Genomic DNA, 72,089 nt, shown 5'->3' on the forward strand with positions numbered 1-72,089 from the left:
CCACACCAGAAAACTTACTCTCACATGTATGCCTTATTATTTCACAGACATGTACTATCCCTTAGAACCTCCTCTTTTCTAAATTGTCCACTCTGTCACCATGTCCAAGGAGGTGGCAATTGCCAAGCAATGCTGCATCTGCATTACTATTATTCTTTTACCTATCCCTCACATGCGGGAAGAACGCTGCAACATCTGGAAAGATGGGGGTAGCAGCATCCTTAGTATACAAAGATGTTAGTACAGGCAGATAATCAGACAACCATATACTCTATTTGTGGTTACTGTAGTGACTTGTATTCCTACAATCAGGAAATAGGCCAAGAAGAAATGAGGAAGACTGGAGGCAGGAAGACTGCAGTTCTGTACTCTGACATGCCCAGTAGCTTTATGATTCATTCAATCATTCATTCACTCATTCACATGGTGTTTATTTATATGATAGTAAAGCAAGACAGACCAAGACTCTGTTCTCATAGCGCTTACATCCTTGATGGAGAACTAGACCCTAAACAAATAAATACATACTAAGATTACTGTGGAGACTAAATGCTATGGAGAAAAGTATGTATGATACAGAGAAAGTGGCCTAAAGATATGGTGAGGGGAACATATGTCCTAAATCCAAGAAAGCAGACAAGCAAATATCTGCAAGAAGAGTTTTCTAGGTAAAAGAAAGGGCATGTGCAGAGGTTCTGAGGCAGAGATGGGTATACCATGCATGAGGAAACAAAACAAGAATAATAAACCAGAAATGTAGTTTATGTGTATGTTGTAGGAGGTAGCCAGAGAAAACAATGAGATTAGAAATTGAGGGGTCATAATGGAAAGATTTCAAAGTAAGAATTTAGATTTTATTCTAGTGACGTGAATGATCAGTAAAAGATTTAAAGCAAGGGATTGACATAATCTGATTTATATTTTAGGAAATGCTCCAAATGCCATATGAAGAATGGATTCTAGAACTGTAATAGTGGAAGCAAGGAGACAAATGATGACAAACGTTTGTCATCTAGTGGCAACTGGCTTGGCCTGGGGGGTCGCAACAGAAATGGAGGAAAGATTGAGTTAACTACACCTGCTCATAATGGGAAGACCCTTCCCCAAAAGGCTATGTTCTATCACAAGTCATCAGTATTTCCCACCTACCAGCATTCTCCCTTGCTGTACTAGTTCAATTCTGGTGTCCCCTTGCAGGAAGTCCCCACTCATCAAATAAGAACTGACAGAATGCCAAGCAGACTGTCATTGATACCAGCTAGTCAAGAAAAAAAGAAAAAAGAAAAGAAAAGAAAACAAAACAAAACAAAACTGTGTCCCAGTTGGTGCTTTTCTTCAGGTATAAACTGCTCACCCTTAATATGTTTATTATATCTTAATTAAATGTCAGTATGAGAAAATGTTTTGCTACAGATTAAGAAGTACCAAACAAGATGAACAGATGCCATTTAATTGCTAAACTTTGCTAAATATTTTCTTACATATCTATATTTATTTAGCAGGCAATAGTTATCCTGCTAAATCTAAATGAAATGCCTAGTTAAATATCTTGAGGCTATAAATCATGTAAATAACACTAATATGTTTTCTCAAGAGTTTACTGACAATATTGAGCTGCAGGGCAAGTCTAGTGTTAGGTCATTATGTTATTCAAAATGTCCCAGAAGTTTGGCTGCTTACAAGTATCTTCCTTTCCTATCTGTAAATCATATTCTCAGAACTCTTCTGTTAGTAATAAACATAGGAGCACTGCCTGAGTGAGAGGAAGAGAATTCCTAAGATGTGTCTCATCAATGGTGTTGCTATCTATGTAAAAAAGCAATTCCCTAAAATAAGCAATTTTTTCGAGACCTACCATATAACAGGTACTAAGCTTTTGAAAAACAGTAATGTACAAAACTGACACTCTGCCCCAAGGAATATGATGAGGAGAATGCCATTCAAAGCTCCTCCTAAAGAAGGACCAAACATCATTGTTATACAATATACAATTGTTATACACTATACAATATAAGGTAAGCCTTTCAAAGCTGCACTCCATTACAGAGGAGGACCAAAATTGATCAACATATATGCCCAATCTCCTCTGGTGCTGTGCAGTACTGCAAAATAATAAAATTCAGGGACTCAAAACCCAGATAGAGAAGACAGGTAAACATATAAGAAACAGAATAAGATAGCCAGTGAACAACTAGGTAATAAACTATGAGGAACAAAATCAAAACACAATGGTAGTTCAGAAAAGATAATCAAGAAAGAGGCTTCGTGGAGACAATGGTATTGTAAGTAACCCTTGGAAGATATATAAGATGAGACTGGAGGAAGGCAATGGATGGAGGATGGCAAAGGATGCAAAAGATGGCCATGAGAACCAGCCTGAAATAAAGAATGGAAATGTAGGAAGACTTACCTGACTAGCAGGCAGGAGGAAATAAAGAAAGCTGAAGAGAAAAGCTACATGATGGGGAATTGTACATGCTTGAATGTAAAATCCGACTTCACCTCATCTCCTATTTGGAAAGCTACTTTAGATTGTGAAGGACGGAGATGAGATCCGAACATTTAGGGAGATTATTCTGGCAAGGAGAAATTAGAGGTTAGAAGGAAGATGAAGGAGAGTGACTAATTAGAAGACTAACAAAGTTGCTGGAAACAGTTGAGAAAGGGATAAGCATTATTCATAATATACGTTGTTGCTTTCTAACAATGATGAGGCATGAAGACCTTCCTTCAGAGACTTTACATTAGTGGGGAAGGTGTATTGTAGGAACGGATGTGTAGGTAGACATGGATAAAGTCAGAATAAAAAATGATTTTTTTTTGTTTTGTTTTTTGTAAGTTGGGGTCAATGAGGGTCTTAGCAGGCAAGCTAATGAGTTTGGCTTTATTCTATATGCAAAAAGGAGCCATTAAAAAAGGCTTTGCGTAAGCAAATGACATAATCAGACTTGTGTTTTAAGAAGATAGCTAACTGGCAGTGTAGTGGAAGATAGACTGTGGCAAGTCAAAGTCAGGGAAGACCAGTTATAATGTCTCTGAAATAGAACAGGCAAGAAATGATAAAAGCAGGTCACAAGACAAGGACAGTGGAAAGAAAAAAGAGGTGGAGACTTTTAGAGGAAATTCAGAGAGGGACTGATATGACTTGTCAACTAATTTGATATGGAAAATTCATTCTGCAACCCCCCAACCCTTGTATGAATGTATGTATATGTGTGTGTGTATTTTTTTTCCTCCTCCAAGTCCAGGCTGATAAAATGAGAAAGTTGAGTTAAGAAACTAGTTTCAGAGGAAATTTGGAAATTCTACTTTTAGAATTCTGAACTGGTTCCTAAATTGGTACTCAAATAGTCTGTACCTCCAGATGGACATGTTTAGGAAGTTGTCACAGGAATATGACATGTTTCATGGGAGTACTATCTCTGAGTTCTATAATAAAGTAAGCCCAGAAATCAAAATTTCCCCCCCATATTTTTCTTGTGTTTTATCTTTCTTTCTCTCATTTGATTTTGTAACTTCAATATGAAACTATAGCACTACGCTAGTGACATATTTGCCAATAATATGAACTTCATTTTAATTTTTAAAAGTGCATGAGCACATAACAATTAACTCATTTTGTGTTTCAAGAAGAAATATAATCTGAACTTGTCTCCCTCTGCTGGTTGCACACTGAAGTATCTTGGGTCTTTCAAAGCAGAGTAATAGTAGAGATGGAAATGTACAATATTAAATGTTATACACAAGTATAGAAACTTGCATTTCATAATGCTTAATGACATACACAATTTCATATTTTATCTGCAGTATAACACTTTGAGATAAACAATGCAAGTATTATCACCCCACTTATCAGAAAAACACTTCGACTCCAACCCATTAAGCTCTCATAAGAAATGAAACAAATTAGAGGAAAATCAGGAAGTATATGTAATTAACAGCATTGCACACTGAAAGCTAGCCCCAGAAGGTCTCCTTGTTCAATCCCTCCATTTTATAGCTAAAACATGGAAACCTAGAGTTTAAGTTATTTAGGATCATTGACAATATTCAGAGAGGAAAACTCTCAAAACAGTACTCTGTCTATTGTACGATTCTGCTTGCTTAATAGTGTCAGGGTATTAATCCTCTACACCACAGATGAAACATTTACATAAGTATGCTGGGCTGGGGATTAGAAATGCCCATTTCTCTAGGGCTAGATCCACATTGCACTGCATCAGAACAGTCCATAGGTAGGTTAATCTGACAAACAAGAAAGAAATAAAAAATAAAAGGCAGGTACATCAATTGAACAACTAGATAATAAGGCAAAAACCAACCCCTAATTACCTAATAGATTTGTGATCTGTCTAGCCTTCAGGGTCTAGAACCATGGGCAAGATTTAAGATGAGTTTCAGAGATTCCAGGGCATTATACATTGTGTCAGCAGAAGAATTGGTGTGGAATTCCTCACCCAGTAACTGCATGGGACACTCTTTTCTTTTTCCCTATATGCTCTCCATAGACTGTGTGCTACAGTTCTCTGGCTACTCACTCAATATCCTACTCTCCAACGTTATCTCCATTCTTAATGGGTAGTCCCACTCTCTTGGAAGAAAAAAAATAGCAATAAATATAATTGAAATTTGTGTGTGACTGGTAAATTCCAACTTCCGAAGGGAAGTTTCCTAAACCCAGTAAATCTCTCTTTGGCAAAATATAAAGAGAAGATGTTTTGCTTCTTTTCATTTTTGTTTTGTTTTGTGTTTTTTTTTTTTTTCTCAAATTGAAGAATCCTTTATTAACTCTTGTTTTTTACTGACAAAAGATAAGGGCCATCCAGTCAACAACTGCAAAAGTAAATTAAGAGATCTAAAATTAAAATTAAAAAAGCAATTTACATAATCTTAATCCATTAAATCATCTTATCACACAGAAGAAAATGTAGCTTACACCATCAACATAATGTACTTCTTTAAAAAAAAGTTTTTATACGGGTGATAGATATGGGTCAGGAATAGAGAAATATCAGAGAAATAACAGAAATTTTATATAATACATATATACAGATGTAAACAAATATAGGCAATACAGACAATTCCAAAACATAGACAACATCCAATACACTTGGTAAATATTTCCAATACCTATATCCAACAACAATTTATCAGTTAAACTTTTCACACAGGATTTTTTTTTCAGTAGCAAAATCAAAATTAGAGTCCTTTTCTTCAGTGGTGTTCTCTTTTTCTATTGCAAGAAAGCATGACAGAGTATTGATCTTAGACTAGAAATCAGGTTGGTAAGTGGCTTTAGAAGCCTTTTGTGATGTTTGGAAACAAAGAGAACGAGCTGATATGAGGAATACTTGCTGTTTCAGGAAAAATAGGTTATAGTTAGGGCTTATTGTAGAAAATATCTAGTGTGGATATAAGGACTAGGTAATTTGGGGAAGTAGGAAGATAGAAAAACCGATATGAAGATATAAAGATGTGGATCTGACAGTACTAAATGAACAAAGAGTATAAGACAACATGTGCAATCAGAGAGGAAGACAATAAGGAAATGAAAGGAAACTTGTGATCAATCATTTCTTAAAATACATAATTTTTATTCATCAGCTAATGTGAGACAGCCTAATTCTCGTACCTATTTTCATGCATATAGCAAATGAGTGAAATTATTTTTGGGGGACAAAAACAATGACCTTATTATTAAGAAACAATACTAAATGATGATTTGCAACTTCTTTCCACTCCTATCAATTTGGTTTACGTTATTTTTGGTTTATGATATTATTAACAATAGTTTGGTTATTTAATTAAATAACAAGAATTTACTGATCACTTCTCTGTAAGTAGCTATTCTGAAAGATCTGTGGGAACCATTCACTATGGACTCTATTATAAGCTTCCTCAGTAATTAAAAAAAAAAAAAAACCTTCTTAGGAAAAGAAGATCAGCAAATAGATTGGACAATGATGAAAAAATAGTAAACAACTCTGAAATTTTGAGAAAATTGCTCTAAATGCAAAGAAATTCAAACATGTGGAGAACACTTCAACCTTCTACTTGTCAGTCAGGATACTAGGCACAGAAGTCACAAAGAAGTACAGGGAGAGATCCCTTCTCTCAGCTCTGAAAAGAGATACAAATGGTTAGACAATGACAGTAAGTATGAACTGGGAAAATGCTCTCATGGTACTGTGTCCCATAAAGGAGATTACCTAATTTAGATTTGAGGGAATGTTTTCTGAAAGAGATGGTAATGAGCTCTATCCTAAAGAAGAATTCATCTGAGAACAAAGTACTTGGGGATTGGGTCCTTAAGGAAGTTTGGGATGTTAACGATTGGAAAGGAGTGTGGAATAAAGTTCAGGAGGTCAAACCAGAGGGAAGAATGTCAAATTAGGAGACAACATCTTGGAGTAAGCCAGTAGGGAAGGGAAGAAATTACCGCTGACCAGTAAGGATCCCTTCTGGGGAGCAGTATGAAGCTCACTTGGATGAAGAGAGAGGAGATGGATGATAAAGAGTCTTAGAAGACAGGATGAATGAAATCTAAATTTAATATGTTAGCAAACGAGAAGCATTTTATTTTCATGAGCAAGGTCTTAAAAGTGGCATTCGGTGTAATACTTGTATAAAATGGAGGGATACTGCCCAGTTAGGGTACTGTCTCAGTAACTCAGGCTTTAAAGGTAATGATTTTAAAGTGAGGGTGGAGGGGCGCCTGGATGGCTCAGTTGGTTGAGCCTCTGACTTCAGCTCAGGTCATGATCTCACGGTATCTGGGTTCATGGGTTTGGGTCCAAGCCCCATGTCAGCCTTTGCACTGACAGCATGGAGCCTGCTTTGGATTCTGTCTCCCTTTCTCTTTGCCCCTGCCCTACTCATGCTCTCTGTCACAAATAAAAGTAAAAAAAAAAATAAATAAATAAAAAAGATAATAAAGTGAGGGTGGAGAAAAAGGATAAATTTCTGAGATATAAAGGAAGAGTCAAAAGGAATTGTTGAGTAACTGGATACGTGAAATGGGTAAGAAGAAGGTATCCAAGATGAGTCCCGTGAATCCCCTCTGGGTTTCTGGAGAATGGGATCATTACTGCTAGAGATCAGGGAGTTGAAAAAGCAGACTGGAATGTTCTGGGGGTAGGGGAGGTAAAAAAGTAATCCCTGCTAAGCAGCAGCACCACCATTTGGTTAGCTACACTTACTGGAGGGAGTGTTCTTGTTAATGGATGTGGCTGCATTAGCTCAGTTGGTATACATTTCCCAGACATGCATAATTAAGAAAGAAAAAAAATTCCACAAAGAAACCATATGATCCTTTCAGTATTCATGCTTATATTTATAATTACTCATAAATTAAATAGCATTAGTTATATTCTAATATCCACTTACTAAAAATATGATACACATAAAACATATCTAAAACATATATAAAACCTGGGCTAAACTGAACCTTATGCACTAAAGTTTGTTATCCTAAATTTGTATTTAATATAATACTAGATTTTTTTTCTAATCGCATCTTTTTTTAGATCTCATCTTCAAACTCCAAGTCCAAAATATTCCAGGCTATGCTCACTGAACTTGTTTATCATAATCCTCTACCCTTGAGCTTCTTATACCTTTCTTTATTATAATCTATTTCTAACTGGGACCAGGCCATTTTTTTTTAATTCTGTACATTTCAAAATGCATTTGGAATATCAAATAAAGTTATAAGATAGTTTTTCTAATGATAAATAAATAATGAGCTTTATGCTGGAAATGGTAGATTTGTTTAAATATTAAAGAAGAAATTTACAAAAGATAGTTATAAATATGAGGCAGGGTTTTAAGAAAGGATCCAGTAGTGAAATACAGATTGGGGAATCATCAGGATGAAACCAAGAGTTAAAATGTGTGTGTGTGTGTGTGTGTGTGTGTGTGTTGTCCGCACACGCATGCACGTGTGTATATTTGAAACATTAAAAGAAGAAAAGGAAGAAAAAGAGTCTAAGAACCACATCATGAGTAGGGCTTGCCATTGTGGAGCAAGAAAGCAAGAAAGAAGGGAAAGATGTTCTTGGAAAGCAGCAGACCCAGAGTAAATCTCCTTTTATCTGTAGAGTACAAAGTGCCCCTGCATTCATTTGTCTTCACTTGGCACCATATTGCACTCCAGAGAGCTCTTTAGAAGAAAGATGTTATAAATGTCAGGTATTAAGATAATAAACATAGAAACAATAATAGATACTCAAGACTTTTAAATAGAAAGAGAGTGCTGCCTGAATTCATCACTAAGTGGTTTGGATCAATATCAAAGGACAATGAGAATCTAGGATAGAGAAAACTTAGGACATTCCTGTGTGTGCAATAGTGATAAACTTACTGAAGAAAAGGAATGGTCTATTCTCCAAATGTGCCTTTCTATCTTATCCAAAGTTCCATCAGACCTGCCGCTAATTCAACAGTTGATTAGAGATTCATCAACGGATGAATACACAGATGATTGCCACATGTATAATGGGACTTCCATGTTTCCAAGAGAAATTCTAACATCACAGGCTGTAACTTCATCATTAGCAGAATATGGACCTTTAAGAAGAGAGTGGCTTAAATACATGTTTAATGTGTTTTTTTGGTAAACAACTGAAATGAAACCAGTTCCCTAAAATGACATTTTACAACAGTTATCCCAATTTGTAAATACAGTGTGAGATTCTGATGTTATCCAAGCATTTACAAATGAAAAGAATTATCTTTGGTAATCAGCACTAAATTGTCATTTTTCCCAACTAATATTTTAGGTCTAATTTGAAAAAATATAGAACATCATGCATACACCCCCCACACACACAAACACACAGAGGTCCATCTGCAAAAATGTGTGTAACACAAATATATGAAAACCAGGACAATTGGTGACATACTAATCAGCTAACTTATATCCATTAACTCATTACTAATTCATCTAAATTCAAGGCAATTGGCAGAGTTTAAATTTCAAGTTTGCTTCTTGGTTGTGCTCATGTTGCTTCCAGATGGGGTAAAAGAAGTACCAGAGAGCTGAGGATGAAACCTTGAGCTCCAAATCTTGGAGAGATGTTTGCAGAGGAAGGATAATATGTCTGGTGCTATCTTTGGTATTATATGTAGTTTCTGAGCTCAAGTTTTCACATTTGACAAATGCAAATCCTACAGATATTCAGATATGAGCATAAGATTTGGTACGTCCCCTCTGTATTTCCAGCCATTCAATTCTCGCTGTCACCTGGAACTTGAAGCTGTGCACAGCTCTGATTCTTTATCATCTCTACTTGCCTAGGCAGAGCCAGACAGAGTGTTATAATGCACTATATGTCAATGTCCTAAGTTTTAGCAGTGCCTTTTCTTATCTGAAATTTAAAGGAAAAAAGTATCCTTAATTTCCATAGAAAACTGTTAAACATCCTGAAATATCTGGGTCACCAAATAATAAAGAAATTTAGAGTGAAGAATTATTAAATTTTGAATTATTTTTCAACTAATGAGAGTCAAAAATGTTTTCCCTTGGGGCGCCTGGGTGGCTCAGTCGTTGAGAGACCGACTTCAGCTCAGGTCCCGATCTCATGGTTTGTGAGTTCGAGCCCCGCATCGCGCTCTGTGCTGACAGATCAGAGCCTGGAGCCTACTTCGGATTCTGTGTCTCCCTCTCTCTCTACCCCTCCCCTACTCATGCTCTGTCTCTATCTCAGAAATAAATAAACACTTAAAAAAATGTTTTCCCTTATATGGAATTTAAAAACTCAGCTTAGGGGCGCCTGGGTGGCGCAGTCGGTTAAGCGTCCGACTTCAGCCAGGCCACGATCTCGCGGTCCGGGAGTTCGAGCCCCGCGTCAGGCTCTGGGCTGATGGCTCGGAGCCTGGAGCCTGTTTCCGATTCTGTGTCTCCCTCTCTCTCTGCCCATCCCCCATTCATGCTCTGTCTCTCTCTGTCCCAAAAATAAATAAAAACGTTGAAAAAAAAAAGTAAAAAAAAAAAACTCAGCTTAGATCACTCCTCATAAACTATTCTTATATCCCCTAAATCACTAGTTTCAGATCAAACAGGTTTTAACGATATCTCCCAGGTTTTTGTTTTCCATTGGATGAAACCCTAGTCATCATAGAATCTAGCCTTTTCATTTTACAAATCGAATAACTGAGATCCGGAGACTACAAAAGTCTTGATCAAGGTCATACGATGGATTCTACAAATGCCAGGCTGTGAAAGCATTTCTTATACTCAATTCAGAACTCTGATTGAAAGATGCTGACTGCCAGGCAAAGAGGAACATAAATGAGTGTGTACACAAGTGTGTATTTGTGTATGAGTGTGCGTGTCCCTTTGCGTGGTCTGCTTTCTTGGATAGAATATCCCTACCTCCTCCCCTCACTCCCTCACTCCAAATTTCTTTAAGCAGCAAACTCTAACTCCATAATAAAAACCCAGTTCAAACACCATCTCTTCCTGCCTTACTGCCTTCCTGTTCATCTCAGGCAGAGATGCCCACTGCTTTAACCCCCTAGAAAGTACTTGAATCATTTTCATAGCACAATTGTCAAACAAACCAAAGTTATGTGCAAACATTTCTGTCTACTTCATTGAAGTGGCTTATAAACTAGTATCACTGCATCATGACCTCTTTAAGGATAGGAACCATGGCCTACTTGCCTTTGAATGCATGATGTGCATGGTGCTGGTGATGGTGAGTGCTCCAAAGGGATTTCTAGAAATAGCTCAATTTCATTTACACAAACTGAGCAAAAACCTTACTCTTCAGAGGAAATAGAGTAAAAATTATACTTTTATTGTAGACATCATATTGCACTTCATTTCAATCCTGAAATGTTTAGAAAGTATAATAAAGAGCTAACTTTAATGAGTACTTTGTGGGATGTGTAGGGTGGGCACCAAGTATTGTTTTTCAGAAGCAATGCTGGTTTCTGCCTACAAATTTAATAACTTAGATGAAATGGACCACATCTTTGAAAAACAGAGACAACACTGATACCTACATTTCTCATTTAGTCTTATTCTATAAGAAATATTACCTGTGACTTCTTAAGATCTATTGAAATCTTCTGCTATCTCCTTGTGTGATATTTTTCAGCCATTTATAGCTATTTGGTTAAAGTCATCAGAGACAACCTAACGTTTCAGGCCTCACCTTAAGTGGGTGATGCTTCAGTTGAGTAGCCTGAAGATTTGCTATTGGGGAATATCTAAACTATCACATCTATCCCTATAAGACTAAAAATAGATTATTTAGAGAAGGCTATAATTTCACAATGGGTGAATTAGACCATTGTGGACAAGACAAAGAAGGGCAAACATCTAATTCAGCTATGTCTGCAGTGACAGATTGTGAAAGATCATTTAACCTCTGCTATATGTCCAGATCTTGCCAGGTTAAAATATGACAGATTTTCATCTGTGGCGAAATTAGAAGGGGTCACTCACACAGTGTTTGCCCTGTTTTAGCATGTAACATCATTGTCCTTGCCCTCTGCTTCTGTATTCACTTTTTCTCCCAACTTTCCCAATCTTCAGATTCATATTCAGTTTAGTTCCAATTGCTAAAATTTCCCTTCTTTGCACCCCTTTGTCATTTTTAGAACTATCTCATTTTTTCCCTTAACTTCACCATTTATCTCATGTCCCATACAGGGCCATAAGAAAAGTTGGAGGGGGGGTTGCAAGTATAAAAATGATCTAATACATGTACTGATAACATTTATTTTTCTGTTCTTAATTTCATACATGGTTTTCAGTTACCAAGCGTTCTTGATTAGGAGTATTTGAAGATGAAAACAGTGAACTCACCCTGAATATTTACATTTGACAAAAGAAACAAGGAAGGGGATAAGTACTATCCAAAGTGTTGGGGAAATTTTTTGAAACAGCAAAGTCCTTGCCCTCAAGAACATCATACTCTAGTGGGTAAGGCAGACACACAAATTACTTTCTCGTTATGTGTGACCTGAGATTGAATTTCAAATTTTTGTTCTGGAAGTCATTGGCTCACAGAAATTCAAGGATTCTTGCTCTGCATTTTGATATATTAAGTGAGACAAAGAATGGAATATTAAATAGAAATACTAAATTGGGAACATAAGGTAATCCTTTTAGACCTTTATTAAAATTGGCATAGGCTTTGAAGACTTGAGACTTTAGTGAGAAGGAGGAGATTTGGAGAGGTTCTAAAGCAGAGTCCCAAAAATGATTAAAGCAGTTAGAAAAATTAGCAGATGCCCATCAGTTTGGAGCCAAGCAGATACTGTTGCTGGATCAAATTAGAATCTACCCAAAGGCGTTAGGAAAATAGTCCTGTAAAGTTAATGTTTTTAAACCATGAATGTCACCACAACTTCATTATCTTGACACTGCTTTAATCAGCCCTGGGCATTTCAATCCTTTCTAAAATTTCAGGCTTTCTTCATTCCTGACACCATCTCAGCAAAGGCAGGATGTGATCAGTGGTCTTTACTGCTATCCCTTCACCCACTAGACTCAGTACCCCAGCCACAGGTTCTGGTGTCCTACGAGGCCCTCTCCTTTCTCAGCTTTGTTCTTCCAGAAGTAGTCTTCATACCAGGCAGGCCTAAATCCAGCATATCAGCAACAGAATTCCAATAAATGGCAATTAACTAGATGCTATGAGCCTTTTGCAAGGATGAAATTTCTCATGATGTTGTGTGTGTGTGTGTGTGTGTGTGTGTGTGTGTGTGTGTGTAGTAGACATAACTGTATTACTATACTTATAATTATATATATAGTTATATTATATATACATAGCTATATTACTATGATATACTATATACAATATTATATGAAATATTAATTATATGTTTTAATTATATAATTATATACTGGTTATAATATATATTAATTATAGAGTATTATGTATAACATAGTATATTAAGTAATATTTCTATAGTATTATATAATATATGCATATAAATAACTTGTAGGTGCCAGATACTTTGTCAGATGCTGGGAATACAAGGAAAAATTACAACTGCTGCACTTTCATATATTAGTAGAACCGGAAATATCATCCAAACTAACAGATTAGCATACTAGAAATATGAGATGTTGGGATAGACATTTGCAAGAGGAAGTGTGCAGGCACAAAGGTCAGAAGGATTTAATATTCTCAAGATTCTGGAACACAATGAATAATTTCAGGGAAAGTTCTATGGCTACAGGGATACTAAAGCTAAATACATTTCTTTTAATAGAGAAGAGGGAGGAGTGGGAAAAAATTACATATTATATTACTCAATTGGTACTATAAGCTGTTTAGTATGTCTAGAAGAAGACTATTAGTAGGAGTTCTAGAGAGACACACAGGAGTCAAGTCACAGAGAAGTTGCACTGATACTTATCAGCAAGCAAAGAGAAAGGGAGTGAAGATGCTAGAGGATAACGTATACAATCATATAGCCATACTTCCTCGTAGCTTCACAATGATTTATTGCACACACTCTTTACATACTATACACCCCATTTTCTTTCCAGATTAGTGAGGTATCATATCACTTATTTGTCCAAATTAAATGTTCATTTTAGAGTCTGGCTCAGTTCTGGCCATAAAAAGGACTTGAAATAATGAAAAATATAATTTAAAAAAAATTTTTTTTAACGTTTATTTATTTTTTTGGGACAGAGAGAGACAGAGCATGAATGGGGGAGGGGCAGAGAGAGAGGGAGACACAGAATCAGAAACAGGGTCCAGGCTCTGAGCCATCAGCCCAGAGCCCGACGCGGGGCTCGAACTCACGGACCGTGAGATCGCGACCTGGCTGAAGTCGGACGCCCAACCGACTGCGCCACCCAGGCGCCCCGAAAAATATAATTTAAATGCTTCCTTCTCTTTTCTCCCCAAACTGGTAAGCATATTGCAGGGAGGATTTGGAAAGTTAGAGAGAGACCAAACAACAACAACAACAACAACAACAAAACAGAAAACAAAAAAAAAAAAAAAATGGGAGGACAGAAAAAAATGGGAAAAGATTAGAAATGAAGTCTTCAACTGCTTGGACAAGAAAGGACTGAAACATACTAGAATGCCAGTTTGAGAAATGCACAAGATGGCAGTGTAGGAAGATCCCAAACTCACCTCCTCCCATGGACATACCAAATCTACACCTACATATGGATGAATTCCCCCTGAAAAATATTGGATAACTAGAAGAACTGCTTCTGTACAAACAAAAAATAAAAGGATCCACAACAAGATGGGTAGGAGAGGCAGAGATACAATCTCACCAAAAACACCAAACCTGGTATAGAAACACACAACAGGAAGAGATCTCACCAGTATGACACTTGTCCTGGAGTAGCAAGTGATGGGTATCTCACATCAAGTAACCCAACACGTGGGATCTCCACTAGAGAGACAAGCCCCCCCTATGTCTGAGTTAAAAAACCAATGGGACCAATGTCCAAAAGACCTAAAGTGCTATAGAAAGTGGACATTCTTCTTTTAAATAGCTAGTATATGCTCCCACTTGCCTCAAGACCTAGTGAAGAAATAGCAGTGTGAAAAGCACCTGGACTGTGTGTGAAGGAAGTTCATTTTCTAATCTAAAAGCATATGCTAGAGGGCCAGAGGACAGTTCAAACTCCTCAGAGAAGGCACTGGTGGAGGCCATTTTTACACTCTCCACCCACCCAAGGAGCAGATGGCCAGTCTCTGATGTAGCACTCTCCCGCCACCTAGCAAGGATAGGTAGGAGCAAGTGGTTGTGACTCTCTCCTGGCGCCTTGCTTAAGCAAGAGTGCAGTGGTTACAATACTCCTTCATTTCCTGGCTGGGGATGTACAATCACAGCATTTTCCGTCACTTAGCTTAAAGATGGCACACATAAACAGAGAAGACACTCTCGTGTTGTACTTCTTACACCTGTGGGCACACCAGATCAAGACATTTTCCCTCTGCTTGTCTTTCTGAAGCCAGCAAGCAATCCCCACCCACTATATTCTACAACAGTCCTGCTAAAGCCATTGGGCATATGCAATTCACACAGGGGATGCTCCTTGATTACTTGGCCCTTGTGGCCAAGGGAGCTGGGATTTCTGAGTTCCATGGAAATGTAACAATCAAAAAGACAAGTTCCTAGCAGGCTACCAGCCCCAGGGACTGCACAGAAAACCTACTGAAACACCATCCAATCCTCCTCCAAAGAAAAACCTATTTACTTATCCTGAAGCTTCAGCCTCAGGGACAGATTTCAGATTTCCCCTATATCTAGAGGCTAAGGAGAAGGTGCTAGGGAACATAATCAGGGAGACACCATCCTTCCACAAAACCTAGGTCTTGCTACAGCTCCACAAGACTTCCCAGAAAGAATCTTATATACTAGTCTGGAGTCCTGATTTTTACAACTGTTGCCCAAAGAACTCCTACAGATCTGGACTAGGGACCAGCAGGGATTATGATTGCAGCCCTACAGGAGAGTATATATTTGCATATTTTAAAAGCTGCTGCTGGAGGGTCTTTCCAATCAGCCTAAAACCAGGTGCTGAATGAGATTTCCCCTCTTGTAACACTGACAGGTCTTGGCACACCCTCAACAATGCAGATATATAAAGAATAAAGCAGGATGTTTAGACAATCACAGTTTCAAAGAAAACAAAGAGCTAGGGAAAGATTGAATAAAAAGGTTCATCACTACACAAAGCCACTTCTCCAAGACTGGGAGAGGTAGCAGTTCTGACGAATATATAGAAACAACCACAGAGTCAAGAAAAATTAGAAAACAGAGAAATATGTTCCAAATTAAAAAAAAAAAAACACAAACAAACAAAAAAGGGAAACCTTAGAAAAAAGACCTTAATGATATAAATAATCTACCTGATAAAAATTCAAATGGTCATAGGGATGCTCACCAAAATCAGTAGAAAAATAAATGAACACAGGGAGAACTTCAATAAAGAGACAGAAACAATAAAGTACCAAACATAAGTCACAGAACCAAAGAAAACAATGACTGAACTAAAAGAAAATACACTTGAGGTATTCAACAGCAGACTGGGTGAAGTAGAAAAATGAATAAGCAGGCTGGAAGACAAAGCAATAAAATTCACCTCAAAAGAGCAGTAGAAAGAAACAAACATATTAAAAAATGAACATAACTTGAAGGACCTATGGGACAACATCAAATGGAAAAACATTTCCATTATAAGGGTTCCAGAAAGAGAAGTGATAGAGAGAAAGGCAAAAAATCATTTGCCAAAATAATGCCTAAAAACTTTCTTAACCTATGAGGGAAGGAAAAAGCTATCCAAGTACAGGAAGCCCAGAGAGTTTTAAATAAGGTGAACCCAAAGAGATCTATATCAAGACACAATAATTAAGATGTCAAAAGTTAAAGATGAAAAGAAAATCTTAAAAGCACAAGAGGAAAACAAATTATTACATAGGAAGGAAACCCCACAGGGCTATGAGCAGACTTCTCAGCAGAAACTCTGTAGGACAGAAGGGAGTGGCAATCGAATTGTTGAATATTTGAAATGTTGAAAGGAAAAAAATAAAAAAGAAGGAAAAACGAAAACAAAAACAAAAACAACTTCTAATGAGGAATACTCTGCACAGCAAGGATTTCTTTCAAATTTGAAGGAAAAATAAACAGTTTTCCAGACAAGCAAAACCTAAAAGGTTCATCACTACTAAACTACCATTACAAGAAATATTAAAGGTATTTCTTTAAATTGAAAAAAAAGGGTAGTAATTAACAATAAGAAAAATATGGAAAAGTAAACCTCTCATTAGAAATGGTAAATATGTACAAGTGGTAGATTAATAAATTAATTATAAAGCTGTTATGAAGACTAAACAAGGAAAGTAGTACAATTACTAAAAACAAAATAATTAGTTAAGGAATACATAAAAAGATGCAAAATATGATATCAAAATATAAAACAGGAAGAGTAAAAATGTAGAGTTTTGGAATGTGTTCAAATATAAGTTGCTATCAACTTTGGCTGATATACATAGATTAGATATAGATGGATACATAGAGGTAGAGATAGGGATAGAGATAGAGGATATAAATAGATATAAATACAGATATAGACATAGATATATGTAACCCTCATGGTGACTCAAAGCAAAAATGTAGAGCAAATACACAGAGGAAAAATGGGAAGGTTATCTAAACATAAGAAATGAACAAAGAAAAGCTATAAAAACTATGAAAACAGCCACCAAGCAATTAACAAAATTGCAATAAATACATACCTAACAATAATTACTTTATATGTAAATAAACCGAATTCCCCAGTCAAAAGACATAAGGTGGCTGACTGGATTGAAAAAACAAAACATATAAAACCTTGGATTGCGAGGAACATGTTCTGCAAGCATTCTGCAAGACGAGTGTTTTAAATAAATGAGTGATGCCTTGCAATATGAATACTACATGATGCTGAATATCACATGATCACAACTGAGACAATGATTCTTGATATTCGCTTTGATATACAAGTGCTTTGGATTAAAAGCATGTTTCCAGGATGGATCACAAGCATGTTTCTAGAATGAATTATTCTTGCAAACCAAGGTTTTATTGTACATCTATATACTGTCTGCTACAATTGACTCACTTGAAAAGTAAGGACACAAACATAATGAAAGTAATCGGATCGAAAAAGATATTGCATCCAAATGGAAACAAACAAATAATAAAAGCTGGTAATGCTATACTCACATCCAGCACAATAGATTTTAAAATGCACTATAATAAAAGACAAGGAGAAGCACTACATAGAGATAAAGGGGTCAAGCCAGCATGAAGATATAACATATATAAATATATATGCATCCAATATAAGAACACCAAAATATCTAAAGCAAATATTAGTGGACATAAAAGGAGGAGGTGACAGCAATACAATAACAGTAGGGGACTTTGACACCCACTTACATCAAAAAAACCCAGATCATCTAGACAGAAAACAATGGCTTTAAGCAACATTAGACAAGATGAATTAAATAGATATACACTGGACATTCAATCCAAAAGCAGAACACAATCTTTTCAGATACACATGGAGCATTCTGCAATATAGATCACGAGTTAGGTCATAAAACAAATCTTAATAAATTGAAGAAGTTTGAAATAATATCAAACATCTCTTCCAACCACAATGATGTGAAATCAAAAAACAATTACAAGAAGAAAACTGGAGAACCTACAAATACATGGAGAATAAATAATACGTTACTAAACAGCTAGTGAGTCATGGAAGAAATCAAAGAATAAATCAAAATATACCTATAGGCAAATGAAAACACAAATATAGCATATCAAAATCTGTGGGATTAAGCAAAAACAGTTCTAAAATGGAAGTTCATACTGATATAGACTGACGTCAAGAAACGAGAAAAATCTCAAAGTTTGATTTACACATACCTGTGAATCTACTAGTATAGGAAACCTAGTAGAGGGAAGTAATAAAGATCAAAGCAGAAATAAATGAAGTAGAGGCTAAAAAGATAACAGAAAAGTACAATGAAACATAATACTTTCTTTTTTAAAAGTAAACAAAAATTTTGAAATCTTTAACTAGACACGTAAAGAATTAGAGAGGGCTGAAATAAATAAAATCAGAAATTAGATAGAAGTTGTAACCAATACCAAAGAAAGATATACAAAAGATCATGAGACAATACTTCAAACAACAGCTTAGATAACCTAGAATAAATTTATAATTTTACAAAACTGAATAATGAAGAAGTGCAAAATCTGAATAGACAGATTAATAACAAGGAGATTGAATCAATAACCAAAACTCTACAAACAAACAAAAGTCCAGGGCCAGTTTCACTGGTATATTCTAGGAAACATTCAGAGAAGATTTACTACCTATTGTTCTCAAAGGCTCCCAAAAACTTGAAGAGGGAATGTTACTAAATTCATTATGAGGCCAATACTACCCTGATACCCAAATCACATAAGGATACCACACACACACACAAAAAAAATTCCATGCCAATATCCTTGATGAATATAGGTGCGAAAGTCCTCAACACAAAATAATAGCAAGCCAAATTAAACAATACTTTAGAAGTATCATGCATATGATCAAATAGAATTTGTTCCAGGGAGGCAAGGATTGTTCAACATTCACAAATTAATCAACAAATACACCACATTAACTAAATGATAAATGAAAATCATATGTTCCTCCTAAATTGAAGAAAAAGCATTTGGCAAAATTTGACATCCAGTTAGAATAAATAATCTCAACAAAGTACATATAGAGGGATTGTGCCTCAATACACTATAAGTCATATATGACAAACCCACAGCTAATATCATACTCAATGGTAAAAAGATAAAAGCTTTTCCTGTAAGATCAGTAAGAAGATAAGGATGCCCATTCTTGTCACTGTTACTCAATATAGTACTGGAAGTGCTAGCAACACCAATTATGCAAGAAAAGGAAATAAAAAGGATAGAAATTAGAAAGAAAGAAGTCAACCTGTCACAATTTATAGATGACAGGATGCTATACACAAAACAGGAAAGATTTCACACACACACACACACACACACACACACACACACACACACACACAAATGTCAGAACTAATAAATGAACTCAGTGACGTATCAGAATAACAAATTACTATATAAAAATTTCTTGCATTTCTATACCCTATTATAAAACTATCAGAAATATAAATTACAAAAAAAAAATCCCATTTACAATTGCATTAAAAAATACCCAGTAATAAATTTAACCAAGGAAGTGAAATATCTATACACTGAAAACTATAAGACACTGATGAAAGAAATTGAAGAAGACACACAAACAACTCCAAAGAATTTCTGGATTCATGCATTGAAAGAAATAATATTATTAAAATGTCTACATTACCCAAAGAATTTACATATTCAACAAAACTGTTATCAAAACTCCAATGGTATTTTTTACAGAACTAGAGCAAGTAATTGTAATCTTTATATGAAACCACAAAAGACCTCAAACAGCCAAAATAATCTTGAGAAAGAAGAACAAAGTCAGAGTATTATACTGATTGCAAATTATGTTATAGTAATGACGACACTATGGTATTGGTATTGAAACAAACATATAAATCAATGAAACAATATAGAAAACGTGGAAACAATTCTATGCATATATGGTCAATTATTTACAACAAAGTTGGTAAGAATATACAGTGGGGAAAAATAGTCTTTTCAATAAATGGTGCCGGGAAAACTGGACAGTCACATGCAAAAGAATACTCTGTACTACTATCTTATACCATCTACAAAAAATAAAATGTATTGAAGACTTGAATGTAACACCAAAACCCACAAACCCCTAGAAGAAAACATAGATAGTAAGCTCCTTAGCATCAGTGTTAGCAATTTTTTTTTGTTGTTGTTATATTATTTGTTTTTGTTTTTTTCATCTGATTCCAAAGGCAAGGGCATAAAAGCAAAAATAAACTAATGGGACTACATCAAACTAAAAACCTTTTTCACAGTGAAGGAAACCATTAACAAAATGAAAAGGCAACTTTATGGATTATGGATGGAAGGAGATATCTGCAAATCATATATCCAATAAGGAGTTAATATCGAAAAGTTATAAAAAAATAAAACACATGTAACTCAATAACACTCACAAAAAATAACCCAATTTAAAATGGCCAGAGGCTATGAATACACGTTTTGCCGAAGAAGACATACTATGGCCAACTGGCAAAGGAAAAGATGCTCAATATCACTAGTCATTACAAACCACTAGTCAAATGCAAATCAAAACTACAATGAGATATAAACTTAAACATGTCAGAATAGCTATTAGAAAAAAAAGGACAAGAAATAACAAGTGCTGGTGAGGATGTGGTAAAGAGAGGACCTTTGTGCACTGTTAGTAGTATTATAAACTGGTACAGCCACTATACAAAACACTTTGGAAGTTCCTCACAAAAATTAAAAATAGAACTACCATGTTATGTAGCAATTGCACTACTGGGTACCTAGCTGAAGAAAATGAAAACATTAATTTGAAGAGTTATATGTACCATTATATATATATAAATGTGGCTATATATATATATATATATATATGTATATGTATATGTATGTATGTATGTATGTATATATATATAAATGTGGCTATATATATATGCATGTATAATGGAATACTACTCAACCATAAAAATAATGAAATCTTGACATTTGAGAGAATATGGTTGCAACTTGAGGGTATTACACTAAGTGAAATAACTCAGAGAAAGACAAATACTGCATGATTTCCCTTACATGTGGAATGTAAAAATCAAAATAAAATAAAACCCAGATTCATGAACACAGAGAATATACTGGTGGTTGCCAAAGGGAAGCAGGTAGAAGGTGAAATGGGTGAACTGGCAGCAAAGAGCCTGCCTGGGATCCTCTCTCTGCCCCTCCCCTACTTGTGAGAGCATGCTCCCTATTTCAAAAAAAAAAAAAAAAAAAGTACAAACTGCCAATTATAAAATCAGTAAGTCATGGGAATGTTACAAACAGCATGAGGAATTGTCAATAACATTATATTAACTTTGTATGGTGACAGATGGTAACTAGACTTACTGTGATGATCATTTTAAAATGTATAAAAATGTTGAATCACTATGTTGTGTACCTGAAACTCATATGATATTGTGTGTCAATGATACCTCAATAAAGACAGAGAATGCCAGTTCCTTTTACTCATTGGCCCCTTCAGATAACAGCCATAAAATAAACTGACTTTCCAAGATCATGACAAAAGGGTATAACAAAGGGAGATTTCAGCCAAATTATCTGATTTATAATCCTTACTGAAAGCATCTGATCTGAAAACCAACAAAACCGGGTGTTACAGAAACTTGAAATATTTGAGTAGACTTCTAAAATTCAGAGGATTTAAAATACCTCTCAAGATTAAAATACGTATATTTTAGGGGCGCCTGGGTGGCGCAGTCGGTTAAGCGTCTGACTTCAGCCAGGTCACGATCTCGCGGTCCGTGAGTTCGAGCCCCGCGTCAGGCTCTGGGCTGATGGCTCAGAGCCTGGAGCCTGTTTCCGATTCTGTGTCTCCCTCTCTCTCTGCCCCTCCCCCATTCATGCTCTGTCTCTCTCTGTCCCAAAAATAAATAAACATTGAAAAAAAAATTAAAAAAAAAATACATATATTTTAACATGTGGTTTCATGGGCTTGTTACTGCATCAACAATATACAGATGAGACCTGTCACAAGACTATCATGTAAATGTGTTTTCCCAGCCAAAATTTATTTCTCCATTTCCTCTCGCAACTATGTAGCCCATCTAGAACTGTATAGACCACTGGGTAAATTGAAACCTGGAAATTGAAATTTCAGCCTTAGAGAAAAGGTAAAAATATTTAGAATTTCCCAATAGCTTTGAAACCCCCAAACAGTAACAATTCTATTCTGAAAATCAGAAAAGATCTGTGTGAACTTTCTGTATAAAGCACTGTTGATTAGCATTTTGCAAAAATCTTTGGGAAACGATGATTTCATTGCAAAACCATGGAGCACTTGTCCCACCCACCCTCTAAACCCTCCTTTACTTATGGTTGCAAAAGACTGAATGAATCTGGTCAGATGTCTGTCCAGCTTCCTCTCGCTAGGCGTGGGCCACTGCATTCAATATTTCCCTATGGGAACTTCACTGAATTATTAGGCAAAAGGGGAAAGAATGGAACCAAGAAGCCTGATTGAATAAGAACTGGCAAAGATAGTATTTCTAACAACATTTTCCTGGGATGTGTTGGGGCATTTCACCCCTCTGAGTTACAAATTTTATCAGACTGCATTGGACATTAATAAATATGCAAAGTTCAGTCTTCTGATCCAAGTTATTCTCAGGAGTATTTTTGGGGCACTTCTTCCAACTACAGTTGATCCTAATACTGGTGTCAGGGGTATCCCCCAAATAGTTGAAAATCTTCATATAACTTTTCACTCCTCCAAAACTTAACTACTAATAGCCTACTGTTGAACAGAAGTCTTACCAATAACATAAACAGGTAATTAACACATATTTTGTATGTTATGTAGATTATATGCTATATATATATAGTAAATAGATTATATATTATATCCTTATAATAAAGTAAGCCAAGGAAAAACATATTATTAAGAAAATCATGAGAGAAGTATATTTATAGTACTGTACTATATTTATCAAAAAATTCGTGTATAAGGGTATTCGCAAAGATTAAAGCCTAAGTTGTTCAAATGTCAACTGAACACTTATATAAAAGTTTGTTAGAAGAGTATTGATTTGGGAGACAATACTTCCCCATGAACTTATATTTCTTTTATAGCAAATACTGCTTCTAGATGTTTGTTTACAGAACAGTCAACAATAAGCTTAGTCAACAATCTGCTACCTTTTTCAGTTTATCTTTAACATCCATTTCAACTGCCTTCTTAAGGGATTTCAAACTTTTCCAGGAGTGCTTTAATTTCAAAAGCAACCCATCAGATGCCATCCACTTCCCTGGTTTTCATTGTATGATCCTAAGAAATCTTAGATTTTTAAACAGGTTACCCAAGGCCACAGTGAGAAATGAGGCAGGAGGATGCCAAGAAAGGTTTCAATGAAATTAACAAGACTTCAAGCTGTTTTTTTTGTACACGGAGTTTCCACTTTCAATTTCATGTGAAAATAGATCTTTTAGTGGATGAGAAATTCTAGTCTGAAAGAGATTCAGCAACTTGTTTCAGATTACTCAGCTAGTAACAGAACCAGACTTAGAATCAGGTCTCCAGAATCTTCATGTAGTAAATATTTCTGCCATTCTACGTCCAACTCTTCTAATTCTCTTTCTATCCTGTTAGCATCTAAGTAGTCTCTTCTAAAAATTTTCCTACTCGCCTTTCTTCCTTCAGCACTTTATAATATTGTCTAGAGAATCTTGTTTTAATTTCTCTATGTATTTTATTGAACATCTTTTTCTCATCAATTCTGAGAATATGAAGCCACTGCTAAAAGATAGGAGGGGCCATTATTATCATTAGTAATATTATTGTCTTCCACATAGGCACTATTTTATTTAGAGACATTCCGCTTTCATAAATTTACACATTAATTACATTGGTATGGGCTCATATATCCTTATAAAGAACATAGAGAGGGGCTCAAAATCTAGGAGCCCAAAATGAGAAACAACTTGGCCAATGTCTAAGACCTATTCAGAAGCACAAGTAGGGTTGGAGTCCTGTTTTTGTTTCCACCTTTTCCACTTGACCACTCCAAATGAAGAGGAGGCCTGGGGAGTGAGGGTGTTAAATCCCTATCTACATGGGTGATTTGCCTGCTTTCCCTTGGTATTTCAAGTGACTTGGTTCTTCTTAAATCAGTCATGCATACACTTACAAATTACTCCTTCACCTTGCCAACCTCACCACCATCCTGATGGAAGAAGACCAATGGGCCTTAAGTTCCTTTATAAACTTTTCTCTACAATCCACATGGTTGATTGCCCTTTCATCTAGGCATTCTTTGCAGCCTTTAATTTGGACAGCATTTTCAACATAACTGATCCACCCTTGACCTCTCATCAGTCCTACATTTTCTCTCACGCTGGATTTTTATTCATATAGTCACCCTAGGCATACTACAATATTTCATTTGGTGAACAACTCTCTGTAATATACTACCCCTACCCAAGACTTGATTTCATCTCTGCACCTTTATAGAGACTCTAAATCTCTATCTGAATATTCAGTCTCGTGGGTATAGAAGATTGGAAGAAGGACTAGTAGGAGCCAAACATGAAGTAGATGCTATCCCTAGAAAGTAACAGTGGCAGGAGAAGGCAAGTTTCCCATCACTCCATAACTCCAACATAACATCTACATACATCCAGTTAGGTATATAAAAGATATATAGATATATAAAACAAATCTCATGCAGCCTCTGCATCCGTACTCCCTTCATAATAAAAACAATTCAGGGAATACCCAAGGTAGAGGGGACAATATATCCCCACAAAAGGCAGCATAACTGTCATCAAAATCTAACAATTTGTGAAGACCTACATCCATTTCTTTGATCCTTCAGCTGGGGGAGGCACATAAATGGTAGTGACACTAAGAAATCCTAATCTAAAGCTCATGCTCTTTGCCCTCGAGTAGGCAGTTCGGAGGTTAAAGGTATCAGTTTGAACACCTGCTGAAGGGTAAGGAACTTCTCTATAGTATGGTCAATTCAATTTTCTATTGAACACTAGTATCTCTCAGAAATCATGGTAAAAGCCATTTCTGGGTCAGTCATGGCAAAATGATTACAATCACATTTCTCTATTGCTTGATTAGGTCACTATTCACTAATGCCCTGAAACCATCAGCTTCTTTGAGCTGTCATTTCATACTCCATACCACTTGTGGTGAGCTTCCCTATATCTAGTTTAGAAAAAAACAGTTCAAGGCAGAAGGTGGTTTCTTTCTCTACTATAAAAAGAGTTTTGGGTCACGGGTGGTTGCCTTCTCACTGTGCTTTTAAAAGAAGAGAGAAAGTACCTTCACTTTGCTGTGAGCAAAAATCTGTTCTTTTTCATCTGAAACCATTTTGCATCTCACTAAATATTACTGAGGATCCCACAAGTAGCATCTTACCTATTTGCAACAACAAACTGCATTAGGGAAATCTCTTTAGACTGGTGGAACCCAGCAGCCCAGGAAGCTTTGGGAAATAAAGTATCTGATAGCGGGTGGCCTAAGTAGACCAGCTGTATGTCTATACATAGGAACTTCCACTTAACAAGTTCGGGCAGCTTGCTCCCATAGCTTATGGAGAGTTGGACCCATTCTATTCCCTTTAGACTCCCTGGGTTGGAGAAGAGAAACAGGCATTTCATCATGTCCTATGCTCCCTTAATCGTGATTTTTGGTTGTTCTTATACATAATAGTTTCATGTGAAGGAGTAAAAATGGCAATCCCAGGAGATACAGGGCCACTGACCCATTGTCCGTATGTCAGTAGTCTCCTTCTCCTTTGTGACATGGTCAGTTACTATGGTAATCAGTAGCGAAGGTTTATTAGGGCTTGTTAATATTTAAAAGGTGATTTATAAGCATATAAATAATTGGCTGCTCACTACAGGTGGGACTCCTGAACTCAGCTGCCTTTGGCAATTAGCTAAAGAATTTGAAAGTTGTGCTCCTGTCCTCCATAGCTGCCTGCCTGTTTGGCTCAGAGTATCAACCTTGAAACAAGGCAAAGAGAAAACAATCCATCAGTAGGGTAGGTGGAACAGACCTTATGACCGATATTGGTTGCTCGCCTAGCAGAGTGCAGAGAAGCAGATGGGAAGGAGTACAGACAGGTTGCCCACTTTCAATTTTTCCTTCAGAAAATGTACATACAACATCCTGAAAACCCTTGTTTCTTGGCAAATTATTTAGGAATGGAGCCAGACTTATATATAAGTTGTTGTTTATACTGGAAGAGCCCCTTGTCTAAAAATATCTCCCTGAACCATCAGTCACAGGATCTAAAAGTGCATCAGAATAGATGTATTGCATTATTTTCAGCATTGGGTGTGTGTTTCTTTGAAAGAGACAGACTGAGAGTGCTAGGCAGAGTTGTATATTGTTTAGGGTATTAGAGGAGAATGAGGCTGAGAGAAAGAGTGTTTCAATACTCCCAATGGTAGTAAACATGCTAACGTTGCTGGTGATCACATTTTTGGTAATTGGAGAGACCCAGTGTAGCCTGAGAAGACCTAAGAAAATAGAGCTGAGACTGTCTCTCAAGAGTTTGTGGATCAGATTCACGGTTTTTCCAGATTGCAATTTTGACAGGTTAGACCTAATTTAGATGATTCTGGGGTTTTTGTTTTGTTTTGTTTTTAACTTTTAAAACCCCTTTTCATTATCAATATGTTCCCACAGTTGTGGAGTTTTGAATAATTATTAATAAAATAATTATTAATAAAAAGACATACTTACTGGGTTTGATCCATGTACAGCCACCCAACCACCCCCAAAACAGAAAGCAACAAAAAAGATATACTTACCAAAGAATATCGTGTATTGATCTCCCTAATCTACAAGAGATATTATATGGCATATTATTATTATTATTATTATTATCATTATTATTACTATTTTTTGTTATTTTGGCTTGAGTTACATGAGATGAACGAAGAGGAGGAAAATAGGAAGGTAACTGGAAGATATCACAAAGGTAATGAGACATAAGAGGAGAGATTTTGAAGAGGCAAATACTTTAGAGAGAGAGAGATTAAAAAGAAAAATTGGAGGCTAAAAAAGATGTTCCATCTGGTCTCCGAAGCTTATTTCTTTCATTTATAGACAATCTCAGGAGCTGAGAACAAGGCATAGTCGGCCAGTGCTTCTTGAGGGGGGGCATAAAAAAAGGTAAGAGAATCCACTGTGCATTGACTGTAGGGTATTTCATCAGCTCCACGAGGTATACAGACCAGCAGTGATTGTGTATATCTAAATGCCAAAGGGGATGATTACCCCTCCAATTATTTTAATTTATGTAACAGCATATTTTCTTCCCCACTCAACTAAATGCCTGATTCCACTGATAAAGCACCTAACTCACCAGTAACTTGAAAATGTTATTCAGGTTGATTACACGCTACTCTATGGAGTTATCTTTTGTTTTAGTAATTGGTGGTAGTTTTTAATTCCATCTTCTACAAAATGTGTGTGAGGGGTTATCTTGATCCTTTCTCTATTTTGCTGAGATTTTTGAACACATTCTATGCTTTCTGAAGAAAACTCTATTCCAATTAAAAATAAAAACTGGCATTCATATAATTTTTACTATGTTTCAGGCGTCATTCTAAGTTTTTTTTTTTTAATTTTTTTTTCAACGTTTATTTATTTTGGGGACAGAGAGAGACAGAGCATGAACGGGGGAGGGGCAGAGAGAGAGGGAGACACAGAATCGGAAACAGGCTCCAGGCTCCGAGCCATCAGCCCAGAGCCTGACGCGGGGCTCGAACTCACAGACCGCGAGATCGTGACCTGGCTGAAGTCGGTCGCTCAACCGACTGCACCACCCAGGCGCCCCCTAAGTTTTTTATATATAACTCATTTAATCCTCACCAAAAGATTATAAATTGGGTCTTATTACTCTTCCATTTTTAAAAGTGAGGAAACAGACATGGTTAAAAAAATTAAAAACAAAACAACTTTCTTAAGAATATAGAAAGGAGCAAATTAGGAAAAGATCTAGAATTTGAAAACTTAACACAGGAGAGCCGGCTCTTCTATTTCCCTTCATTACATTAGCAAATATGTTGACTGATGGTTCCACCTCTGGTTATGAACTAGGAAATTATAAGAGAGTAAAACTCTCACCATACCAAGCAAAACAAATCATGTGAGGTACAGAATATTTTCCTGAACTCCTAAGAAAAGTGACATTGAAATAATCTTTATTTTTTATTTATTATTATTTCTTTTTTCTACTTTGAGAGAGAGAGTGTGTGTAAGCAGGAGAGGGGGCAGAGAAAGAATAAGAATCCCAAGCAGGCTCCACACTCAGCACAGAGCCCTAGATGGGGCTCAATTCCACAACCAGCTGAGAGATCATGACCTGAGCTGAAATCAAGAGTCAGTCACTCAATCAACTGAGCCACCCAGGCACCCTTGAAAGAAAATGACATATGGATCTACTCTCCTCCCTGGTTGACTAGCTGGAAAAGAAAAAATTCCCCATAGACAGGAAATCAGCAGACTCCTTAACAATACTAACAAAAGAAGAAAGTTAGATTTTTTTAAGTTTATTTATTTAAGCAATCTCTACATCCAATGTGGGGTTCAATTCATAACCCTAGATCAAGAATTGAATGCTCCACCAACTGAGCCAGTCAGGCGTTCCTTCTTAACAAAATTTTAAGGCCTCTATGTGGGCTGCCAAGAAACATTTGACTTCTGAGACTCTAGTGTAGTTGTAGAGTGAATCTGCACTCACTCACTAATTCTACTGCCTGGGTCTTTACTGACTGCTCAGGGGCAGTTCTCCACAGGCTTGAAGGCAGGAGTGGAGAGCAGAGAGGGATGAATTCCAACTCCAGATTTCAGCTTTTAAGAGCTGCAGACAAACAGGGTTCTGAGTGGGGCTTCTCTAAGGCATTCTGCAGAGGAAAGATCTTCCTGGGCATACAAAGTCTTAGTAGGCCTGGAGGAGAGCAAAGAAAACTCCTTAGAAATATGAAGAGCTGAAAGTGCTGTAAAGGCAGAGATCTTCATGTTTTAAAAAGCTAGGACTTGGGCAGAGAAGCATTGAGATCTATGGATATCACTAGTGCTCAACCCCAAATCTGCAGGGTTTCATTTTAATTCCACTTTCAAATATTTAAAGCCTGTGGTCAAACTAAAGCTGCAACAAAGACCAAACACATCTCAACTAGAGACCAGATTTATTTAGCTCTCTAGCATAGACTTTTGTTTTTTAGACGTATATGCGATTTATACGCATTTCTATTTTCTTACACAAAACATCTTTAGTGCCATAAAATTTACATGACAAATAAAATATGTAAATCACAGCAAAAAGAGAATACATGGAGAGAAGCAGACCCAGAGACGGCCCAGATGTTGAAATTAACAGATTTAAAAAATTTTTACTGGGGCGCCTGGGTGGCGCAGTCGGTTAAGCGTCCGACTGCAGCTCAGGTCACTATCTCTCGGTCCGTGAGTTCGAGCCCCGCGTTGGATTCTGGGCTGATGGCTCAGAGCCTGGAGCCTGCTTCCGAGTCTGTGTCTCCCTCTCTCTCTGCCCCTCCCCCGTTCATGCTCTGTCTCTCTCTGTCCCAAAAATAAATAAAACGTTAAAAAAAAATTAAAAAAAAATTGTTTACTGTTTATTTATTTTTGAGAGAGAGAGAGACAGACAGACACAGAGACAGTCTGAGTGGGGGAGGGGCAGAGAGAGAGGGAGACACAGAATCCGAAGCAAGCTCCAAGTTCTCAGCTATCAGGACAAAGCCCACCTAGGGGCTTGAATTCACTAATGGTGAGATCATGACCTGAGCTGAAGTCAGACACTTAACTGACTAAGCCACCCAGGAACCCCAAAATTATCAGAGATTTTAAATAAAATAACAAAAAAATCTAAAGGAGCAAGTAGAAAAGGTGACCAATATGAATAAAGAGATGGTGGATCTTAGCAGAAACATGATTATATTAAAGAAAAATGTATTGAACTCTCTATTAAAAAATGCAATATCATAGATTAAGCACTTATTAGACAAATTTAACACCAGACTGGAATCTGAAAAGAATTAGTATCCTTGAGGACAGGTCAATAGCGCTCCTGGTACTCCTTGTGTGTGCTCGTTCAAGTGAAGGCCTGGTACCTCTGTGAGGCAGCAGCTGAGGAGAATGTGGCACACACCATGGCAGATGAAAAGCCCATGGAAGGAGTCAAGAGTGGGAACAATGGTCATGTTCATTTGAAGGTGGTGGGTCAGGATGGTTCTGCGGTGCTATTTAAGATTAAGAGGCACAGTGCATTTAGTAAACTAATGAAAGCCTGTTGTGAACAACAGGCTTGTCAATGAGCTTTGTCAATGAGGCAGATCAGATGCCAAAGGGACGAGCAGCCAATCAATGAAACAAACACTCCTGCACAGTTAGAGATGGAGCATAAAGATATAATTGATGTGTTCCTACTGCAGACAGGAGGTGTTTATGAAAAAATGGAATCTGCCACTTTATTCCAGAACTCTTCCTCCAGACCAAGAAAGAGTACAACCTCAACTAGAAAACTGCAGTTTTGGGGCACCTGGGTGGCTCAGTTCGTTAAATGTCCAACTTCAGCTCAGGTCCTGATCTCACAGCTCGTGAGTTCAAGCCCTGTGTTGGGCTCTGTGCTGACACCTCAGAGCTCAGAGCATGCTTCAGATTCTGTGTCTTCCTATCTCTGCCCCTCTCCTACTCTCTCTGTTTCTAACTCAAAAACAAATAAAAACATTTAAAAACATTTTTAAAAAATGAAAAAAGAAAGAAAGAAAGAAAATCACTGTCTGGTTCCACCACATCCTGATGACTAAAGTGTAGTTTTCTCTGTTCTTTCATTTTCCCCTTCCCCATTCCTTGGCTGCACATAAAGTAACTTGTGTGTATGTACATGAACATATTGCAGTTTTTTTTTTTAATTTTTTTTTCAACGTTTATTTATTTTTGGGACAGAGAGAGACAGAGCATGAACAGGGGAGGGGCAGAGAGAGAGAGAGGGAGACACAGAATCGGAAACAGGCTCCAGGCTCTGAGCCATCAGCCCAGAGCCCAACGCGGGGCTCGAACTCACGGACCGCGAGATCGTGACCTGGCTGAAGTCGGACACTTAACCGACTGCGCCACCCAGGCGCCCCGCAGTTTTTAACTTAATGACCAATGATATATTTCGATCAATACCAAATTGAGATGGGATGGGGAAAAATATTGGGGAAATGCCACAGATGTGGAAAAAATCTCCGTCTGTGACATGCTCATTCAGCTCTTATTTTCATGTGTTAGTAAGCTATTTTTGCTCTCATAAGAAAACAAAAAATAATATAAAAACTTGCATACTCTGTTTGATTAGAGAATTTTAATGCTTTACATTTATCACTATAAACCCTAGGAATATTTCATAACATTTTTGTACATAGCTGTAACATGTAGGGTGATCTGTCTTAAATAGGAACAAATTACTCTAAAGGAAATAAATCCTAGATAGTTTTCCACTCAAGTCAAGCATTTTGTTGTTTAAATAAATTTCATGTTTAAAATAAACAAAAGAAATCAATAGAAATATAGAAAAGAAATAAACATATAAAATAAACAAAAGAAATCAAATAGAAATCAATTTATATATATATAAAATATATATAATATAGGGTGTTGTATGGAAACTAATTTGACAACAATTTTCATATATTAAAAAAAAGAGCTGAAAAAAATAACTATACATATATAGTCAAATAAATAAATAATTTTTAAAAATAGAGAAGTGTTTGAGATCTGAAGGACAATATCAAACCCACGATTACTGTAGAAAAAGAAGATAGAGAAAAGGATAAAAAAAAGTATTTAAAGAAACAGAGCAGAGAATAATTCAAAATGACTGAAGGTGTTAACACATATCTGATATTCAGTGGACCCCATGCAGAGTGCGACGAAGCAAGACACACCTCTTCATAGTTAAATTGCTGAAAACAAATTTTAATAATTTAAAATGAGTCCGTAAAAAATAGACTATCTTCAATGGAACAACGTGCATGATGGTTTATTTTCCACTAAAAATAATTGCACAATGTATTATTGCACAAGGCAATAATAAAAAGTGCAAAACACCAGAAGTCAACCTAGGAGTGTTGTATATAGATCTATCTCTTCTTCCAAAAAAGGGGGAAAATAAATTCATAAAACAAAACCTTAGGGAATTTACCTCAGCAAAAACATACTACAAGACACTCCGCTAAAGAGAACTGATACCAAGTGGAACCGCAGATCTGCAAGAATGAATGAAAGGCATAAAATATAGTAAATACCTGGGAAAATATAAAAGGCCTTTCAGTCTATATCTGTATTTAAGTCTATGTATATTTTTGAAAGGTTGCAGAGCATTTAAAATAAAAGCAATAAAAGGGGCACCTGGGTGGCTCAGTCAGTTAAGTGTTAGACTCTTGATTGTTGCTCAGGTCATGATCTCTCGGTTCAAGCCCTCCTTGGGCTTCAGGCTGACTCTTTGGAGCCTGCTTGAGATTCTGACTCCCTCCCTCTCTTCCCCTCCCCCACCTTTTCTCTCTCCCCCTCGCGCTCTGCCTCTCCACTCTCTCTCTCACTCTCTCAAAATAAATAAATACACTTTAAAAAACAGAAAAGTAATAACAATACCGAATGTATTTAGAGATTGTTAGCATATGTGGTATAGAACTAAAATATACAAAATCAAGAGCACAAAGGGGAGGAAGAGAGCAAAAAAAACCCCACTAAACTGCATGTGTTATAGCATAAGATTATTTGAGTGTACACTGCAATGAGTCTAAGATTCATATTGTAAACTCTAAGCCTATACTTCCCACAAGGGTAGTCAGTGGCTACATGCTGATATTTAAATTTAGGAAGAAATTAATAAAAATTGAATAAAATTGAAAATTCAGCTCCTAAAGTTACACTAGCCACATTTCAAGTGCGAAGTAATTACATATCCTTGGTGGCCACCATGTTTGATTGAACAGATAGAGGAGATTTCCATCAGTTAAGTTATTTTAGACATCACTGCTCTATATAAACATAAAATTACAACACAAAGCTATAAATCTAAATACCAAAAGTAGGAGTGAAAATGAAATTTTAAAAAATGTGATATAACTCAAAGATGTAAGGAAAGAAAAACAGAGATATGTTATTAAATGAGATAAAGAAAAACCAAACATGAAGACAGGAGATTAAAACAAAACTATATTAATAATTATACATTAAATGGTAATAAACAAAACATCCCAGTAAAAGTCAGTGATAATAAGATTATATTAAAAAGACACAATTCTATGCATTTTATGTGCAAAGGGAGAGAAGTTGAAAGTAAATGTGTAAAAACAATACCACTAAAATACTAAGATTAAGAAATAATTTTATGATTAAGATATATTGTGTTAAAGATACTATTTAAAAACTAAGATTGAGAAATTGGTTGGACATCTTAATTTCAGATGAAGGTTTTTTCAAGGGAAAGAATATTACTGGAGAAATAAAGAAATATTTCCTAATTGTAAAGAGGATGATTCATCAAGAAGTCATAACAATTCCAAAAGTGAATGTACCCAATAAAAGAGATTTTAAAATACATGAAGCAAACTTCACAGATTATATGGAGATGACAAGTCCACCTTTGTGTCCAGAGTTTTTATATAACCATCACCCAACAACTGTATATATATAGGACTATCCCAACAGCTGTACAGTCTTTGCAGATACGCATGAATTATCCACCAAAACAGACTAACTACTACTTATAAAAAAAGTCTCCAACATGCTTAATAATTAAAATCATATGGAATATATCCTATGGATACAATGGTATCAAATTAGAAAATAATTTTTTTTTTCAACGTTTATTTATTTTTGGGACAGAGAGAGACAGAGCATGAACGGGGGAGGGGCAGAGAGAGAGGGAGACACAGAATCGGAAACAGGCTCCAGGCTCCGAGCTATCAGCCCAGAGCCCGACGCGGGGCTCGAACTCCCGGACCGCGAGATCGTGACCTGGCTGAAGTCGGACGCTTAACCGACTGCGCCACCCAGGCGCCCCAGAAAATAATTTTTAAAAGCTATATTTAATAACAAATTTTTAAATAACCTATAGGACGAAAAAGAAATCAAACAGAAAATTATAAAAGAGTACAAGATGAATTACACTAAAAACATAGTACATAAAAATCTGTGTGGTTCACTAAAACTGCACCAGGGGTATTTGTAGCTTGAATGTTTATAGCAGAAAAGAAGAATTATTTTTAAATAAGTAACCATGGCACAAAAACAGACACATAGACCAATGGAATAGAATAGAAACCCCAGAACTAGACCCACAAACGTATGGCCAACTCATCTTTGACAAAGCAGGAAAGAACATCCAATGGAAAAAAGACAGTCTCTTTAACAAATGGTGCTGGGAGAACTGGACAGCAACATGCAGAAGGTTGAAACTAGACCACTTTCTCACACCATTCACAAAAATAAACTCAAAATGGATAAAGGACCTGAATGTGAGACAGGAAACCATCAAAACCCTAGAGGAGAAAGCAGGAAAAGACCTCTCTGACCTCAGCCGTAGCAATCTCTTACTCGACACATCCCCAAAGGCAAGGGAATTAAAAGCAAAAGTGAATTACTGGGACCTTATGAAGATAAAAAGCTTCTGCACAGCAAAGGAAACAACCAACAAAACGAAAAGGCAACCAACGGAATGGGAAAAGATATTTGCAAATGACATATCGGACAAAGGGCTAGTATCCAAAACCTATAAAGAGCTCACCAAACTCCACACCCGAAAAGCAAATAACCCAGTGAAGAAATGGGCAGAAAACATGAATAGACACTTCTCTAAAGAAGACATCCGGATGGCCAACAGGCACATGAAAAGATGTTCAGCGTCGCTCCTTATCAGGGAAATACAAATCAAAACCACACTCAGATATCACCTCACGCCAGTCAGAGTGGCCAAAATGAACAAATCAGGAGACTATAGATGCTGGAGAGGATGTGGAGAAACGGGAACCCTCTTGCACTGTTGGTGGGAATGCAAATTGTTGCAGCCGCTCTGGAAAGCAGTGTGGAGGTTACTCAGAAAATTAAAAATAGACCTACCCTATGACCCAGCAATAGCACTGCTAGGAATTTATCCAAGGGACACAGGAGTACTGATGCATAGGGGCACTTGTACCCCAATGTTCATAGCAGCACTCTCAACAATAGCCAAATTATGGAAAGAGCCTAAATGTCCATCCACTGATGAATGGATAAAGAAATTGTGGTTTATATACACTATGGAATACTACGTGGCAATGAGAAAAAATGAAATATGGCCTTTTGTAGCAACGTGGATGGAACTGGAGAGTGTGATGCTAAGTGAAATAAGCCATACAGAGAAAGACAGATACCATATGGTTTCACTCTTATGTGGATCCTGAGAAACTTAACAGGAACCCATGGGGGGTGGGAGGGAGGAGAGGGTGGGTGATGGGTATTGAGGAGGGCACCTTTTGGGATGAGCACTGGGTGTTGTATGGAAACCAGTTTGACAATAAATTTCATATATAAATGAAAAAAAAATTAAAATTTGTATCTCATTAAAGTAAACATTAAGAAATACTCAAAAAACAGACTGCAAGGAAGTTTTCGTAACATATCCATTTGAGGGGCACTTGGGTGGCTCAGTCGGTTAAGTGTCCAACTCTTGATTTTGACTCACATCATGATCTCACAGTCATGAGAACAAGCCCCATGTCAGGCTCTGTTCTCAGAGTGTAGCCTGTTTAGAATTGTCTCTCTCTCTCTCTCTCTCTCTCTCTCTCTCTCTCTCTCTCTCTCTTTTTCTTTCTTTACCTTTCTCTCTCTAACTCTGCCCTTACCCCTGTCTCAGAGTGTCTCTTTCTCTCTCTCAGAATAAATAAATAAACATCAGAAAAATAATATATCCATTTGACAAAGAACTTACATGCAGAATATTAGAGAAATCCTATAATGCAATAAGAAAAGGACAAATAATAAAAAGACAAACCCAATGACAAAATGGTTAATGACTTCAATATATACTTCACAAAGAAGAAATACAAATGGCAACAAATACATGAAAATGTGTTCAAAATATCCAAAAGAACTGTAAAAGGATGTTCATAGCAACTTCCATATTCATAATTGCTCAAATGCCCAACAACAGGAGAATGAATAAACAAAATGTGTTATAGTCATGCAATAAACACTACTATATAATATAAAAGAAGAAACTATTGATACAAGCAAAGTCATACATAAATTTCGGAAACATTATGAGGAGTTAAAAACCAACCACAAAAATATGACTTAATTATTTATATCATTCCAAGAATATACAAAACTAATGTACAGTGATAGAAATTTAAGAGCGATCACATCTACGGGTGGAGAGAATGAAGAGGAGATTGACCATAAATAACATGAGGGAACTTTCTGGGATAGGGTAGATCACATTGTGAAGAAAAGTATAGGCAAGACACAGACTGAGAAAACGTTTTCATAGTGCATGTATCTGACAAAGGACTCATATATAGAATATTTGTATTCTATACACGGTTACATGTACATGGTAATGTTCTGTACATGGGTGCATAAAATAGCTAAAATTCATTAAACTGAGTGTGTAAATCTGTGAAAATTATTATATATAAATCACATCTGAAAATTTATATGGTGATGACCCACCAAGTGCCAGATTCTCTGCAACTCATTGAAGATATAGTGATAATCAGGACTGTTCTCATAAAATTAGAATTTCCAATAAATGGCCTGATTTAAACCTATTTGAAGACTCACCTCAACTAAATGCTTCTCTTTTTGTCCACATATGCAACTTTTTGTTTGTTTGTTTTTTGTATATAATATAGTAAAAGTGTGCTACATAAAGAAATCAGGAACCCTAAATTTTATTCACATTTCTGTCCTGGACTAGCTTTGTCACCTTGAATAAAACATTTATCCTTCTTATACTTATCTGCAAAACAAAAGTATCAGTCCAATATTCTTAAAAGCCCCACATCTTTATGGTTTTTATTCTTATTACATATACTAATGATGATATTATCTATTTACTGTGAAGCTGCAAACTTGAGGTGAAAACTGTTCATCGTGGAAGGAAACAGCCCCAGTTTCTTGACCATAATATAACTGTTGTCACTTGCCAGTCTGTGGTATTGCCACTGAGTCATTTGCAGTGAGTTAAGCCTAGAGTGTAGAGAAATTGAGATCTGACTAGTCTTGCCTTTACTTGAGTTCTAATTGCTTTCTCTTAATGGCTTTTTCAGTTATGTTAATTTTAAAAATGACCAACCCAGAACTCAAATCTCCCAATCATAAGACCCCCACGGCAGAAAAGACTTTTTAGTTTGCCAGGTATACAAAGCTTTCTTGTTTTTTAAGTGAATTAGTTAAGATTCAGAGATGGGAAAGAATCTAAAATCTGTCTGCCCATAAAACATTCTCTTTTACAAACATTTAGAGAACATGCAAGAGTAAATTGCTCTTTTATGAGGTCTGCAGAGGAACATAATACATAACTTGCTTTCGCCGTGATTTTTAAATTTTCCCTTTCTCCCAAATTGCTTAAACACTTTTTGGTTAGAGAAAATGAGCCTCAATATGGACAAACCTTTAGCTAGACCGCTTTCCATACCCAATGCTGCTCACTTACCCTTGGAATCTGTAACATTTTTACTCTTCCTTCATATCCACCCAGCGCCTTTCGTATCTTTCTGTGCACAAACTTGAATTTACTAATATCAATCCTTTTTTCTATCAGCCTATAGACTCCTAACTCCTTAACCTTTTGCAATATCATTAATTAATTCATTAGGTCATTCAACAAAAACCGAAGTAATAAAAAAAATACACGTATGATGCTATGTAGCGGCCAAGATCAGAAGGGTGAAGAATGTCTCTGCCATCCTAGGGATTATATTCTAAGATCTACATATGTAGTCTATATTTTTAACATATAGTCTAATATTTTTTAAAAAATAATTAAATGTGTGTTTTCTTTTTATTGAGTCCTCTTACAGCCTTTTGATTTGCTCTGTGACTGTGGGCTTAGATTTGCTTTTCAGAACCCTTTGATTCAAAGTATCAAAGTACACCAGGCTTCTAAGCTGCCAAATATCACTATACTCTTCAGCGTGACATGTTTTGTGCTTACAAAACAGTTTCTCACAATTCTAAAAATACATCACCCCAAGATCTCCCTGTCAAAGTAGTAAAAAGAAAAACAATTGGTGGGAAAGTTAGGATACGTACTGTTCTCTTCTTTTCTAGCTTTTTGCTTTTAATTCTTCTATTCATGTACCAGTTGATTGATTCATTGATTGATTGATTGATTGATAATGTATTTAGTGCCTACTATGAGCCAGGGAATATTCTAGATGAGTAACATCTAATCCTTATCCTAGAGGAGCTCAGAATCAAAAATTCTACTTCAAACTTTTATGGCACAACAAACATGAATGCCTTTACCAATGAATTTTTACCACTATTCAAATAGTTGTTTTAAAAATAGACTAAAAAAATATTTAAAGGTAAAATGACATTGTTAGTGGTGAGATATTTTAGTAGTTTCTTGTGTGTGTGTGTGTGTGTGTGTGTGTGTGTGTGTGCATTTGTGTGTATATGTGTGTGCATATTTATATATTTCCTTACATTTCTCTCACTATCATATTCCTACAGAGGCCTTTTCAAACTACCTTTGATATACACTACATTGTAAAACACCCTTTAAAATACACAAAAGATGACAGTTAGAAAATCATTTTTAGACGAGATACTGCATTAAAATTTTAAAGTACAGGTTTAAAATGTCTTTACTACATCCTCAAACAACCCAAAATACAAATGATGCTATCACATACACACAAACTATCACATTCAATTTAGAACAAGGTGGCAATATTTTCTGTTCATTTAATTCATACAAAAATTACTTCATTGTTATGGATAGCAATAGTGAACCCACATTCCTCAATGAGTATTTATTGTGTTGAAGTTTTTTAAGTTAACAATCCATTCAATCAACACTAACAGGTATAAATTACCTACATTTATAGGTGAGAAATCTAAGGAAAATCTATGTTAAAGAATTTGCTTTTTAAATACTGAGTACAGAATATACTACAAGATAATAAAATTTGATAGAAAGGATACAAAACATGCCCCAAAGAACCTTTAATAGCTAACAATTATTTTTAAATCATGAATTATAATAAAAAATCATAAAAAGTTGTTTAAAGGGCATGACTTTTTTCCCTGACTAAAACATGCCTTTGGGAAATTTTTGTCTCCCTGTCTTCATCTTCCTCATGACATTTTATCAATTCTGAATTTCTCCTTGTTTTCTCCCCTCTCTTCTGCAATTGAAAAGTTTTAAATGACTGTTGAACAGCCCATTTATATTCTGAAGAAACCCTTTGCAACTTGGGAGAAATGTGGTATCTTGCACTCATTTCAATAACAATGGAAAAAAAGGGACTACTTACTTTTCTATAATTGTAAACAGTACTTAAATCTTTTCATTATTAATTGAATGTATGAAAACTTTTAAAATTATAATAATCTCAGACATTGTTTTTCATAAAGTCACATGATATGTCATTTTGCATTCCTCTAAGACTTCTGTCCTGTCTTGTTCTGTGGAAGTTCCCTCAGCCCTTTGTCATTTTTCCAGGGTGTCCTTATCTACTTATGCTATGATCTCCTTTCCCCTAATCCTCTTCTCATACCCATTATTTTCCAATATTATTAGCTTGGTTTCTTTTGACACAAAAGCTTAAAAGCCACTGCCTATTTCTGTCTGTGTTGCCAACTCTTCATGTCCCTGTCATAGTGACACCTTAAATCTCTGACAGCAAATGTCAAAATCTCCCAAACTGCTCTGTAGACCAGCTTCAGCTAAATTTAATAAAGTATTGGGAAGCTCTGATTAAAACAATTGGCACTCATGGGAATAAATGGTATTAGTGGAACCTTAATCTAAGATACTGATATTTCAAAATATAAGCTTGACTTTTTAAATTATGTTTAAAACAAGGTAGTTAGTCCTTAGCATTTTGATCAACAATTTCAGTGATTTTCTACAGGTGAGTGGGGGACTGGATTGATTCAGCGCACCTAAAAGTTCAAATACTATCCATAGTTCCATAGCAAATAACAGAACAAGGAAAAAAAATACAAAAGGTTAAAATTAAAGGTAGTTAAAAGTCTATTTAGTCCTCATTCTCTACCAATTACCTACAAACTTTGGACTTTTACTTTCTAATCTTAATATACTTACTCTAAAGACAAAACTCTCATTCTTTCCTGTTTTTTATTCCTTTGGCATTTTAAAATATTACTTATTTCTAATTACTAGTAAATACTGAATGAGATTCCATTGGATTTGGAATCAGAGCAGATTTGTACAACTTAGCTAAAAAAACCTCAAAACAATCTTAAAATGTTTTCTGAATGTTGGCTCAAAAACAGGTTTTTCTCTACTTAACCTTTAAAAATGGTTTGAAATGTAAAAGGACAAAGCGATTCTTATACACAGTCACAGTGACATCCCACAAAAGCTAAAAATATCTCATTGGTTTAACAGGCCAAATTTTATAGTCCCTACAAAGTCCTAATGTTATTGTGAATGCCCTGTGATGGGTTATGTGGGTAAAGTGTTGTGTTTGTAGAATTACATGGTAACTCAAAGAGACACTGATAAGCTATATTTTGCACTTTTGTTCCAGATGCAGGAAGGAAACATTTAATCCATCTAATTTGATCCAAAAAACTGTCTTGATGACATTTGGAAGGATTTAATGACATTTTCCTTGGTTCCAGCTCTACTATTCAGCCATACTTCATCTTATATGATTAGGCTGTAACTCTGCAGACAGTTTAGAGCCCAATGCATCAATTCATAATTAAGATGCAAAAAAAACAGCATGAAAGAAGAATTTTGCAAAGTATCCCTTTCTAATAATTGTAACTTGAAATGTTCTTTGCTTTCAACTGAGTCCTGAGCTGTGAAGCAGTTGCTTGGATGTGGGCTAAAAGACTTGACTCACCCTAGGATTGGATCTAACTGTTCTCTTCTCTCAAATGCCTACCATGATTCAGAGGTTCCCAGATGTTGCCCACAGTAACAAAGGTATAAAAATGTAGAAATCAGTGGTTGCAAAGTAAATCAGAGGGAGCCATAACAGATCACCACACAAATAAAGGGGCAGTGCCATGAGTAGAAATGTGTCCCCCAAAATCCATTTGTTGAAGTCGTAACCCCCAGTACATTAAATGTAACTTTATGTGTGAATAGGGTCATTGAAGATGTATTTAGTTAAGATAAAGTCATCAGGGTGAATCCTAATCTAACATGACTAGTTATTAGAAGATGGAGGAGGGACAGTAAATTATACTCCAGACTGAGAAGGCACTTTGAGATAAAAAAACAACACAAGCCACTCCATACTGTTTGTAGAGTTTTATTCAAGATAACTTACTGACAGGCAGAACTGGCAGAGGACTATCCATGGCAGCTGTGTGCTTCCTTTCTGCCCCCATTCTCTGCCCTGTCCAGACCATAATAGAATGAGGGGGATGACAGTGAGGTCAAAGGGTAGTTATCCAAAGTGGCACCAACTGTGAGACAGAGATCTTTACTAGTTATCTAAGGTAGAGGCTTCCATGTGCCACTTTAGGGGAGAGCAGAACAAACCTTCCCTCAATCAGGTCACGACATATGTTAACTTCCTGGAGGCCTGCAACAGGTAACCACCAGGGAGGTCATTTCTTAGGCATGAGTCAGATGGAGGGTCAAAGATGGAGCCAGTGTTTTCAGCACTCCTACACAGGTATCCTTATCAAAAGAGGGAGTTTCATCCACACATACACACAAGGGTATCATCATGTGAAGATGAAAGCAGTGATCAAGGCGATGCCTCTATAAGCCAAGGAAAGCCAAAGACTTCCAGCACACAACCAGAAGCTAGAGAAGAGAAATGGAACAGCCTCTCCCATACAGTCGTTGTAAGGAGCCAACCCTGCTGACATCTTGACCTCATACTTCCATCCTCCAGATCTGTAAGGCAGTATATTCCTGTTGTCTAAGCCACTCCATTTGTGGCACATTGTGATGGCACCCCTAAAAAATTAACATAGACAGCCAACTTGAGAGATGGCGTGTGGTGCAGGAAAAGATGTCGGAAAAGGACAGCCCGATATAAAGGCTGAACAAATGGCAAATGCCATGGCAGAGACATAGCCATGCTGACTGACCTTTCCTCCCTGTGGAAGCGGGAAGACTAGACCCTAATTCCACAGAAACCAAGGAATTCACAAGGTGGGAGCAAAGGCTCAGACACCTAAAAGTTTAAGTTATATGGAGAAACAGCAATAGAAGAAGGCAAAACCTGTTGGTTCCTGTGAGAGAGTAGAGGCCAATAACGCAGCAAAGTAGGACTCTGACACTAGGGTCTCAGATCCATAACAGCTGGAGATGAGTGGGAAAGTCAGTAAGGAGTTAAATCCAGATCAAAGCAGTATTAACAAGGTTTCTCTGACAAATGTGTGCAAAACACGTAAAAGTTAGAAGACATTATATGGAGAAAGTATATGACCTATACATATTACTTCAGCTTCCTTATCTGCAAAATGGAACCTACTATATATTCATCTCACTGGATTTTTGTAAGAATGAAATGAGATAATCCAGGCACAGTGTCTCATATAGTAAGCCCTTGGATAAATGTCAGAGGCTGAGTCAGATATATACACAACCGTAACTCACATATTCCTTCAAATTAAATGTGGACATTAAAATTTCTCCTTGTCCCTTCCTGACTGCCAGCTCCTTGAAAGCAGTACCTGTAACTCAGGCTTGATTTTATCCCAGACAACACTTACCCAGTATTATGTATAATGAAAAGACAGACATCTGAAGCACGGGTGAATTATAAATGATGTATAAGAAGGAGAGGGTGCATGCTGATTCCCCTTTGCCATTCCCCAGCCCTGACCTCTATCATCCTGCCAACCTAAAGCAGAGCTCCAGGCTGAATCCATCACTAAAGAGTCAAAACATGCTTGTAAATTTGGGTCTGATTTGCTCTAATGAGTTCTTGCTTCTCCTCCATTTCTAGGGGAACATAAAGCAGTGAATGACATGATTCACAGGGCAGATAACACCTCCTTAATATCTCTCCACATGCTGACCTATTTCATTACTGTGCACTTCTCAGGGATGAGAAGCTATGCAAAAACTAGAAGAAAAATACCTGAGAATCTGCCTCCTCCTGGGAATGTTTCAGCTTTTCAAGATTCTAGGTCATCCCTCTCCCTGATATTTGGAGTTCATTCCCACTGGGAGAGCAATCTGTTCACACAGCTTTTTTTTTTTAAGAGTTATTGTTTATCGACAGTCTAATATAAGCCATATTCAAAAGTGAAATCTTCATAACTAAAACCTTCATATGAAGTGTTTTCTTTTTAAATTTCATCAAGTATAAGAGTAAGGTGCATTCACTTACACTAATTCAATTATCAGTTAAATAATTGAGCCACCTCCTGAGAAAGGTATAATTTAACGCTTTACAAATGGCCAAATAGAGAAACTGAATGTTGTTGATAACATTGGTTCAGGATGGGTAAGTCTGTTTTAGGGACTGAAATGTGTCCTGTGGTGAAAGGGAGACTGACCAGGAAGCATTCCTAGCCTCTGGTGGCACAGTAGCTTCCTGTAACAGAATGTTGCTTCTGCACCAAATGTACAAGTTTCCTAGAATGAAAGACTATGTTCTCCAAGCTGTTGCCTCCATGAAAATTACCACCAAGGAGATATCTGCCCAATTTTAAACGTGTGGAAAAATGAAGCAGCTCCAGTTATAGCCTCAGAATTACCCTTGAAGACCTCTTGCTCTAATTTTCTTTCCAATTTTTTTTTCTAGTTGGGAAAAAAAAGATGTGGGGTGTGTCTTTCTATGCAGGTATCTTTGTATCCAGGTGTGTATATGTTGAGTTTGTATATATGTTCTATATGTTTGTGTATGCACCTGTCTTTATACATATCATTAGATCATTCCAGACAGAATTTCTTATGAATTTACTGCTTTTTATTTCCTAAACTACAATGTGACAAGAGACCATTCCTGAGAGTTGTCTACAACTGCCATTTAAAAAAAAAATTAATAACAAGCTTGTCACCTTCTGTTTCCTCATCACAAAGCATAACAAATAGGATTGCTTTAGAAATTTAGGTTATGACTCCATTTTAAAAACAGTTCAAACAGGTACCATCCTGGCCATCTGGTTTTTTGGAAGGCCTAGAGTTCTTTGAAAACAAGAGAGACTTGGGGCGCCTGGGTGGCGCAGTCGGTTAAGCGTCCGACTTCAGCCGGGTCACGATCTCGCGGTCCGTGAGTTCGAGCCCCGCGTCGGGCTCTGGGCGGATGGCTCGGAGTCTGGAGCCTGTTTCCGATTCTGTGTCTCCCTCTCTCTCTGCCCCTCCCCCGTTCATGCTCTGTCTCTCTCTGTCCCAAAAATAAATAAACGTTGAAAAAAAAAATCAAAAACAAGGGAGACTTGACTTTAGTACATTCACAAAACAAGTATCAATCAGCGAGTGCAGATGCACACAAATGAGAACACTAGTTTGCAAGTCCACAGCAATTGCTGTGATCATTTGCATATTCCCACTGCTGTGCATTAGTGGAGGTACAATCACTGTTGATGTGATTATAAACCTTTACTAATAAATTTGATAGAATTTTCCATTAAAATAGAAAGACTAACTCACTGAAAGATAAAAGATTAAAGGAAGAAGGGAAATGTCAGCAGGATCAAACCAGGAAACTTGTTGCTTCAAAAATTCCTTATTTATTATATCCAAACATAGATATTGAGGAGAATGGAACTGCCACAAGGTGGATGAATACTAAAAAACACCCCCTGAAGTAGAATTCTCGAGAGGTGAAAGGGATTTGATAGAACAAATTTATATGTAAGTGATATCAAGGGACCCTGGACATGAAATATTCTGCAAACAAAAAGTGGAGAAGAAAATGTTTAAATAGAAGAAAATGACAACATAACCTTCATCACTACTTCCTCATGATGTCTGTGCAGTCCAGAGACATTTATCATGTGCATCTGAAGAATGGCATCATGGGCAACTGCACCTGAGCCCATGAAAAACTCTGCACTAAGTAGCCCTCAGAGGACCTCATGATCCTGGAGTTCTCCAAGCTGGGCTTCATCAAGAAGATGGTCAAGTAGCTGGACCTGAGACTGATTATGGAACTAATCTTCATGCTCTACGTGGACAAACCAATCCACTGGCTCCCAGATCATATTCTGTGGATTAAGGTCACAACCCTAAAAGGATGCAAAGCACTGGGACCAGCAGAATACCACCTGAGAATTAGCATCTAACCATCCCTCTTGACTACATGGGCAATCCTTGCAAGTTAAGAAAAATCCAGAAACAGAAGGACAAGGTCTTTGGCAGTTAGGCACTGTGGAAGGTGCACATGACCCACAGACCAAGGTGAGCATGAGCCTGAACCCACACCAGTGCTTCAGCAGAAATAAGGCCCACCTGCATGAGGATTTCTTCTGGACATTTGCATTATTATTATTTTTTTAATAACACTAATTTGCCATACAACATGTCTCAAATGCGGCAGGTAATTTTAGGATTACAATATTTCAGGGACAGAGTTCATCATTAACCTCAACTTATTTTGTCAGAAACTTGTGTGTGTTTGTGTGTATGTCTTTTTTCTTTCCCAAAGAGATTGGAGAGGAGGTCGGGAAGATAAGAAAAATTTTAATTGGTGCATTCAGCCAAGCAGTTCAGCAACAGAACATTAATTTTTATTTTAATAATGTGTTTTTAATTGAATACTTTGCTGGTGCTGTACTAAATTGGATCTGTTATTTAAAATTACATTAAGAAAGATCATCCCCCTTCTACAACTCATGCCACCCACATTCCCAAATAACATGCTATCCATTGGGAAACAGGCAGAATAAATCACTATTCCTCGAGGGACTCCTCAGCAAAAAGGGGGAAGTATCAGAAGACTAGCAACTTGTTGTTTTAGAGTAAACAAAACTATGGTTGAAATACAGCCTCTCTTTCATACAGCATGTCACTGAACTCTCACTGTTCACTGAATTCTATTCTGCTTTCTCCTCCAGTAATAGGCTTGTAAGTAGGCACCTCCCTTGTAGCTAGGTGTGTCTATGTGACTATGCCTTGCCAATAGGTGATGGGGTCACTTTCAGACTAAGGGTATTATAAACTGTTGTGTGTCTCCTACAGGATTGCTTTGTACTACTTCTCTGGCTGGATATCCATTATGACATGGCTCTGTTAGATGGTGAAACAGTAAGATGGATCCTGGTCCCTTAGTGACCGCTAGATGTAAAATTTTTCTGTTCACCTGAATACTTATCCAAGCATGTCTGTTTGGGTTAAGCTATTGAGATTTAGCTATCTGCTTGACTAGTCTAACATGCCCAACCTATTAGATATCCCACTTTAGTTGGATTATCTAAATACAGAAAGCAGAAAATAGCCATTGGTGGGTTTACAGCTTCATCTGACATTTTCAAGAAGGGCCAGCTTCCTAATTTTTTTGTGTGTGTGTTTATTTATTTTTGAGACAGAGAGTGAGCGTGAGAGAGAGAGAGAGAGAGCGCGCGCGCGCGCGCGCGCGCACGATTGGGGGAGGGGCAGAGAGAGACAGGGAGACACAGAATCTAAAACAGGCTCCAGGTTTTGAGTTGTCAGCACACAGCCCGATGCAGGGCTCGAATTCACAAACTGCGAGATCATGACCTGTGGCTGAAGTCGGACACTTAACCGATTAAGCCACTCGGGTGCCTCAAGAAGGGCCAGCTTTCTATAGGGGAGTGGGTAGTAGCAGCCAAATATTTTGGTGGTTATTAGAAGCCCAAGATTTGAAATTCAATCTTTTTATGTTCATATATATATATATTTTTAGTTTTTTATAAACACTTTCTAAAACTCCTAAGTATTTTGACTGAAAAGAAAAAAAGCTGAAGAACGAAGAATGTAATGCAGTTTGGTAAACAGGGAATTAATAAATTGATGAAGAGTAAATAGAATGGATGGATGGATGGATGAACAGAGAAAAGGAGAAAGTCCCGAATTTAGGTGAGAAAGCAAGAGGACGGGCTCTTTTTTTCAACTTACAGGTACAAATGATGCAGTAATGGCATGTCTTCCCACGGGAGAGCAACAGGAGTCTGAAATTTAGTGTCAGAGAAACTGGCATTTGCTGAACAAGCGCAATATGTCATGCACTGTGTTACACATTTCTACATGCAATCTTGCACTTCCATATGCATGGTTTCATAAAACCCTGCAAAGGAAAAAAATGATGCTATCAACTTTTTACAGTGAGAGACTGCTGAGGCTCAGTTTCACCATTTGCCTGAGGCAGAATGAGAGTTAAGTACTTCTTTCTCTCTTTCTTTCTTCCATTCTTTATTTATTGTTGAGGTTAGGGAGAAGTAGAGAGGGAGGGGGACAGAGGATAGGAAGCAGGCTTTACACTGTCAGCACAGAGCCTGTTGTGGGCTCAAACTCATAAACTGTGAGATCATGACGTGAGCCAAAATTGGATGCTTAACCAAGTGAGCCACCCAGGAGCCCCTAGCGTTAAGGTTTTCTAATTTTAAGGCCTGTATCATCCAAATTTTATTGCTTATGGGAACTTGGTAGGTAATCCTTTGAACTTATCTATAAAATGAAAATAATATTTATTAATTTTAACATAATAATGTATACATATTTACATGTATTTTTAAAATTTAAAGCGATTATTATCATCAATATTCTGACTAAATTTTACTATAATTTGGAAATATCATCCTCCTGGGTTTCATATGGGCATATTTTTGATTTCATGATACTATTTGGATTTCAGGAGAAGTAGAGGGAGTAGAAAATAAGAAGAAAAGTAAATCTGCATTGCAGGTACCCTGACCACCGCTGGTGTTCCAGAACTTAATTCCTATCCTGCCTCCAAGTCCTATTATCTTCCATCCTCACTTTGTGTTCACTTTCATCTTTTTATCGAACTGTTTCTGCGCTTTTTGTTATTATTTTCCAGCCATGTTTAAAAGTGAGTAAAATTTGATTTTATAACAACTTAAACCACACTAATTGGGTATGTTGTATTACTCTTCAGTGCCTTTTGAGAGATAGTGTCTTAAAACTATGAGTTATTATAAAGGCGATATTTTAGGTAATAAGAAGAGCTGAGGGGAGTATGTTTTGAGACTATGATTCTTGCTAATATTAGCAATAAGTATAGTTATCTTTTTATGCAACAATGTGAATATATTTAATAATACTGAACTGTATGTAAATATATAAGCTGGTAAATTTTATGGTTTGTGCTTTATACCAAAATTAAAAATTGAAAAAAACTAGTTAAAAATTGTAAGTAATAAAAATAAAAATAAAATAAAATAAAATAAATAAAAATAAAATAAAAACTCATTAAAAATTGTAAGTAATACCTTTTCACAGTAAAAGAATTACAAAGATAAAAGAAGCTTAGAAGTAAATGTCCACCTTCCCTTGTTCCCAGGTCTGCTAGGGAAAAGTCTCTCAGTTTTTACCCATTGAGGATGATATTAGCTGTGGGTCGTACATATATGGCCTTTATGATGTTGCACTATATTCCATCTACCCTACTTTGTTGAGGGATTTTATAAAAAATAGATGCTGTATTTTGTCAAATGCTTTTTCTGTATCTGCTGACAGGATCATATGGTTTTTATCTTTCCTTTATTAATGTGGTATACCACACTGATTGATTTGTGAATATTGAACCAGCTCTGCAGCCCAGGAATAAATCCCACTTGATCACAGTGAATAATTCTTTTAATGTACTGCTGAATTCGATTTGCTAGTATCTTGTTGAGAATTTTTGCATCCCGTTGCATCACAGATATTGGCCTATAATTCTCCTTTTTAGTCAGGTCTTTGTCTGGTTTTGAAATTAAGGCAATAATGGGTTCACGTAATGAGTTTGGAAGCTGTCCTTCCATTTCTATTTTTTGGAACAATTTGAGAAGAATAGGTTTGATCTCTTCTGTAAATGTCTGCTAGAATTCCCCTGGGAAGCAATGTGACCCAGGACTCTAGTTTGTTGGGGGATGTTTGATAACTGATTAAATTTCTTTGTTGGTTATTGGTCTATTCAAATTTTCTATATTTTCTTGTTTCAGTTTTTGTAGTTTGTGAGTTTCTAGGAATTTTTCCATTTCTTCCAGATTGTCCAGTTTGTTGGCATGTAATATTTCATAGTATTCTCTTATAATTGTTTGAATTTCTGTACTGTGGGTTGTGATATCTCCTCTTTAATTCATGTCTTTATCTATTTGGGACTTTCTACTGTTAAAAGTCTAGCTAAGGGTTTATCAACTTTGTTTATTCTTTCAAAGAACCAGCTCTTAGTTCTGTTGATATGTCCTACTGTTGTTGTTGTTGTTGTTTCTGTATCATTTGTTTCTGCTCTAATTTTTATTATTTTCCTTCTTCTGTTGGCTTTAGGCTTTATTTGCTGTTCCTTTTCTAGCTCCTTCAGGTGTAAAGTTGGATTGTGTATTTGGGACCTTTCTTGCATCTTGAGATATCCTTGAATTGCAATATACTTCCTCTTAGGACTACTTCTGCTGCATCCCAAAGGGTTTGGACTGTTGTGTTTTCACTTTCATTTGCATACATGTCTTTTTTTACATCTTCTTTAATTCCTGGTTAACACATTCTTTCTTTACTAGGATGTTCCTTAACCTCCATATGTTTCAGGGCTTTCCAATTTTTCTCCTGTGGTTGACTTCAACTTTCATAGAGTTGTATCTGAAAATATGCATGGTATGATCTCAGTCTTTTGTACCTGTTGAGTGCTGATTTGTGACCCAGTATGTAATCTATTCTGGAAAATGTTGAACTTGTACTACATTACTTCTACAGTACAGTACTTGTACTACAGAAGAATGTATGCTGCTTTAGGATGAAATGTACTGAATATATCTGTTAATCTATCCAGTCCACTGTGTCATTCAAAGCCACTACTTCCTTGTTGATTTTCTGCTTAGATGATCTGTCCATTGTTGTAAGTGGAGTATTAAAGTCCCCTACTATCATTGTATTATTATCAATGGTTATCAATAATTATTACCAATTATTCCTCATATTTGTTATAAATTGATTTATATATTTGGGTGCCACAAGCTGAGAGAGAATAGATATCTACAATTGTTACATCTTCTCGATGGATAGACCCCTTGATTATGATATAATGCCCTTCTTCATCTTTTGTTATACAATCTGTTTTAAAATGTAGTTTTTCTGATATAAGTATGTCTACTCTGGGTTTCTTTAGAAAATCCATTAGTATGATAGGTGGTTCTCCATCCGCTTTCAATCTGCACGTGTCTTTAGGTCTAAAATGAGTCTCCTGTAGGTGACACACAGATGAATCTTGTTTTTTGTTTTGTTTTGTTTATTTTTGGTTTTTTAATCCATTCTGACACCCTATGACTTTGATTGGAGGAGAATTTAGTCCATTTACATTCAAAGTATTGAAAGGTGTGAATCTAGTGCCATTGTGTTACCTGTAGAGTTGGTGTTTCTGGTGATGTTCTCTGGTGTTTGTAGTCTTTCTGCTTTGATCTTTTTTTACCTCCATTCAGAGAGTCCTCCTTAAAGTTTCTTACTGGACTGGATGGGTGTTCAGGAACTCCTTTAGTTTCTGTTTCTCTGGGAAATTCTATCTCTCCTATTCTGAATGACAGCTTTGATGGATGAAGAATTCTTGGCTGCATATTTTCCCCATTCAGCACATTGAATATTTCCTGCCACTACCTTCTGGGGTGCCAACTTTCAGTGGATGGGTCTGTTGCTAAACTTACGTGTCTATCCTTGTACGTTAAGGACCTTTGTCCCTAGCTTCTTCCAGAATTCTCTCTTTACCTTTGTATTTTTCAAGTTTCACTGTATCTCATGGTGTTGACCTGTTTTTGTTGATTTTGAGGGGAGTTTTCTGTGCCTCTTGGACTTGAATGCCTGTTTTTTTTCCCAAAAGTAGGTAAGTTCTCAGGTATAATTTGCTCAAATAACCTTCCGCCCTTTTTCCCACGACATCTTCTGGGACTCCTATGAAATGGATATTGTTTTGTTTTATACAATCACTAAGTTCTCCAAGTCTCCCCTCGAGACGAAAAGTTTTCTTTCCCTCTTCTTTTCAGCTTCACTATTTTCCATAATTTTTTCTTCTATATCACCTATTCTCTCCTCTGCTCCTTCAGTCCTCATTGTGACTGTATACAGTTAGTTTTGCATTGCAGTTATAACAATTTTTTATTTCAGCCTGAGTAGTAATTAGTTTTTTCGTCTCTGCAGCAAGGGTTGCTATCGTGTCTTGTATCCTATTTTCAAACCCGGCTACTAGTCTTATGACTATTGTTCTGAATTCTTGTTCAGATATATTGCTTACATCTGTTTTAAGCAAGACCCTATCTGAGATTTCCTATTGATATTTGGGGAGAATTTTTCTGTCTTGTCATTTTGACTAAGTTTCTGTCTCATGCGTGTTTTGAAAGGTTGATATATTTCCTGCACCTTAAAGTAATGCTATATTAAAAAGGGGTCATACACTGTCCAAAGACAGGCACTTCAAGAAGTATTTCTGGTGTATGCTATGTTCATTCTGCTGTTGCATTTTGGCTCCTTCCCAATGGTCAGGTCTCTGTAGAGATCCTCCTTGTCTGCAATGGGAAGTGAGGGTGGTGTTTGGACTTTTAACTAGGTGTGCTTTGATTTGTTTGTTGCAATAATCCTGGAAAAGGGGGGACTAGATCCCAAAAAAAGAGAAAGGGAAAGGGCACCAAAAAAATTAAGAGAATATAAAAATACTATAAGGCTGATTTCAAAGAAAAAGAAAAGAAGGAAAAGAAAAGAAAAGAAAAGAAAAGAAAAGAAAAGAAAAGAGAAGGAGGAGAAGAAAAAGAAGAGGAAGAAGGAGGAGGAGAAGGGAAAAAATAAAGAAAGAAATGGGGTGGGGTTGGGGGAGCAAGCCTGGTCCTATTTCAGTAAGAACTGCAGAAGTGGTTCTGAAGCACTCGACTTTCAGTACATTTGGTGGATGGTCTTCTGGAAGAGAAGCTTGTTTTGTCAGCTTAGAGTCATTCCTTCCCCAGTAAATAAGCAGTTGCCAGGTGGTGCCTATGGAGTAAGTGGTTCCTGCCTCCATAGGGGGCCACTGTACTGCTCTCTTCAATTCCACCCTGTTGTTGCTGGGGGTAAAAATGGCACCACCCAAATCTCTCATCCCTGGACAGGGGATCGCATACCCACCGCTGTTCAGGCAACCCTCACAGAATAGCAAGGGCAGTCAGCAAGCCCTGCACCACAGCATGCCTGTGCTTTTTTTTTTTTTTTTTTCCTTTGGCACATGACTAGGATTCAAAATTCAAAGTCTTAAAGGACCAGGCACCAAGCGGAGTCTCTCGATGCTGTGTCTCATGTTCTTGGTCACAGAAAAATAGTTCCACACCAGTGCAGTGCACAGAATCTATGGTGTACCACTGCTAAAAACAGCAACACCGTTATATTCCCTCTGGGTATATCTCTGTCCCCTGCTGATGAAAGTCCTCCTGCTGGCACCAACAGGGTTTTTTGTCCTTGAAGAGGCAAAATACTTTCTTCCAAAAGTACTCCAGGAAGTGGGATGTTCTCTCTCAGTGCACCCTAGAGATCCCTACACCACGCTATGCATTCCTAGGGCCAGCTAGCTCCTTCTCCCCAGGAGCAGGGACCACAGCTTTGCTCTGGAGAAATTCAAAATTCAAATTCTCCTAAACCTCACAGTATTAGTTCTAAATCCCGTTGGGAAACAAACAAACAAAAAACTAAACTACAACAATACTTCTCACTCTAGAGAGGTTTTCCTCTAGTGCGAACCTGGTGCTGCACTCTTTCAACCCATCTCTCTTTCTCTCCCTTTGTCTCTACTCAAAATGGGTTCTCTCCCCTCTGTGACACCACAGTTTCTATCGTCCCAATCACCTCCACGCACATCACATCTGCCACACTGTCTCCCTCCAACCGTGGAGATCCTCCTGCCACTTGGCAGAAGAATTTCCTGGGTGTTTTAAGTGATCTGACCTCAATACAGCTGTGTTTGATGGACAATGAAAGCCCAGGATTACCCTAGTTCTCTGCTATCTGAACTTCTTTTATAAGTATAATTATTATGTATTGAGCACCTAACATGTACCAAGCCCTATCTAAGTGTTTCACAACCATCATTTCCTTTAATGTAAATAATAAACATGTAAGATTGTGTTATCAGTGAAGAAACTGGAGAGGTCAGTTGGCTTGCCGAAAATCACATATTTTGGAAAGAAGAGTGGTAAATTTCCAATCCAATCTATCTGTAGCCCAAACCCACACTCTTGACCACCATGCTTTATTGTATATTCTGTGGTGAAACTATCTAGGAGTTATATTCTACGTGTTGGGATTAAAAGTAAGCCTTTAAAATACTTTGAGCATAGAGAAGCAGTAATTATGGGTGGGAAAAAGGGTGGGGACTTAGCTACAGAATCTTAAATCTCATATGAATCCTAAATAGTAATAAAATGTTGGTGCTAAAGAATCTGCATATTAGAACTAATGTGAAATTCAGTAAGATGTCCAAATAGACAATAATGAAAAACCCTTGTGTTGATTCCTTAATATACCAAGGACATACCAAATCTTCAAAATATAGGGTCCAAAATGTAGGAGCAATACTGGGTTCTGAGAAAATGGCACCCTGTGTTTAGTTATTGTTACACATAATTAAAAAAAGATAGGTGGCCTCTGCCTTCTAATGGAAAAAAAGATGCCCTCTGGAGTTAGGATGCCAAGGCGAAGAATTGCACTTTTCAAGCATTTGCATGTGCAGACTGCAGCAGGGAGCACATCTGAATCAACTTTTGAAAATAAAAAGCAAACACCCTGTACATTTTTATTTGATTTGCATAAAAGGTATTGGTGCCTCATGACCTCTCAAAATATGTATGGAATGAAAACATAATATTGAGATTAAAACAGAAAATAAAAGCAGTCCTTGGAAGACTAGGACAAAGAACGGCCAACCTCTGGGCTAGAAATGACAAAATAACACTTCATATCTTTAAGACTATTTTGATGGGCAATAAGTAAAAATTTTGACTGTTTCAGAAAGGGAATGATATTTTAAAACTATCAGGAATAACAATGCCTTTTTATTATTGGTTCAATTTCATATTACGACATTTTTCCTCTCCCTGTGCAAAGGTGGCTAATATTTACTTTAAAATATAAGCAGATCAAAGTTTCATCAGTAATTCCAGGATTCTGTTTTATGACCTTTCTTTTCTTCCCATGAAAAATTTTGACTGTCATTATTCCTCAAGGACCTAGAGTTTAGGTGTAAAATCATTTTGATACTGTTCATATACAGTTACGGGATGCTGGACAGTTATACCACTAGAGATAATTGAGCTGATTCAGCAAAAAAATGTTTGCTGAGAAGTATGAGGAGTGGGATACTGGGCCAAGAAAGACCTAATGATTAATTGGACAAAAATGTCAATCATTTCTGCTTTGCAGGTGAAGAAAGATATAGCGGCTATTCAGATACGACACTAAAACATTATGGTCAGAAAGATAGCAAATTGGTAATTTTAACTACACAGTGACCAACCCCCCAACCAAGATTGTAAGCACCCCGACAGCAGGTGCCATACATTAATTATGCATGTGATCTAAATATCTGGTTCCTAGGAGTCAAATTCTTGTATTGGATAGGAACTTAGTAACACAAGGTGGGGAGGGAATATAAGATGATGGAGGTGAATTTACCCTCAAGAAAGGAAGTTGATCTATCTTGAAAGCCACAGGGCTCTAACTGACAAGGCAGAGGTAATTGCCCCTGGTTATTCACAGAGTAAAACCAATCCCACCCAAGTTTAGGTAAATCAAATAAGTAAAAGCACAAGGAGACAGGGATCCAAGTGTAGTATAGAGAAACACTGAAGAGTTGATAGATTGGTGTTAAATAGATAAAGATCATTAGGGTCAAGGCCATGCCAAGTACAAACTTCCACCTAACCTGGAGTGAAAAGAACCCTGGGATCTCTGCCTGTAGATAAAAATCTAACAGAGGTGATGAAACAGCTGCAAGACCAGAATCCTTATTGTTAAATGAAACAGACCTTATGGGTGCTGTTTGAGTGTCTTGGTCAACTGTGTATTCCTCTACATTAAATTCTTTGATATATTTTTCTAAAGTTTTTTTAATTTATTTTGACAGAGGCAGAGACAGTGTGAGTGGGGGAGGGGCAGAGAGAGGGAGTGAGAGAGAATCCCAAGCAGGCTCTGCACTTCCAGCTGCACAGAGACCAATGTGGGGTTTGAACTCATGAAACTGTGAGATCATGAATTGAGACAAAGAACAAAAGTCAGAAGCTTAATCAATTGAGCCACCCACATGCCCCAAATTCTTTGGTATTTGAGGGCAGGCCTGAGTGGCTCAGTCAATTCAGGCTTGACTTTTGATTTCAGCTCAGGTTATGATCTCACAGTCATGGGATAGAGCCCTGTGTTAAGTCCCACACTAAGCATATAGCCTGTTTAAGATACTCTCTCTCTTCTCCCTCTACCAATATCCCTCATTCTTTCTGTAAAATAAAAAAAAAATAATAATTAAAAATAAATTATTTGATATTTGAGATGAAGGTAATCAACAACTTTCTAAGCCAACTTAAGTCTATTTTTAGTTAATAATTCAGATTTGAAATCTATGCTCCTTAAATCTATTCATTGCCCTTATATTTTGTTTTTATTAAAACTTAATTTTTAATTCAAGTAAAGTGTAAAAAAATATTTAAATGGTAAGAAAACTTTATTTTTACACACAATTTAAGATGTGTAAGTGGATTAATGGGCCACTAAACATCATATATGACAGAATCCACGGGAAGAAACGGACATTTAATCTGGGCAGAGAGTGCCCATAGAACCAAGAACGGGAGATGTTTCTGAACATTTCCAAAACTTTCTGAAGATGAATAGAAGTCACCCAAAAGCAGGGTAAAAAGTCACTGGGATGAAGAGTACCCGGGCAATAGTGAGATATTGTTGAGAACAAAGACACAGGAAAAGGAAGCAATCCCCGTTTTTTCTGCAGTTAAAACCTGAGTACTGTAGACTGACACCTTCTGTTTATATCACACATTAGAATATGCTGCAAATGAACTGATGGTGTTTAGACAATGGGGCAAAGATGGATTATGCTCCAAAGGAGGAAAAATTCATTAAGACTTCTACAGGTGGTGATTCACAAACATCAGCTAGAACTGTGCTTTTGTTGAAGAACTAATGTGCGGCAAACAGTCAAGGCTGATTAATAAGCTGCTTAATGAAGTCTAACACATAGGTAACTAACACAGGTACACAGACTTTCAATGACTTCTTATTTAAATTGATTATCAGGTCACCCTAATAGGTGATGGATAATAAGTATTAACTAAACACATTTGGTTACTGAAAACAAGTACTTGATTATTTTCTTAACGCAGATATGGACTAAATGCTTGTGCCCAGCTCAAACTCATATGTTGAAATCCTAACCCCCGCTGTGATGCCATTAGGGGGTGGAGCCTCTGGGAAGTAATTAGATAATGCTTGGAGAGCCCTCATGAGTGAGATTATAAAAGGGATCCCATAAAGCTCTCTGACCCTCTTTCTACAATGTGAGGATGCATGGAGAAGTCACCAGGCTGCAGCCCAAAAGAGGGCTCTCACCAGACTCCAACTATGCTGGCTCTCTGATCTAGGACTTCCAGCACTCAGAAGTGCAAGGAATAAATTTCAATCATTTATAAGCAACCCAGTCAGTCATAGTTTGATATAAACCCTAAACTACACCCTAAACAGTAACCTAATACAAAAATTTTAGTACAGGCAAATTTATTACACTCCCAGATTATATGTGTGTTGTATAATATATATACAGATGAATATTTGTATGTGTATGTTATATGTACATTGTATACATGTCTATATATAATGATATTTAATTCAACAACTATTATATCAAAAGCCATTTTAAAATTTAGGAAAATGACAATTTCTTCTTGGCAAAACATTTTGTAGCCAACCAAAAATTCCCTGTCATCTTTGAAAAAATTCTTTCTTATCTTATGAGCTCTCTTAACACATTTTTTTCTACCTCTCCTCACACTTGTCAGCACATTTAAATGAATGTAAAATGGAGGAAATGAGGGCTCTTAGATTCACTTACTTGAACCAACTTCTTTTTTCAATTTCTCTTACAGTCTATCCACTGTGCTGGCTTGATATTATTAGCTCTGTTCTTCACTACTCTGTTAACATAGCAGCCAGGCCTCCCATAGCATCTCGTTTCCCCTGACTCTCTCTCCTAACTAGTGCTGCCAAAATAACTTATGAAGTTAAATCCCTTGCTTAAAATGCTTCCATTCCCTGAGGAAGACCAAACACCTAAGACTGCCATTCAAGGTCCTCCGTTATTTGGCCCTACGTTAAATGTTTCTATTTAATTTCTTACCTTACCTGTACCCTTTCCCTGCATACAGACCAACTTATTACTACTTTCTCCTTTGCCACATTTTCTTAATACATTTTGTTCCAATAATGCACATTCACATTTTCTACCTTTGAGTCCTTGCTTATGCCATTCTCTTTACCTGGAATGCAGTTTCCATTCCTCACATCTATATCTGTTAAATTTCTTACAGGCACAGTTTTAAGAGCCATGTCCTTCAGAATTGTCTCTTGTCCCTACAACTACAGGTAATTTGTTTCAAGTTTTTTTTTTAAATTTACCAATTATAATATTTGAATAATGTTTGTGATTGTTGCCTTGTACCATAATTTTTAATGCATTTATTTCTTCAACTCAATTTATAAGCTACTTGAGAGTTCTGACTATCATTTCTCATATGTGACCCTGGAAAATTATAATGAGAGATACTTAGAGATTTATTGAATGAAAGAATGGATTTTTGTGATCTCTAGTTGTGCCTAAGATACGGTGTTTGACAGCTGATGGTAATTAAGAATTTAATTGAAAGTTGGAAACAAATTGAGTTGGAACTCTCCAGAAAATAAAAGTCTGTGTTTGTTTCTCTGTTGAAGTAAGGACTATGGGAACAGAGGCTAAAATGAACCTATGGAGAGTGGATACTAAAACTATTGTATACAAACATACCATCTATTTCTCATGTTGCCCTAATGATCTAACTTTGGATGTCCACGAGATGTCCACTATATATAACTTGGTGTGATGATGCAATAAGGTATGTTAGACTGGTGGCCAAATAGAAGTTTATATTTCTACTCTTTACATATTCATTATGATTTTAAATATATTTCATATTCTCACCTGTTGTTATGTTTCTTGCTCCATAATGACTTTTACCTAAAATGCTATACTCTTCTATAAAAAGGTGAATTTAAGATTGTTCCAATTCTCAAAATTTGCATCATTAAAGACAAGAAAAACCAATGATCATTTACTTTTTTCTTATATTTAAATAGACAAGACACTCATAGTGTTGGAAAAGTGAATGAGTGAGCTTTTAACAACACTTGTAAATGACTTGAAACAATACTTTTGATTTTTCTTGTTTAGCTAGGAGAAAGACCAAGTATCCTAAAGGATTACCATCAGTCAACTCTTAACATTTGCTGCATTCTTAGTAAGGGAACTCAGATCACTACTAAGAGAATCAGAAGGAATTGGTATACTAAATTTATTCCCTCAAGAAGCTTATACTCTTATATTTGGGACATTTGTAAGTGTGTTTCCCTAATTACTGTTATAGATTATGATACCTCTTTTACCATGTATCAGATTCAACAAGATTTCTTTGATGTAGGTGATGACTCCCTATTTACCTACAACATTCCTTAGCTTATCATTAGTTTTTGATTGTCCAGGGACAGATCCAGTTGGAACTGGCTTGATATTTACAAATATTAACACTATTGAAGGGACCAATACGGTATTTTATTTCTTGGTGTCTTTTCCATAGAAAAAGGTTTGTTTCAAATAGTTAATGAAAGTCAAAGCTCCAGGGACCAATTAAGAGATTTTTTTTTTTTCTGAAGTCCAGGAGAACGGCAAGAAAATTTGCTCACCCACCTGGACTGCTTTGTTTTATCTCTTCTACTCAAATGGAATTAACTATGCAAAGGATAAACATCACTGTATTGGGGAAAACCATGTATGACATAGAAAAAGAAAGTGACTGTGAATTAAAGAGTGAAACAGAAGATAACATAAAGTAGTAACAGTGAAATCTTGAATGATGTCCTATTAAAGTGTGATGCTATGGATTAAAAACAGGGATAATTTTCAGGGTAAGCAAAGAGACCAATACATTAAAAATTAATCAAGAAAATAGCATTTTTCATCTTACGGACACATTTTCTCTCTCACATACACATAAATAACTTGTGTAAATGCTATGGCAGGAATAGAAAGGATGGCAGAAAAAACAACGACAAGTAAATGACATATCCTCATGGAAATGAAGATAAAATTCACATTAAATCTTTTTTTAAAGATGTGCAAGCTTACTGTGCATAATAATGTTGGATTCAAGAAAGAAAATTTCTCTACATATATCATGGCCTTTGAAAGTTTGATTGGGACCTCAGATCCTTCTGTTTGTGAAATATCAAGAATGACATTTTTTTTTTTTTGACCAGCATAAGTGACCACAAAATACTAGGGCATTTATAGAAGCTAATTTTCCATTGAATCCCATCTTGAGGCTATATGGGGGAATCTTTTTTGTAAAAGTTCATAAAGTAAATATTTTTGACTTTGCAGGACATAAGGTCTCAGTTCTTACTATTCAGCTCTGCTGTGGGAGAGCACATATAGCCATGCACAATATATAAATGAATGAACACAGCTGCATTCCAATAAAACTTTATTTACAAAAACAGATGGTAGACTAGATATGGCCCATGGTCTCCAGTTTTCCTTCCCCTCTCTAAAGCAAATAATAGTAGATGAAACATAATAACAATATCAAACATTTTTATTTAAAAAAGAAAATATGAAAATTAATTTTCTATTTTTTAGCACAATGAATAAATAATTTAGCACAGACACACTCATTATGCATACAGAAAGGTGTCACGGTATTTTGTTTTAAAGCTCACCTGAAAGAAAGCACTTTAAGTGACCCATGGTCATGAAACTGTTAGCTAACTTTAAAAAATTTGGCACGGAAAGCAATAATGAATAGTATTTCCTAAAGACATTTGAACTTTTTGCCGAGATTGACTCCTTGGGAATTAGTGATAAAATTACTTTATAATAAACAAAAAATGTTGGCAAGGATACAAAGAAACAGGAATCCTCATGCACTATTGGTGGGAATGCAAACTGGTGTAGTCACTGTGGAAAACAATATGGAGCTTCCTCAGAAAATTAAAACCAGAATTACCATATACTTCAGTAATCACACTGCTGGGTATTTATCCAAAAACTACAAACAAAAACACTAAATCCAAAGGATATAATGCACCCCTATGCTTACTGAAGCCTTATTTAGGCCACATTATGGAAGCAGCCCAAGTGTCCATTGACATATGAATGCATACAGAACACACACACACACACACACACACACACACACACACACTCACACAGACATACACACACACACACACACACACGAATATTATTCAGCCATAAAAAAGAGTTAAATCTTGTCATTTACATCAACATGGATAGATCTAGAGATTCTAAGGTTAAGTGAAATAAGTCAGATAAAGACAAATTCCATATGATTTCACTCATATGTGGAATTTAAGAAACAAAAGAAACAAAGGGGGAAAAAGATGAAAAAAAACAGACTTTTAATAATAGAAAACAGATGGTTACCAGAAGGAGGGCAGGAAGGGGAAATGGATGAAATGGTGGAAGAGAATTAAACAATATACTTATCTTTATGAGCACTGAGTAATGTATAGAATTGATGAATCACTATTTTGTACACGACACTGATTTAACACTGTATGTGAACTAGACTGGAATTAAAATAAAATCTAACAGGGGCGCCTGGGTGGCGCAGTCGGTTAAGCGTCCGACTTCAGCCAGGTCATGATCTCGTGGTCCGTGAGTTCGAGCCCCGCGTCGGGCTCTGGGCTGATGGCTCAGAGCCTGGAGCCTGTTTCCGATTCTGTGTCTCCCTCTCTCTCTGCCCCTCCCCCGTTCATGCTCTGTCTCTCTCTGTCCCAAAAATAAATAAACGTTGAAAAAAAAATAAAAAAAAAATAAAATAAAATCTAACAGAAATAGTTCATAAGATTCAACAAAATTATAAACTCAAATGTGTTCACAATTGACATAATAGGCTTTCCTATCCATCAAATATTTTACAAGGAAAAGGCTGTGAGATTATAAATAGTGGCAGATTGTTGTGTCCACTAGTTGGTGAAAAACAGGAAAGTTTTAAATTTAAAACCTCAAAATTGGTGGAAATAAGGGTCCTATCTTAAGTGGAATTACACAGTGAACATATTCTATGCATTGGAAGTGTCCTTAGTAAAAGAAACTCAGGTGCCTTGTCTAGAGGTCTCTTTTCTACAACTAGTTTCATCAAAGTTTATTTTATGTATGAGGGGGTGGACCCACATGTGCCTTAAGTACTTCCCTGGGAGTATTGAGGCTGCATATCTGCTTGATGCTTTGTGAAACAACTTGCTCCACAGGCCCATAAGGAATCATGGGCATGCTGAGGCATGGCCCCTGTGAGGTTCCCATGCTACTACAGGTTGGGATCTAGGGAGGAAGCTTCTCACTATTTTATAAAAAACAGTTATTCCACAGTCATGACCCAAAGATCAGCTATATGTCAGGCACTCTACTGGCACCTCAGAAAGCATTTTAACCTTGTCTATAAAGTGACATATATAGATGCAAAAATGGTGACATCTGTTTCATTAACAGGAAACTTTCTGTTTAGTACAAATTAATGTAAATACCATTTGTTCAATACTGTGGGAAAAACCTGGGGTTTTTCCTGGGTGGCTCAGTTGCTTAACTGACTTTGGTTCAGGTCATGATCTTGAGATCCACGGTTTGAGAACTGCATGGGGCTCTGTGCTGACAGCTCGAGCCTGGAGCCTTCTTTGGAGTCTGTGTCTCCCTCTCTCTCTCTACCCCTCCCCTGCTCCTGCTCTGTCTCTCTCAATCTCTCTCTCAAAAATAAACATTAAAAAAAAAAAACCACATCCTCCTATGGCTATTCAAAGGTCAACACACCAATGGTAGTCATATTATATGTGTTACAGCATTAATCTTAACTCATTAGGTGACTTTCTTAACTAGTTTTCAAAGGACTTTCAACCTATTTTGAAAATATCCTACCGTGATAGGCAGTATATCCTATCACTGTTGATAAGTAAGTTTAATTAATCCTACCAAATGTGTATGTTTACCTTGCTTTTCTTCATAAAAGAATTAAAAGTGTCAAAGATGGAAAAAATAAAAACCTGGTAACTTTTAAAGTTTACTTGTACTTGCCCTTCATCTTTCCTCCCTTTTAATATTTCTGCAGTTTATAGTCATTCATATTTGATTTATGTTTCTCTTAATAGAGGAAGAACTTTTTAGATTTAAGCTAGGGTGGAGGTAAAGGATTGTGATTGATTGAAAGATCAAGGAGTGTGCGTATAACGTGCAAGCTCGGCTATTAATGGGTAGTGTCACCTGAACTATCCGAGCCCTGAAATCTTTTCTCTTTAAAATGAAGTCTGTTGATGACTTCTGGGAAGGCCTACACCTCAGAGTTGGGTGAAGTACCTTTGATATGGAAATCCCCAAGGCCTCACATGAAGTCAAAATGCTAAAGAAATGCTATAGTAATCACTCGGTCTCTCTCTCTCTCTCTCTCTCTCTCTCTCTCTCTCTCACACACACACACACACACACACACACACACACACTCAAACACACAAGGTTCAATCTTCAGGGATTCAGTCGCCTTACCTCTGTACATCCTGTATCAGAGACAATGCCAAATTTGTTGGGTTCCCAAACTTACTTACATAGTGCACATTCCACAGGATAGACAGATTATAGATAGCTATACAAATAAATCATAGAAGGAAAGGAAATATAAGAAGAAAATAAATGGAAAACAGGGAAGGTAAAAGAGACTGGTGAACCTTTTGAGGTACGAGACCTCTACTCCCCATGATGTTGCACAAACAGCAATCTCTCCGTGACCCTTCTGTGATTCCAGAGATTCTGCTGCTTCAAATTTAGTACCTCAGGACTTATGCAAGAGTACATAGATGAATCTAAAAAGCTAATCTGTAACTTATACTTTAAACAGCTTCACTATATGTCCCGAATACTCTCTGAAGATGCTATGTATACATAGAGAAGTTAATTCCTATTCCCTTCTGTCAGTTAATGCCAATGATTAATTTGGAGGACAAGGACAGAATCCCTTGGCAAACTTTGCAAAACCTGACATGTTGGCCAGAACACCTGGAGAGTAGGATGACGCACCAAAAAACTGGATGAAAGCTAAAATAGGAATGACGTGCAACAAACATAGTAAATACTAATTATTAGTAAGTTCTTAGGGAAACTTGGATTCAGTAAGTAATGAGGCAGAAAGAAAAAAAAAAAACCTTAGAGAAACTGGCAAAAAGAATCTTTAAAAGGAAAAGAGAAAGGCACAAGTCTTATTTTTAACAAAGCCATATACAACGATGGTGAGCAACAGTGGCTATCTGCCTTAGTGAATGGTTATTTAACTTTCTTATTTTAAAAAAAATTACGTTTATTTTTGAGAGGGAGGGAGAGAGAGAGAGAGAGAGAGAGAGAGAGAGAGAGACCAAGCATGAGTGGGTAAGGGGTAGAAAGAGAGGGACACACAGAAACCGAAGCAGGCTCTAGGCTACCAGCTCTCTGCACAGAGCCCGACGGGGGGCTTGAACCCACAAACCAGGATATCATGACCAGAGCTGAAGTCAGATGCTTAACTGATTGAACCCACCAGGTGCCACTGAATGTTTCTTTTAAAAGTAAATTTCACAAGCTTGCGTTGGGTTCAAAGTATTTGAATTCCTGGAAGACAGTCCTTGTTTAGCCATTTCAATTTGTTGTAAGTAATGAAAACACTTTTTCCATAAGATACATCTTTTTTTGACTAGCCATGCTTTTATGATTCACTATCATATAAAGCAGCACTGTTATTTAATGAATGATGTACTGTGAGTTATTCTACATTCTGAGTATATTTCCGAGGTTTAAATCTATAATATTTGCAGAGTTTGTGTCCTAAGTACCTCAGTAATTATAATTTCGTTGTCCTTTTACATTGTAACAAAAGAACAAAAAATATAAATGATTATATCTAGATTTAGAAGATCAGGAAACAGATAACTTTCCAAAGAAATCCCTAGCCTCCTCACCTACTATGATAAAGACCAGTGGTTTGATTTTCATAAAATGAAACCAATCTTATTTGTTTAACTTAGTGTATTCTCTTGTGGACTTTCTTTTCTGTGTTTTTTTTTTCTTCTTCTTCTTCCTTATTCTTTATACTATGTATCTCTCTAATGGCTGCACAGTCATCTGGAAAATACGATGAAAAGGGGAAAAAGCTTCTGCCACATCAAAGGTAAATGAGGTTAAACTGCCCAAGGAAACAAAATAATAAAATCATGTACTGGATGAGACCTTGGAAGATATTAATTTAAAATGGCCACTGCCCTTCAATCCAAATTACACCTAAAACATTTCTTGACTACAAACACTTAGTGATTTTGAAAGTCTTGTAGAAAGAAAAATGGAAGCCTACAACCTCTTCAAATGTTTAACATTTTTAGAAAATGATAATGTATTTCAGCAGGGTAACAACCCTTGTTGTCAAGCAGTCTTCCGTATGTTCATCTCAATTCTGACAGCCTATTTTTTCATGTCCTTTCTTAGTAAAGCCAAATTATACTTAGAATTAATATTTTTGGCTATATGTAATTTTCACAGTGAATCCCGTCCTATGGGAGAGTAGAAAAGTCTGAGAGACTTACTTCTCCCTTTTAAGTATACAAAGGAAAGCATATACCTATGAAGGAGACGTCGTAGAGTATAGGGTTCCTTGACTGTCAGCAATCAAGACATACATTCTTAACAGGCTGCATTAAGAACTACCCCACACCTGATTGTAGATCCGGTCTCATCCATAGCTTCAATATCTCAAGAAGAGCCGGTATTTTAGCTTTTAATGATTCCTAGGACTCACCTGCAGGGTGAATATTGGAAAGATGCTGTATAGGGGTGCCTGGATGGCTCACTCAGTTAAACGTATGACTTCAGCTCAGGTCATGATCTCGCAGTTCACCAGTTCTGGCCCCATGTCTGGCTCTATACTGACAGCTAGGAGGCTGGAGCCTACTTTGGATTCTGTGTCTCCTTCTCTCTCTGCTCCTCCCCTGCTTGCATTCTGCCTCTTTCTCTGTCTCTCTCTCTCAAAAATATATAAAATATTTTTTAAAAAAGGTGCTGTATAGGTAGAAATTCCAAGGAAATCAGCATAATTGGCTGGGTCAGTTCTCAAAAGATGATCCCAATGCCTTCCTTTGGGGCAAAAATTATAGCATGGGGTTGATTGTGTCTTAGTTCTTAAAATATAAAATTTATATTTTGTTTCTCTAGTATTAACTGCTTTTGGTATAGTTCTAATTATTTCACGTATGTAATTGTTTCATCATTCTACGTGATCTAGGATATGGTGTTGCACTACTTCTCTCTTATACCCTTTTTAAAAAAAAATGTTTATGTATTTTGAGAGATGGAGAGGGAGAGAGAGAGAGAGAGAGAATGAATGAGCAGGGAAGGAGGAGCCAGAGGGAGAGAGAATCCCAAGCAGGCTCTGTGCTGTCAGTGCAGAGCCCAACATGGGGCTCAGTCTCATGAACCATGAGATCATGACCTGAACCAAAATCAAGAGTCAGACGCTTGACAGTCTGAGACACCCACGTGCCCCTCTTCTATCTATTCTTAATTGTCAAGTAATCTCTTCTAGTCTTTAGGCTTTAAATGTTACCTACTGCACCCCAAAATGTGTATGTCCACACAATACTTCTATCTCAAGGCAATTTTACCTACTAACTACTATTTTCTCTCCCTAGAAAACTATTCCTGGGTATCTTTTATAGCTTGCTTCTTTACTTTCTTCAGATCTCAATTCATATAATCTATGAAAATGTCCTTTCCTGAACATCTCATTTTAAATATAATTAAATATCAATTGAATTTAATAACTAAAAAACATCTCTTAAATACGCTTCATTATTGGAGGGAGCCAAGATGGCTGAACAGCATAGAAGTTTTTTGTGTGTCTCGTGTCCATGAAATACAGCCAGACCAACACTACACCATCATGCAAACCTAGAAAACTGACCTGAGGATTAACACAACAATCTGTACAACGTGAACCACAGAAGTCAGCAGCTGTGTGGTGCAGACATGAACGTGGGGAGAGAGATGACATAGAGGGCAGAGAGGTGACTTTGTGTGCAGAGAGAGGACAGAGAATGTGAGGAGAATAGGGAAAAAGCACCCCTACCAAAGCAGCTGGAAAGAAATTAGAAAATTAGAAACACCCACAGGAACTGAAAAAGGGAGAAAGGAGAAAGGAAAAGGTTTAAATTCCATTAAGACTGTAAACAGGGGGAAAATAGACTCTGGAACTCTGCAGCTCAATAACTGATGGTGCTCTGGTGGGAAGAGTGAATCCCCAGGAGCAGAATGGGGTCTGGAAGTTTCTCGGGCCACACGGGGAGAAGTGAGTCCAATGCTGGAAGTACATTTGGTAGAGGCTGTGAGGCAACCTGGGCCCAGCAGAACCCAGAGAATGGCCACATTCGCTGCTGCTGGAACAAGGTTGTTAAGGGTGAAGCTTAGTGCCAGATGTGTGTTGTGATTTTCCATAATCCCTGAAATATTGCTGCTATACGTTATCTCACGAACTTTTCCTGGGGCGGGCTGGCAGCAGGCCTCAGTCTCTGAGCATCGGCAGCAACATGGTCCCGCAAATTTTCCTGCATGAGGCAGACGCCCGGCCACTGCTCGGTGAGACCCTCAACATAGGGGCAGAATGGGTCAAAACCACAATCCCTCAGAAGTAAGGGGCCGGGGAGAATAGCCACATCTGAGACAAAACTCAGGAGAGCGGTACTACCTGGGGCTTGTTCACAGACAGTGTAAAAGTGGGGAGTGGACAAAAGCTGAAGACCAAGGACGGGTGCATGATTGCTAATCAGGAAGAACAGAATTCCAATACTAGAGACTGGGTACCTGGGTGATGCCATTTTCACCGCTTCCACGCATACGCATGCGCACCTAAAAGCACCACAACAAACCACTCCAGTTGGCTATCAGCGCAATCGAGTGGAGAACGGAGCTATTACACTGAGCCCCGCACAACTGGTCCAACCTTGCTCTTCAAGAACTGAACTCTCACTGTCTGCTTAGTTTATGGAATATAAAGCACTTCATAGTCTGATTTCTAGGGGAAAACAAATTTGACTCATATTTCAGTCTGTTAGCAGGACCATCTATTCAATTTTATTTTTTTTCTTTCTTCCTTTTTTCTTTTTAATTTCTTTTCTTTTCCTTGAATACAGAAATAAAAAAATATTTTATTTTCAATTTTTATTACAAATATTTATCTTTATATTTTTTACGATTTTTTTTTTTACTTCTGTGTAAATTTTGTTTCAAACTGTAGTTTACTTCCATCATTTCATTTTGGTCTGTGTCAGTGTATTCATTTTTTTCAAATTTTCAAGTGAGTTCCATTTTTTTCTTCTTTCCCCTTTTTTCTGAACTATCAAGCCACTATCCACACCCAGACCAAAACACACCTAGAATCAAGCATCATTTATTTGATTTGTGTGTGTGTGTGTGTTTAATTTTTGAATTTTAATATATTTTTAATTTTAATTTTTTTATTTTAATTTTTCCGACCTCTTTAATTCCTTTTCTCCCTTCAAAGTGACAAAATGAAGGAATTCATCCCAAAAGAAACAGCACGAAAAAATGATCGCCAGGGACTTATCCAACACAGATACAAACAAGATGTTTGAACCAGAATTTAGAAGCGCAATAATAAGAATACTAGCTGGAGTAAAATAGTTTAGAATCCCTTTCTGCAGAGATAAAAGAAGTAAAAACTAGTCAGGATGAAATAAAAAATACTATAACTGAGCTACAATCACAAATGGATGCTGCAGCAGCAAGGATGGATGAGGCAGAAGAGAGAATCAGCGATATAGAGGACAAACTTATGGAGAATAAAGAAGCAAAAAAAAAAAAAAAAAGAGGGAGATTGAGGCAAAAGAACACAATTTAAGAATTAGAGAAATTAGTGGCTCATTAAAAAGGAACAACATCAGAATCATAGGGGTCCCAGAAGATGAAGATATAGAAATAGGGGTAGAGCAATAACAGCAGAAAACTTTCCTAACCAAGGGAAAGACACAGACGTCAAAATCAGGAAGAACAGAGGACCCCCATTAGATTGAACAAAACCCGACCATCAACAAGGCATATCATAGTCAAATTCACAAAATAGTCAGGCAAGGAGAGAATCATGCAAGCAGCAAGTGGAAAAAAGTCCTTAACCTAAAAGGGATGACAGATCAGGTTTACAGCAAACTTATCCATAGAAACTTGGCAGGCCAGAAAGGAGTGGCAGGATATATTCAATGTGCTGAATCAGAAAAATATGCAACCAAGAATTCTTTATCCAGCAAAGCTGTGATTCAAAATAGGAGAGATACAAAGTTTCCCAGACAAACAAACATTAAAGTACTTTGTGACCACTAAACCAGCCCTGCAAGAAATTGTAAGGAGGACTTTCTGAGAGGAGTAAAGATGAAAATATAAATAAATACATACGTAAATATGTTAATAAATAAATAAATACCAAAGCAACATAGAAAGGACCAAAGAACATAACCAGAAACTCCAACTCTACAAGTAACATCATGGCAATAAATTCATATCTTTCAGTACTCACTCTATACTTCAATGGACTAAATGCTCCAACCAAAAGATATAGGGTAACAAAATAGATAAGACAACAAGATCCATCTATATGCTGTTTACAAGAGACCCCCTTTAGACCTAAAGAACCTTCAGATAGAAAGTAAGGGGATGGAGAACCATCCATCATGCTAATGGTCAACAAAAGAAAGCCAAAGTAGCCATACATACATCACCCAATCTAGACTTTAAAATAAAGACTGTATCAAGAAATGAAGAAGGGCATTATATCACAATTAAGGGGTCTATCCATCAAGAAACCTTAACAATTGTAAACATTTATGCACCATATGTGGAGGCACTCAAATATAAAAATCAATTACTCACAAACATAAAGAAATTCATTGATAGTAATACCATAATAGTAGGAGACTTCAACAACCCACTCACAGCAATGGACAGATCATCTAATAAAAAAATCTACAAGGCAACAATGGCTTTGAATGAACGCTGGACCAAATGGACTTAACAGATATATTCACAACATTTCACCCCAAAGCAGCAAAATATACATTCTTCTCTGGTGCCCATGGAACATTCTCCAGAATAGACCACATACTGGGACATGAATCAGCCCTCAGCAAGTACAAAAAGATCAAGATCATACCGTGCAAATATTCAGACAACAATGCTGTGAAACTTGAAATCACCATAAGAAAAAATTTGGAAAGGTAATGAATACTTGGAGACAAAAGAACATCCTACTAAAGAATGAATGGACTAACCAAGAAGTTAAAGAGGAAATTAAAAAGTTCAAGGAAGCCAATGAAAATGATAACACCACAACCCACACCCCTGGGACACAGCAAAGGTGGTCATAAGAGGAAAGTATATAGCAATTCAGGCCTTCCTAAAGATGAAAGAAAGGTCATCGATACACAACCTAACTTTATGCCTTAAGGATCTGGAAAAACAACAGCAAATCAAACCCAAAACCGGCAAAGAACAGGAAATAATAAAGATTAGAGAACAAATGAATACTATTGAAACAAAAAAAAAAAAAAAAGTAAAACAGATCAATGAAACCAAAAGCTGGTTCTTTGAAAGAATTAACAAAATTGATAAACCACTAGCCAGTTGATCAAAAAGAAAAAAGAACCAAATAAATAAAATCAAGAATGAAAGAGGAGAGATCACAACCAACACAGCAAAAATAAAAACAATAATAGTAGAATATTATGAGCAACCGTATGTCAAGAAACTGGACAATCTAGAAGAAATGGACAAATTCCTAGAAACACATACACTACCAAAACTGAAAAAGGAAGAAGTAGAAAATTTGAACAGACCCATAACCAGTAAGGAAATTGAATCAGTAATGAAAAATCTGCCAAAAAACAAGAGTCCAGGGCCAGATGGCTTTCCAGGGGAATTCTCCCAAACATTGAAGGAAGAGTTAACACCTGTTCTCTAGAAGTTGTTCTAAAAAATAGAAATGGAAAGAAAACTTCCAAACTCATTCTACGAAGCCAGCATTACCTTGATTCCAAAACCAGACACAGACCCCACTAAAAAGGAGAATTATAGACCAATTTCCCTGATGAACATGGATGGAATAATCCTCAACAAGATATAAACCAACCAGATCCAACAATACATTAAAAAAAAATTATTCACCAAGACCAAGTGGGATTCATACCTGGGATGCAGGGCTGGTTCAATATCCATAAAACAATGAACATGATTCATCACATGAATAAAAAAAAGGACAAGAACCACATGATCCTCTTAATAGATGCAGAGAAAGAATTTGACAAAATACAGCATCCTTTCTTGATAAACACCCTCAACAAAGTAGGGATAGAAGGAGCATACCACGAGATCATAAAAGCCATATATGAACGACCCAACACTAATATCATCCTCAATGGGGAAAAACTGAGAGGTTTCCCCTAAAGTCAGGAACAAGACAGGGATGTCCACTGTGCCACAGTTATTCTACATAGTATTGGAAGTCTTACCTATGCAATCAGACAACACAAAGAAATAAAAGGCATCCGAATCGGCCAGGAGGAGGTCAAACTTTCATGCTTGGCGGATGACATGATACACTATATTGAAAACCCAAAAGATTCCACAAAAAAACTGCTAGAACTGATTCATGAATTCAGCAAAATTACAGTATATACAATCAATGCACAGATATCCGTTGCATTCCTATACACCAATAATGAAGCAAAAGAAAGAAAAATCAAGGAATCAAACCCATTTACAATTGCACCAAAAACCATAAAATACCTAGGAATAAATCAAACCAAAGAGGTCAAAAATCTATACACTGACAACTATACAAACCTTATGACAGAAATTGAAGAAGACACAAAAAAAAAAAAAATGGAAAAAGATCCCATGCTCCTGGATAGGAAGAAAAAATATTGTTGAAATGTCAATAATACCCAAAGCAATCTACATATTCAATGCAATCCCTATCAAAAATAACACTGACATTCTTCATAGAACTAGAACAAATAGTCCTAAAATTTGTATGGAACCAGAAAAGACCCTGAATAGCCAAAGCAATCTTGAAAAAGAAAACCAAAGCAGGAGGCATCACAATCCTGGACTTCAAGCTATCCTACAAAGCTGTAATCATCAAGACACCATGGTACTGGCACAGGAACAGACAC

The 72,089-nt window shown here is 36.8% G+C and overlaps 1 protein-coding gene across 1 annotated transcript; it reads left to right on the forward strand.

Moving 5' to 3' along the window:
- Nucleotides 1-30,362: 30,362 nt before the first annotated feature.
- Nucleotides 30,363-47,541, forward strand: LOC121036518 (small ubiquitin-related modifier 2-like). Its single transcript, XM_040485030.1, has 3 exons — nucleotides 30,363-30,552; nucleotides 30,637-30,751; nucleotides 47,480-47,541. The coding sequence occupies exons 1-3, from the start codon at nucleotides 30,400-30,402 to the stop codon at nucleotides 47,539-47,541; spliced, it is 330 nt and encodes a 109-aa protein (XP_040340964.1). The 5' UTR covers nucleotides 30,363-30,399.
- The last annotated feature ends 24,548 nt before the right edge of the window (nucleotides 47,542-72,089 follow it).

The sequence above is a fragment of the Herpailurus yagouaroundi genome, unplaced genomic scaffold (genome assembly GCF_014898765.1).
Source record: "Herpailurus yagouaroundi ecotype Mexico unplaced genomic scaffold, PumYag 162, whole genome shotgun sequence".
In the NCBI taxonomy this organism is placed as follows: Eukaryota; Metazoa; Chordata; class Mammalia; order Carnivora; family Felidae; genus Herpailurus; species Herpailurus yagouaroundi.

Bases quoted from the DNA above. Each gene is read 5' to 3' on its own strand.
- LOC121036518 (XM_040485030.1), top strand. From the start codon at position 30,400: ATGGCAGATGAAAAGCCCATGGAAGGAGTCAAGAGTGGGAACAATGGT. The intron at 30,553-30,636 runs GCTTGTCAATGA...ACTCCTGCACAG, and splicing joins AAGCCTGTTGTGAACAACAG to TTAGAGATGGAGCATAAAGA. The intron at 30,752-47,479 runs GTACAACCTCAA...TTCAACTTACAG, and splicing joins TTCCTCCAGACCAAGAAAGA to GTACAAATGATGCAGTAATG.